Source organism: Amblyomma mixtum, chromosome 9 (assembly GCF_055824585.1).
Source record: "Amblyomma mixtum isolate Tamu chromosome 9, ASM5582458v1, whole genome shotgun sequence".
NCBI classification, from domain to species: domain Eukaryota; kingdom Metazoa; phylum Arthropoda; class Arachnida; order Ixodida; family Ixodidae; genus Amblyomma; species Amblyomma mixtum.
The window spans coordinates 51,089,954-51,150,901 of record NC_143020.1 but is presented as its reverse complement, the minus strand read 5'-3'; the positions used below and the strand labels follow the sequence as shown (position 1 = coordinate 51,150,901).

At 44.7% G+C, this 60,948-nt stretch overlaps 3 protein-coding genes, 1 long non-coding RNA gene and 1 pseudogene across 4 annotated transcripts; 4 read left to right on the top strand and 1 right to left on the bottom strand.

The window, feature by feature from the left end:
• The first annotated feature begins 3,626 nt into the window (after positions 1-3,626).
• On the top strand, positions 3,627-5,546 carry LOC149328962 (uncharacterized). Its single transcript, XM_089562023.1, has 2 exons — positions 3,627-4,261; positions 4,507-5,546. The coding sequence occupies exons 1-2, from the start codon at positions 3,772-3,774 to the stop codon at positions 5,298-5,300; spliced, it is 1,284 nt and encodes a 427-aa protein (XP_089418149.1). The 5' UTR covers positions 3,627-3,771; the 3' UTR covers positions 5,301-5,546.
• Positions 5,547-11,513: 5,967 nt separating this feature from the next.
• LOC149328961 (uncharacterized) lies at positions 11,514-15,054 on the bottom strand. Its single transcript, XM_089559781.1, has 3 exons — positions 14,948-15,054; positions 12,485-12,605; positions 11,514-11,963 (listed from the first exon to the last, which is right to left on the bottom strand). Exons 1-3 carry the CDS (start codon positions 15,052-15,054, stop codon positions 11,514-11,516), a joined length of 678 nt encoding a protein of 225 aa, XP_089415907.1.
• Positions 15,055-17,683: 2,629 nt separating this feature from the next.
• On the top strand, positions 17,684-22,025 carry LOC149328960 (kunitz-like toxin PcKuz1 pseudogene; annotated as a pseudogene).
• Positions 22,026-27,926: 5,901 nt separating this feature from the next.
• Positions 27,927-34,684, top strand: LOC149328959 (uncharacterized). The gene is made up of 3 exons (XR_016285496.1): positions 27,927-28,014; positions 33,292-33,321; positions 34,597-34,684. It is a non-coding gene; the product is annotated as an uncharacterized LOC149328959 (long non-coding RNA).
• Positions 34,685-42,758: 8,074 nt separating this feature from the next.
• Positions 42,759-45,910, top strand: LOC149328958 (kunitz-like toxin PcKuz1). Its single transcript, XM_089559816.1, has 3 exons — positions 42,759-42,891; positions 44,340-44,366; positions 45,697-45,910. The coding sequence occupies exons 1-3, from the start codon at positions 42,819-42,821 to the stop codon at positions 45,855-45,857; spliced, it is 261 nt and encodes an 86-aa protein (XP_089415942.1). The 5' UTR covers positions 42,759-42,818; the 3' UTR covers positions 45,858-45,910.
• Positions 45,911-60,948: the final 15,038 nt, after the last annotated feature.

Below are 60,948 nucleotides of genomic sequence, written 5' to 3'. Positions count from 1 at the left end.
ATACTGTCTGTACGTCCGGCGGATGTATGAATACGGATATCCGAAATCGGATTGTGCTCGTACGTCCGATGGACGTCCGATCTCGGCAAAGGACGTTCGGATCTAGCTCGTACGTCCGACGGATATCTGTGGTTGCTTGGAGGAACGTTCGCTTGCGCGTCCTGCACTGATATTACAGCCTCTGAGCGCTGGGCGCAGAGTCCAAGGCCATACTGCACGGTATGTTTGCGGACGTTGGAGACAGCTCGTGCCCTGCTTCCACTTTAATTTTGTCTCAGACGCAGCGGCCGACGCCCAGCGGCACTAACGTCAGTGAAAGACAATCGCTCGAGCGTCTGTGTTAAGCGTGCTCACGGCGGTACATACATAGAGGCTGAATGAAGTTTCAATATCGATCAACGCCCTGTACATTAAAGGCACTGGAAATACACGGGTAGCTACAGCTGCCACAAAGTAGAAATTACAAAAGTACTCAGACAGTAATAAAAGTGTTCTTACCTGTCATCTGTAGCATTTCCGCGTCGTAGTATCCGCCCTTTGTTTTGTCGTCCCCCTCCCAATAGACCTGATAGATATTTCCCGCCGCAAAATCTTCCGTGCTCTTTGGGTGGAAATTTTTCACAAGAACCGATGAAGTGACTTTTTTCACGTTGTCAAGCAGAAACTTCACGTAAATGTAAAACACCATTGCACTGATGCACACTCGGGAGCAAGTCACCAATGTCGCGCAGTATAGAACAAAAAGGATGTTGGAACGGTTGGAACAATTAAACTATCTACATGATGTTTTGACAACGTAATGGTGTGTGTGGCGCTGCAGTCTTGTCAAACAAAAAATTGCATGCTGATGAGACTGCTTTAGCGCGTTGCTCTGAAACAGATTGAGTTGTCTGTAGATGTTGCAAATGTAGTAGTTAACTTTGTAAGCGCCACTTTCTTTTTGGCTAGATTGTAGCGTTTGCCTTGCTGGGAGAGGCGGGCACGCATTGAAGCTATAAAAAAAAAGGAAAGGAGAGGCGGGCGCGCGGAATTTCCCGCGCAGTCTGTAGTCGCCTCCTTGGTTGTACGTTCCATCTGTCTTCAGTGTCGTTCTTGCACCTTATACAAGCCAACGCCTCATCTACTTGTACAAGCCTGTTACAAGCGTGCAAAGGAGGTGCTCCAACATGCCTCCAAAAAACGCTACCGCGCCTATTTGGAGCCAAATGCGCTATCACTGAAAATTCCGCGGCAGACGACATGGAGCCGGCTGCAAAAGGAATCCGCTGCAACGTCTCAAGCACCGCAGGTAATTCACCGACTTGTTTACGTCATATGCTAGGGCCCATTCACTTTCTGCGGCGAAAAGTTTTACATTCCATGAACTCATAAAGAATCCGCAAGTGTTTTTTTTTTTCCGAGCTGTGCAATGTTGCAAAAGCGACCTTTGCCATTAGGCTTGCGAGCCGTGAGAAGAAGCCCGCTTTTCAGTGAATTTTTGAAGCAAAACGCGGGGCGAGCAAGTGCATATTTGTGGGTGTGGATGCGGAAAAGAGGTACGGGTCGCTGCGAAATAAAAGGCACTGCAGAAGTTGAGTGAAGTAGGGACAGCAAAGAAGGGCAAACGGGTGCTGGAGCTGGACAGCTCGAAACGCCGAGCACCGGCGGCACGGATCATGACGGCGCGGCTGCTGCTGTGCGTTGTGCGTGCATTACCGTAATGGAGATTTGCTTCGCTAGACTGTGCCGCGCTCCTTTGAAGCGTTGCCTTTTGAATAACTTGGACCTATTCGTTTATTCTGTATTTCAACTTGCCCCCCCCCCCCCCCCCACCACACACACTTTTTTTTCTTTGTGAAAGGGGGGGGAGAAAGCTAAAGTCAGATTTTTTTCTTTTGCGGAATCGCGAGAACCTAGCGTCCTTACACCCACCGCAGGCAGTGGTCATGCTCTTACCTGCGCGGTAAGCATCTAAAGAGAGTTCCTGAAAAATCGGAGCTTACATTGCTTACATGGCCTATCAACGTCCAAAATATTGTCTGTGATGGATGCAGACGGCTGATAGCAGAACGCAGCATGCAGAAATGAGAAACAGGGCTAGGAAACGGAAATGATGAATGTGATGAATGAAACCATGGCAAAAAAGTTTGTCGCATCAAAGATTGTGGCAGAAGAGCAAGGCAGCGCGGGTGTACAATGATCAGGAAAAAAAGCACTCCGCAGCATCGAATTAAGAGAAACAAGAAACAGAAGCAGAAGGAGACTGGTGAGGTGAAATGTGGATCGAAATATTGCGTTGTGAGGGCCTTTTGTAACATAGCCAGGCTGAAATACAGCCAAATAGCAGCCAAATTGGATGTAGCCGCCATCATTTGGGGACTTGAGCACAGGCGCCAATGAAAAATGCTGCGTATAGAAGAGTTCATCAACATAAATGCAGTCAAACACGAACTCCAACTGAACACTATAAATGTGTGAGAAGTGTCGACTACATCGGCATACTATATGTAGATGTGGCAAACATGAGTTTACGTGTCGTACATTAGCCACCACCTGTCATTTCTCACCATCCTAGGCGATGGCATAAAAGACATCCGAGGAAATAAAGCTCTGATTACTGACAACACTTGGTTAAGTATGCAACAAATGCCGGGAAGTATGCATGCAATTCTGCTCTGACATCATCTGTGAGCAGCACGGATTGCACTGATACATTTTAATGCCCGTAGTAATTTTTATGGAAAATTCCTGTGCATACCAGTAAGAATGACAAAAAGTAAAAACACTGAGCCCTCAACATAGCGGATCTCTCAGGTCTCTCTCTTTGTCCAGCAGAACACCGGTTCAGACAAATCTTCTCATGTCAGTGTGTGAAGCTCACTTTATAGCACTGTGAGAGCTGGAGCCGGTCACTTGGTCAGCATCTTATCACAGCCAATGGCAGAGTTGTGTGCAGTGGACGCAATTACAACTGCTGCCCTCTCACATCCATTCCCATTTCGTCAGCTGGAATAGTCTCAAATGCTCAATCTGGGTAAAGAACAAGCGGTGTGAGGATGGAGCAGCAATTCAGCATTAATTGGGCTCACATCATGCCATGATAAGATGCTGACCCACTAATCGGCCAGATTTCTCAAAGCATGCCACTCGGGCTTTCGTCACTGTCTGATGTAGCTAATACATTCCTCTTTTGTTTATTCTTTGCAGTTAGCTGCAGTAAATGAGGTACCAAGAGGGGACGCTGAGGTTACAGACGAACAAACTGAGAGTGAAGAATGTCTGCTGCCACTACCTCAGCTCTCTGAACAAGCAGGAAGTGCTGCCTCTTTTAACCAGAATGCTGAGCAGGGAGACCCTGATGTGTATGCGGAAGCTGACGACCCAGATGATGATCTTTCTGATTTCATCGCAGCCAACTCAAAGACGACTCTTCCTGGCCAGTCCACAACTCGACTGCAAGCCATGCTCCTGATATTATCATTTGTTGTGGCAGCTAAGCTACCATGGACACAAGTTGACAGCTTGCTCAAGCTTCTGAACACCCTCTTTGCTGAAGAGGTTTTTCCTTCAACCAAATATGGTTTTCGAAAACTGTGGAGGCTTCAGCAGTCAAAAATGGTGAGCATTCATGCCTTCTGGCCGACTTGCCAGTTCTTAATTGATGGCAATGGTACCAGCCACTGGCGTTGCCGAATTTGTTCAGAAGTTGCAAGCCTAGGAGAGGTTTTGAAGAAGGGGAGCTTTTTCATCACTCTTAACTTGAAGCGACAACTGCAACAGCTCCTGAAACGCATGGGCAAAATAGTTGGAAGCAACCTGCTTCAGCTTGCTTCATCATGCCCAGAGGCTTTCACCGATATCACAGATGGCCTGCTCTACAAGAAAGTTCGCAGCGACCACAAAATGAAGTGGAGTGACCTAACTTTGACGATGAATACTGATGGTGCACCGGTATTTAAGTCAAGCAAAGGTTCTGTGTGGCCAATACAAGTTGCCCTCAATGAGCTTCCCGTTCCTCTGCGGTGGAAGAATATTTTGGTTGGAGCAGTGTGGTTCGGCAAGGAGCATCCACCTGCACATCTCTTCATGAAAACCTTTGTGGACAAGTTCCAAGAGGTTGGCAGCCTGATGTGGACCTTTGCTGATCAAGTTGTGGAGTCTGCAGTCAGAATTGTGTGCTGCTGTGTCGACTCACCGGCCAGAGCTGCTTTGCTCAATGCAAAGCAGTACAACGGGTACTACGGCTGCACTTGGTGTCTTAACAAGGGAACTTTAGTTGACGGTGAGACTCCTGCTTTCACTCAGTCTTATGAAGGACACAGATATACAGCATATGTTTTACATGACAGATTGGTTGCCAGCGGTAAAAGTAAGGAATAACAGCCTACTTGGCTAGTTGGATGTTTTATACTTTGCCGGTGTTATATTCATGTTTTTAATTATTTTCATTTGTTCTTTACTACTGCTTTGATCTGTGCGGCATGAAGCGAGTTTTGATTTTAATTATTTGCTGTGTTTTTGTTGTAGGCACAGTAAAGTACACGTTTGAAGGCGGTGCCATGGTTGAAAGGTCCCACGACACTGTGCTGTCAGCCATGTCCCTTGCAGTTACAAGAAAGTGCTCTGTCGATGGAGTGAAGGGGCCATCTCCAGTTACGAAGCTAGGAACATTGGACTTGGTCTGGGGCTTCCCTCCCGATTATATGCATTGTGTCCTGGAGGGTGTGACTGCACAAATGACAGAGCTTTGGCTGTCTGCAACTGGGAAGCCTTGGTATGTAGGAAATAGAATTGCCGAGCTAAATCAGCGTATATTGAAAGCACGGCCACCAATAAGCTTCTCGAGACTGCCAAGGCCAATTTCAGAGAGGGCATTCTGGAAAGCCACAGAATGGAAGTATTGGTTGCTATACTACAGTGTGCCATGCCTTCAAAACATTCTGCCAGATAGATATATTAGGCATTTTTCATTGCTGGTAGAAGGCATTTTTATGCTGCTGAGAGAAAGTGTTGAACGCAGTGACACTTTTATTGCAGAAAGGTTGCTGAAACAGTTTGTGGAGGAAGTGAAAATATTTTATGATGAAAGTGCGCAAACATTCAATGTTCATCAACTTCTACATCTGGCGAAATCTGTTAGGATGACAGGTCCACTGTGGGCCACGTCAACCTTCCCATTTGAAGGGGGCAACGGGGACATCTTGAAGCTTGTGTCTGCTGCGAAAGGGGTTCCTCGGCAAATATCAGAAAGATTCATTATGAATGGAGTTCTAAATTCTTTGAAACGTCTGGTACCTCTTCCTCCATTTTTGAAAAAGTAGCAGGAGCTAATTTCAGGTAAAATTTCTAAACAGCACAAATCTAGTGTCTTAGGTGCAGCTTTGCCACCTTGTGTCTATGAAGAACCCATCCAAATACTGTTGAGGCAAAACATTGGTTCCGAGGCATGCGTAAGTGAGTACCTTAGAGCTCGTGTCAAGGGGTTCACTGTACACAGCGCCCATTATCAACAAGCAGAAAGAACATGTTCATGCTACCTGGAAGCAAGTAACGGCAAACTTGTTAAAATTCTCAAGGTGTTTGCTGCTGACAGCAAAATCTTGCTGTTGTGTCAAGAATTGATTACTGAAGCGTTTGAGCTGCCCTTTTTGTTCAGAATCGAGCACCCTCCATTTGGCATCGCTCTCTGCATGCTTTGCGAAGAAAGCGTTGTTTCACCTTGTGTGCTTGTGGAACAAGAGAGCACATTCTTAGTGAAGATGCCTAATCTTCATGAAAGTGATTAGTCATTTTCAGTACCATGAGGGAACAGCATGAAAATATTCTTGAGTAAGACACTTGTATCCCACTTGCTTCAAATGCTGTCAAATGGGAAAATGCCGCCCCTGTGCACCATATTTTTGCATGCTGGATACTACCGAGCTATGAAACAAACCATTCAGCATATTTTTAACTTTTAGGCCTCCTTGGTGTTATGTTTTTACAAGCACGGGCGTACAGTTCGACACGGCCCACGTTTGCAGGGAAACAAAAATTTAAACTTCTTCAGCTTTTGAGCTTTTTTCATCGGTGAACTGCAACATAATACTTCTTGAAGCAAGTTTCAGTGTACAAGCAAGTCGTCTTATACATCCAAAAGACTGCGGTATGGATATTTACCATATTTGAGGTCTTTTTATGAAGTGATTGCTACAGCTCTGTTCCTCTCTTTTTGTACAAAACCAGTGGTCAAAACTGGTTCAAAGCGATGTCATTCTGAGCACAGTTTTACGATATGTATGCAGCATGTGAGACACGAATACAGCTTTGTGAAAAATGCAAAAATGATGATGCTGATCTTTTCGACATAGACAAAATACCCTTTGCCCAGTCTGTTGCACATCTTCCTCATAGCAGTTTCACTCATCCACTTTTTCACTGATCTCCATTTATGATTGAGGCCAACTTGCTATTGCGTTTTACAAAATTCAAAATGTCATGAAACTTGGCAGCACATTGCAAGGTACCTAGTTAGTGTTGTTTGAGGTTGCAGCGTGTTGCATTATCATTAACACACTGTCTTGTTTGTTGTGCATGTTCACTGTCACATGGCAGTGGCATCCAGTACACTGTCTTGTGCATGTTCAGCAAGAAAATGTTTCGATAGGCATGTTTTTCTTTGCATTTGCCAACACGTCAAAACATACATGCTTCAATGGCAGCTTAGTACAAAATTCACATACGTACTTGCCAACTGTCTCCATCAAGGGAACACGTAGCCTTAAATATTGAGCCCGCTGGACAGACCAACCAAAGCATGAATGCTCCTGCAGTGCCGTGTTTCACATGAGGTTCGGAACTTAGTATTCGGAGAAGCCTTTGCCCCACACTATATGCAGTTTAGCTGATGATTTCTCTACAAGATGTATCCCTATATATATGACTTAGCAACCCGAATGAGCCAGCTTTTTTGTAAGTGTTCATTTCTGTTAAATGAACACACTTATCAGGGACTGTTATCTCTGTGTTTTCAATCTGTTCCGAGTTCATGAACAGTTCTTTGAAGCAGTTCTCATGCATTCGTTTATATCCAGTGAAAACTGCACCCATTTATTTTATTCTTTGCTTACTTCAGCTGGATAACCTGACTGACATTGTATCCTGTGATATGAGCCCTTTTTATATAATATTGTGCCTTATTAAGTAATGTCAAGTTGCGGTGTACTGTCTTGTGCATTATTTGCTGCTCTGCTGCTGAGCACGAGTTTTTTGATTCTTGTCCTTCATGCTTCGAAGTAGGCATTGTCATTAAAAACAGCAACTCATGCTGAAGATGTTCTCTACAGTGTATTTGCACTTCCTTTGCACCATTCCATAGCCTTCAGTGGTAATGTACAGCGGGGAATTTTTTCAGTGCATGTAACTTTGGAAGGGCATTGTTTTCCAAGACCCTTTATATAATGATATGTAAAATGTCTTTTGCTTGTTTTTTTTACCTACATGTGCTGACCTTGAGACTTTGTTTGGCTGTTTATGAAAAAGTTGTCTGGGGCATCTCACCTAGCGGGTGTTAAAACAAGTAAACTAGTAGCAAAATGCTCCTTTTAGCAGCTATGCAATTGGTGGTGTTTGGTCAGTGCACGAAATAATCGTTGGCCATTTAAACTTGATAGTTCACATTCTCTTCATCTCTTAACAATGTACAGCTCTCATGTCAGTCAGAAAATTAAGCTCTTACAGGCAGAATCTATAGCACAGGGGGAGCTTAGGATGTTTTCGGCTGTTTTGCCGTGTAGCACTTTTTACTGTTGCCAACTCAGCCATGCCTGTTCCTGTCTTGCTGTTCCTTATGGTTTCTGGCATTGCGTCGATGAGCAAATGCACAGTGCTGTGTGAAGTTGTCTTCAAATGCCCTTGCAAAATTTGTTATCAACTGAGCTGGCATTTGCTGTTGTGCTTAATGCAGCTGGCAGCACTTCAGTACTTTCCCACCTGCCCGTCAAGTATTGTGTCTGCACAAAAGCCCACCTCCTTATCACCATTCTGATTCCAGTAATTTCATTGCCTTGATCACTGTGAAAGGCACTGGTAAGCACTGTGGAAGCTGCCTGGCTGTATGAAAGGCCCCACATTGCTACAATTCAGGGGAATGAATTGATGGTGTTCTTTTGTGATGCTTTCAGGGGCACTTTCCCAAATGCCCATTTCGCGAAGGCACTACTGCAACTCTGAAACGAAGGAGTTCTATGCTGAATTTTGAGAATAAATGTGCTTTAATTTCTTTCAAGCTTTAGTTCAACCTGCTGTCATGCCTTTATGTTTTCATAGTCACACCAGATACAAATTTTTTGTTGTCCTGGCTGATATGAGCATTTAACTATACCTGGAAGCTAAAAAAGTGTGCCTTTTTTGTCCACATAATAAACAGACTGCCATTCATCCTTAGTGTAATAGTAATAACTACTAAATTATATGCTGTATGATATGCAAATGCACCTCACAATTTACCTTGGACTTTTTTACGGTTTGACTGTGGTGTGAAGACATGAACACCCATAGTTGCAACAATGGACTATGCAATTAAGCAGGACAGAAATCTTTCATTAATCTCAGTAAGTACCAAACCAACCTACATGTTGGTCAGTGCATGAAATAATCCTTGGCCACATGTCTGGCATGTGCCTGAGATTGTATCTGGTACATCATGCAAACTAGAATGAACCGAACAGATCTTTTTGGTGGCACTCGGCTCCCGCACATGAATACAGCAACAGGTCTGGTGTGCTTGAGCTGGATCATATACGCCAGATGACTCGAAACCAGTCTAGTGTACGTGCACACCAGACGACATGAAACCAGTCTGGTGTGCACATCAGACAACACCACACCGGCCTGGTGTGCACATCAGACAACACCACACCGGTCTGGTGTGCACATCAGACAACACCACACCGGTCTGGTGTGCACACCAGACACCACCACACCGGTCTGGTGTGCACACCAGGCTGGCCTGGTGCCCACACCAGCCACACCAGGAAATCCTGGTGTTAACACCAGAACACACCAGAACGTTCTGGTGGATTTTTCAACTGGGCACCCTTGTTCAGTATTGGACTCCATGGCTCTGACTGCAAGGATACTCCACAGCTGCTATTTATGCGCGCCTGGACGCATGGCGTCATGGCCTAGCACGTGAACAGCCCATGGGGACTTCGTGCGTAGGCGCACTGCCGCTCAGGCGCCTAACACGTGAACACTACTTGTGGAATTCGTGCTAAGGCGCGGCCCTGCTGCAGCCCTGACGGCTCGGCCTAGCACGTGAACACGATATGTGCACTTCGTGCCAGGCGCGCCGGTGCTACTTTAGTTATCTACTGGTTTAGGAGGGCGTAACCTCATGGCCTAGCACGTGAACACCGCATATTTGGTTTGGTTTGGTTTATTGGGGTTTAACGTCCCAAAGCGACTCAGTCTATGAGGGACGCCGTAGTGAAGGCCTCTGGAAATTTCGACAACCCGGGGTTCTTTAACATGCACTGACATCGAACAGTACACAGGCCTCTACAATTTCGCCTCCCGCGTCTTTGGGGTGAGCAGCCGAGCGCCGTAACCACTGAGCCACCGTGGCGGGGCTGAACACCGCATGTAGACAATACCCCTGTTACACGGGCACTTGCAACGGCCGTTAACGCAAACGGCAGTTGAACACATTAACGGCCGTGGGAACGAAACTGTGGTGGCTGCGCTCACACGGCACTTTACATGTTCGGTCGGTTCACTTCCGTTTCGGCGATTTATCACGTGACACGAACTTTTTACATCGCCAACTCAAAAAAATTTTGTTTCTCTAATTATTTTCTGCGCTACATGCTGTACAGTGTGTTTTTCTAACTATTCGCAAGAGTTGCTTGCAAAACAAGCGGAGAAGCTTATTTTGCCGATTCAATACGTTTTATGGCGTTGCGGAATGGCTGCGTTTGTTGTGGTACTACAGTACTGCTTATTGTGGTTTCAATGTGGTGGAGTGTCCCATTTCACGTTCCATCGCTTGTACTAACTGCAGCACCACTGTGCATTTCTTTTTGTCATTCGTATCGCGAGTGACCGTCTGCGCGATTCAGCAGGTGCTGTGTTGAACGTTTTGCGACTTCGCGATGCGAACCCGAGAAGAGCTGTGGAATGGCGCTTAGCCGGCCGCTTCATGAATGCGACCGTGATCGTCCGCCCAATTTGCTTCTCCTGGTTGCGCACTACGAGGCCTTGTTGTCAGCAAAAAGGGCTGAACTGCAAGCTGTGCGCGTTCAGAAAACGTCTGTCAAGAAGAAGCGGAAGGCCTCAGAGAGGCGGAGTCGCAGCCTCGCAGCACTCGCTGTGGCGATGTCTGCCAGGCAAAGGAGTGGATGGACGCTTTCCAGACCACCGTCTTGGTAACACACCACCGTGCCGACGTTGTCGGATGAAGACTTCAAGGCCAACTTTCGCGTGACCTGTTCCACATTTGCATACATCGTGAGCTCGTGTCCCTCACTAACACGGGAGGATACGAACATGCGAGCTTGCATACCCCTACCCCAGCGCGTCGCCCTCTCTCTGTACAGACTCGCCACATCGGCAGAGGAAAGGACTGTGGCGCATCTTTTCGGCGTGGGTCGGCCATCCGTGAACCTGATCTTCCGCGAATTTTGTGACGTTGTCGTAGATGTTCTCGAGCCCCCGGTTGTACGGTTTCCGTCACTGAACAATGTTAGAGACCACGTGCGAGAGTTCGAAGCCTGCACAGGCTTTCGGCGGGGCTTTGGCGCGCTGGCCGATTGCCATATAAAAGTCTCGTCATCGAAAGAAAACGCGCAGGACTATTACAACTGCAAGGGCTGGTATAGCATAATTTTGCTTGCTGTTTTGAACACAACTACAAGTTCATGTTTGTTAATGTAGGGATTCCAGGGCGCAATCATGACGCAGCAGTGTACAGAGGCTCGATACTCGCGGGTGTAGTAGGAGGTTATCTCTTCACTCTACCAACCCAAAATATTGACGGGATGCCAATAGGAGCGGTCCTCCTCTGTGACCAGGCCTTTCCTTTGCAGCTTCACTTGATGAAGCCTTTCCCTCACATGAGTGCAAGCAACCCTACAGTGCAAACGTTCAATTACACTCTCTCAAAAGCGAGACGTGTTGTTGAGAATGCCTTTAGGAGATTGAAGTCTAGATTCAGGGTCTTGAAGTTGATTGAGTGTCATATTAAAAATGTCAACAGCATTGTGCGAGCTTGTTGCATCCTCCACAATGTATGGGAACACATGCGTGATCAGTGCGACACACAGTGGAGTGCTGAAGCAGCAGCCGGGGAGCTTCCGCATCCTGTTTGTCTGAACAACGCAGTGAGCTCGTCAGGTGAAAGTGTCCGACGTGCTTTGGCCAAGCACATTTGTTCATTGAAGCCATGACTACTTTGAAAAGCTTTGTTTTATGCATCCAATTGTGAACAATGAACAGAACGTGAAAGACTGGGCAAGTTTGTGGCAATTTTTAGAGCACATGTGCACACTGGTCTTTTATTCACCGTTCTCTGGGCAGTCAGGCTGACGCTCCTGCCGGCCTTCAAAGTACTGGCGAATAACGCTCACCATATCGCGGTGAACGTCATTCGGCTCCTCCTGGTGACTGACCGTCTTTTTGGTCAACTTATATTCTTTTTTGGGCATCCTTCTGGCACGGTTTTCTTGCCTTTCCAGCAGCAGCACAACCTTCTCCATTGATGATGTCGGCTGTCGCCTTTTCTGTGTGTAGCCTTGCTCGGCTGAGGCAGCAGGTGGTGAAGCCTGGCTCGTCGATGCCTCGTTGGTCGAGGCCAGATTGGTCAACGCCTCGTTGAACGAAAGACTGGTCGACGCCTCGTTGGTCGAGGACTCGACATTTGTGATGTCTAGGCTGCTCGGCGCTTCTGAGGGTGGTTGTGAGGCAATAATCTCAGGACCCTCTGGCAGCCGTTCCACCATGTCCAGCTTAAGAAAAGAAGAAGAACGGAAGGTTAACGAATGTTGCTTATAAGTGATTATTACTTCGTTGCATGATGAGTGGAAGTGGTACACATAACGTGCACAAAGATTTCAATATACCAGAATTTTATGCAATGGCTGCCGTTTTCTCTAAAAAAGTTTTGGTACACCCTAAAGCACACAGCCTACCCTGGTACCCTTTTGTAACATAACCATCCTTACCTATCTCGCCCTATATTTAACTCCAAGAAAAGTAATAAGTATTGTGCGATTCAATATGTCGGAAATGTTAGGCAATGACTTCGATGCTACATATACTGTGACGCTTATTGAAGTTATCTGTGCATTTTTAGTACTCTTGAACACAACAATGCCTTATGCTCATGTCATGTGTTTCAGTAACATGAAATTCTCTGAACTTTGCTGCGATCCGTCTCCGGCGACAAACTTGGCCAGCAAAAAAACAATTTCGGTTTGTCAGTCCATTTCAAGTATTTACATGCAACCAAAATAAACAAATGGTGCACCTGAAAGCTCTCCTGTACCAGGCTTCTATCACTCAGAGGAAGGTTTCCAAGGAAGGTGTGAAGCCGCTTGTAAAATGGGCACTGAGTTGCAGCCGACCCAGTGCCAGCAGTGCTTTCCTTTCTGAAATAAAAACAAAGGACAGCTAAGAGTCACTTCTTTATGCCGTAAGAGGTGAACATGAATTTTTTTTTCTGCACAAGTACAAACTGCCAAGAACAATGAACCTCCTTGTGCTGTAAGTTAAAACAGCAAGCAAAGAGGTAAACAACAAGGACAACGCCGTTCAATTACGATGCGAGATCAATAGGCTTCGATCAAAATGAGCTGATAGTCAAGATATAAGTTATTAGCCTATAGACAATGTCAAGACATAAGTTTGGGAGAATGTTTTTAATTTATATTAACAATTTACCAACGAATGTATGCCGTAATATTCGGATGTTCGCCGATGATTGTGTAATTTGTCGCCAAGTTAATAACGCCTCTGACCAAAAATCTCTTCAGGACGACCTTAACCGCATTCAAGAATGGTGTGCTAATTGGTTAATGGAACTTAACCCTCATAAATGTAAAATCTTGTCCTTCACGCGTCGCCGCAACCCGCTTCATTTCCCATACGTAATAGCTAACGTCCCTGTACACCCTGTTTTATCGTACAAGTATTTAGGCATTACCTTGTGTAGCGACTTGTCCTGGAGCACACACGTTACGAACATAATTTCATCTGCTAATAAAACACTTGGATTTTTAAGACGTCATCTCCGCCTAGCCCCTAAACATGTAAAGCCCCTAAACATCTAAACATACAAATCTCTTGTTAGACCAAAATTAGAATATGCTTCACCCATTTGGGACCGGCACCAAGGTTACCTTATAGATACACTCGAATCAGTCCAAAACAGAGCAGCCAGATTCATCTATTCATCGTATTCTTACATCATCAGTGTATGAGCGTTGAAAGCTGAATCCGACTTATTTCCCTTATCGCTTCGTCTCCGCATTGCCAGCCTTTGCTTGTTCCATAAATTTTTTCATAATTCACAAGGCCACGCACCCTACATCGTCCCTCCAGCCCGCATATCTCAACGCACTCGTCATCCTTTTCAAGTTTCCAGACCTCGTGCCCGTACTACCACCTTTGCCGCATCATTTTTTTCGCGTCCTGCAGCAGACTGGAACGACCTACCCAACGAAATCGCAGCCATCACGTGCTCATCCAAATTTGCTAATAATGTTACCAGTCATGTTTGTTTGTGTTAACACTTGCTCACCAAAATATATGTACCCACCCCTTATGTAATACCCCTCGTGGGTCTTTAAGGTAATAAAATGAAATGAAATGAAATGTAGAACGTGTTGTTGGGCTAGTTGGTTCAATGCTTCAGACATGGCAGTTGCACGAAATATATATATATATATATATATATATATATATATATATATGCACACACACACACACACACACACACACGCACACGCACACACAAGACAGGGTACGGGACGAGCGCAAACTTACAACTGATTTTATTCAAACGACACAGCTCGTATTTAAAGGAAAAAGGAGAAAAGAATGCACTTTGAGTATGAGCAGCGCAAGGATACATCATGTGGCAATCAGTGACACACCAAGGCCTGAACTTAGATCATCTTATCGAGAAAGGCTACCTCATTATTGAATAGTACAATCGAAGAATCACTTATACATGCATCTCCTCTTTTCATTATGAAGTAAGCTTCCATAACTTTTCTCGTGCGATTGAATCGCAACTCTTGCCCGGAACTCTAATCTCATCAAGCCGTGGCCAACAGTCACTCCAGGACAGGCAATGCTTTGCCAAATTAGATCCCTCCCCCGTTGTTAGCGCTAACCTATGTTCGCGTGCACGATCGTTCACGCAGCGTCTAGTCTGGCCTACGTACCGTCTTTGTCAAAAGTAACCAGGCTGCATGGTTTGCTTCTAGCTTGTACAGTGGAGCCTTTGTGGCTTTTCTAAAGATCGAAAGGTGTTGGAAAGTAAGAAGACCCCCAGTCCTTACCTTTAACGACCATCTCAGCTTCAAGGAAGCTGTTAGGGCTCCACTGTACGAGCTACAAGCAAACCATGCAGCCTGGTTACTTTTGACAAAGACTGTACGTTTTTCTTTCTGATCGAACAGACTTCTCGGCGCAAATACGTTCTGTCAGGCTACGCTGGCCATGCCTAGATTACGGCAAACGGCTACATATTATAACCAATTGTACTACGCTAAGCTGTGATCGCTATTCCTGCATTGCTGCATGAACATTACAATGAGCCCGAAGCGTCGAGAAAGTCACGTTCGAGCTCATGTCAAGCAAAATTCGGCGTTGCCTACGGCATTGAAACACACGTCCGGCCCTGCGGGGCGCCAGATTTCAATGAACATGCCTAACAAGGTGCTATGTCGGCTGAAAAATCACTAATAAATTCATAGTAATTTACTTGTGAGCCTGGGCCAAGTTCTCCATCTTGTGCTTTATTTGCTTGACAGTCACGCACACAGCGGGCCCACATTCTTCGCTTGCGAGCTGATTGAAGAGTGCCGTCATTCTTAAGTACACGGGCGCGTTGTGTTTTTGCGCTCGCAGTTTGGCCAGGTGGTCCTGCCACAAGTTAATCAGTAAATGCGTCATGACGCTGTCCGCGCAAAGCGTTTTTGCTCCGGCGCGCTTGCCTGCAGCTGGGACGCGTTGCTGCTGGGGGCTGCCATCTTGCCTACTTCCCGACGAAACGGACGGAAACGGCGGCGGAACGGAGACAGGTGAGCTCCGTTGATGTCAATCACCGTTGGATTTCCAAGAGCGCTGGCGCTGCGTGTAACTCCGCCTAACGGCCGTTACGGCCAACTGCCGTTTTCCTTAACGGCCGTCAAAATGCCCGTGTAACAGGGGTATTATTCCTAGGCGCGCGAACGCTCCTTCTCTTATAGACTTCGTTAAAGATGGCGTGACGTACGCCCTCTCACGGAAACGCCGCGTTTAGGCTCCTCGGCGAGCCCAAAGTCAAATACGTGACCGAATTGTGGTTGACCTTGACACGTTCTCAATTTGACCTCGACTTGACCTTAGAATGATCTTGACCATTTACCTTGCCACCTTGACCTGTCCAACTTATTGACCATTGGTATGACTATTGACCATCCACCGGTTCTCCGAACTTATAAATTGAAGGTTTGACATTGGCTGAGCCTTGAAGGTGATCGACAACGCATGGCGGTCTTATCTCGAGACCTCTAGTAGTGAAGCTACTGCTTAAAAGGAAGTGCCGTAGTGGAGGCCTCCGGAATGATTTCGACCACGTGGAGATCTTCAACGTGCACTGACATCTCACTTGCACACAGGTGCCTGGGGCGTTTTGTCTCCGTCGAAACGCGGCAGCGGAATCGAATATTACATTTCTTGTTTTCCGACGTTCAGTGCAGTGCTGAGAGAGACAATAGAGGGCAAGGCTTCTTAATAATTCAAAGAAAAAATAAACAAAGATAGAAAGCGCGAGGAGGGGCGATGCTCTTAGACGCAGCGTAGAGTGGAAAGGGAAAGAAATAAGGGGCGACAGTAGAAGAATGTTGTTCTTCTCGAGGAAAGGCAAGACGGCCGAGAATAAAGATTAGAAGCAATGCCTGCTGACTGCTGCTTATTAGTTATAAGCTTTGAGGCCACGGTATGCTCTCTGATATGTGGTGGGTGGGAATGCCGCACTATTGTTCTTGGATTATAAGGTCTCTATTGCCTGTTCGAATGTCTTATGCCTGCCACATTTATGCCATCTACATCTGAAGTTGTTCCACTCAGCACGCTGTTCAGCTAAGTACTGCTCATGTTCTGACGCCTAAACTTTCCCTGCCAACGCTGACTGCGAAGTGCATAGAGGACGCATCTTTAAGTTTGTTTCCACTTCATAAACAAGAAGTGCTTTCGTGTGCTCAGCCCTCCGAAACCCACAGACTAGGGTAGTAGGCCAGAAGTTTGCCTAATAGTTTAGATCCAGTAACTTCGTCGCCTCTAAAAACGGTGCTCGTCCGATCAGGCAGCAGAGTGCCTATCCATCTCTAGGACAATGAAGTGGATTAGGAAAAGTTGTTCGTTTCCGTGCTCTTTTCGATGGTTGATACTACTTCTCTTATTGCTCCATGCTTCCCTTGACTCTTTTTGCATACTGTTCCTGCTACTTTCTTGCTTGCCTGCTGCCATGCCTAATGTTCCTGTTACTTGCTTGCTTGCCTGTTGCCCATTCCTAGTGCTAGCCTTGAGTTCCTTACTTCTGGAATGGCGAATCAACATCAACTTTGATAAGAAAAATGAACCTGGACGTCGGGTGGCAGCTCATCGCGGTACCCATTATTACTTGACGAGCTACTCGACAGATGGCAGCAGGTGTTCATTGCAAACCCTGTGTCCCACCTTGAGACTGGGCGTCATGCTGTGAACTTGTTGTGTCCTTGTGTAAGCCGGAATATGTATCGGGCTGTAGTTGATTTATGTTTTGCAACAATAAACGCTATCATTGCTCTCGCGCCTCTACCTCAGACACCTCACCCATGCATTATCTTCACATCATCTCCGAATTTTGGAGTCACCGTATCTCCGTCGCACACCATCAAAGCAGCGCTATTAGGCGCTGCGTGGTTCTCTTGAATCCCACAGAGGAAAGGCTGGAGCAGCGAAACATGGCCGAGGAGCGGCCACGTTATCAACGACAGTATCGTAACCTTCACTTGGCTCTTAGTTCAAAGCCCTTGGGCAACAGTCTATGTTCGTTCTATTTACAGTTCATGTGCCCCCACGTTGACCTCATCGAGGTTGAAATGGCTTAAACACAGTAATATCGGCTATGTTACTGAAATATTCCTTTACATCTACCAGGTAAAGAGTTAGGGCTTTGACATTGAAGCAGTGCTCACTTTCCTCTAAAGTTATTACCCCACGTGCTATGTTGCTGTTGAATTTGACATTTTGCTCGGAGTTGAAAGAACTACTGGCTACATCTCTCTGTATGTTTGGTACTAGAAGTACCCGGCCGCACGTGGGAAAACAGAGCGGAGGTATACCACCCATAAAGAAACGTTTTGATTTTATTCGTTTATTCGTTTATTTTATTCTTGCTTTTTACGAGGACGCTCGTTCAGTGTATAAAAGATGAAGCTTTTCGCCAGGGTTTTCAATTCTTGCAGCAGAAGCTATGAACGCCGTATCCTCTTCAGTCATCGTGGCAGTTTTCCTCGCTGCCCTTGCAAGTTGTCAAGACTGTGGTAAGACTTTATTTCCATGGATTGCATTTGGTCCGCATTTAAGAAGAGACGGACATTGCAGGCGAAAAATCTTGTAAATTATCAGCACTGAGAAACTTTTTCGAAATCTCATCATTCAAGTGCAATGTTTTTCTCTCATGGCCACGATTTTATTTTCTGGCTGAATAATCCACAAACGATGGACCGCTTGAAAAGCGGAACGTCCTACATCGCTCCTCAGTTGCGTTTTTTTGGTATGAATAGCAGTCAGGAAAGGTGCAACAATATTCAAAGACCAATGAAAAGCAACATGACCGAGAAGATCAGCAAGACGCACCATAAATGTTACAGAAAACGAATTTCAGCTATCAATGAACCTAGAATTCATTCCGCTGTGAATATCTCATATAACTATAATCCCATAGAAATTGGTTTATTCGGGTTTAATGCCCCGAAGCAACTCAGGCTATGAGGGACGCCGTAGTGAAGGGCTCCGGAAATTTCGACCACCTAGGGTTCTTTAACGTGCACTGACATCACACATTAGACTGGCCTCTATAATTTCGCCTTCATCGAAATTCAGATGCCGCAGCCGGAATCGAATCCGCGTCTTTCGGGTCCGCAGCCGAGCACCGTAACGACTAAGCCATCGCGGCGGGGCAATCCGATAGAAATAGCAAATATGCCTTAATCGGTAATAAGTAAGGATTTGATCCCGTGGGTGTGATGTTATGGTGCTTAGTTTTCAGCTTCCTGTATTGCTTGTTTTTGTGCGTTCTATTGCTGAGTACCAAAACCATCCAACATACTCTGAGAAATCACCCACTTGCGAATAGATGAAGAACATAATGCGAAAACATAAAAATAAGACGAGCTTAAATCCCGCTCTCGCAGGAAGTCTGTATTTTTGAAGAGACGAAAGAATTTTCAGGACAAATGCACCATTAAGCGTTTTCATGGTCGTGTGTCCTCTTGGCACATTGTACGTGTTCTACCACCTAGTTGAGGCTCCCGCTACCTGACCACATAGGACATATTTGAGGATTAACATACAAAAAACTTGTTCAACCATTTCGACGCTTCGAGTCTCGGCTCCGCGGCCTTCATTATCCGGAGTCTTGAAGAAGGACAAGCTTTGCTGAAAACGTCAAACCGAAATAAATCTCTGCCTAAACCAAGCATTTCTCAACCTCACATATATATGTCTGTATACATAATGACAAAATAGGCAGACACACAGTCTAGAACATAACTGGAGTTTACTGATGTTTCGACTGGATAGCACGCATCTTTATTGTTTCATACCAGTATTTGTACGGGTTGGGAAGAGGCTTCTAATATGCATCCGACGTAGAACCTCAAAAGAAATCCTAAAGCAAAAAATGCTGCGAAAATATCACGCGCGCTTGTTTAGCACGGAATGAGTCACAACCGACAAGGATTTCCGGTAGCCGCTGTCTGGGCACAGCACAAAACACCGGAAAGGTTACACGCACTGCAGAATGCACAAATAACACTGGCTATTCCAGTGCAGTTTCCGGCAGGTTCACCATCCAGGGCACTTCGAAAGGAGGCTGGGGTAGTTGCTGGCACCACAAATACGCTCTCCCCGACACCCTCTAGTCGAGCAGCCTCTGATTGGTTTGGTTTATTGGGGTTTAACGTCCCAAAGCGACTGAGGCTATGAGAGACGCCGTAGTGAAGGGCTCCGGAAATTTCGACCACCTGGGGTTCTTTAACGTGCACTGACATCGCACAGCACACGGGCCTCTAGAATTTCTCCTTCAAGAAATTCAGCCGCCGCGGCCGGGATCGAACCCGCGTCTTTCGGCTCAGCAGCCGAGCGCCGTAGCCACTGAGCCACCGCGGCGGGGCTCGAGCAGCCTCTGAGATAGTAAGCATGGAGGCTGACACAGAACACGCAGCGGGGAGAAAACTTGGTACCTTAGACTTGCGTCCCAGCCTTGGGACTGCCTCATACCTCTTCAGTTAAATACGTATCAATATCATTACGAGGACCATCGTGTTTTCTTCCAAAAGGTGTTCCGAGCTGTTCGTCTATGTACCGAAGCAGAAAACCAAGCCTTAAAATTCTTCTCTTACTTCGACACCGCTACCTCACTCACCGCCTCCACACGCTCTAAAGGATTATATTTCGTCACTTTGTGAGCCCTTTAACAAATCTTCTCATGGGAAGACTTTTTTTACACCCGCCACCATCAACGCCGTATACTCAGCGCCGACGCCTGTGCACTGCGGCGACGAAGGAGCACCCCTTGGCTGTCGTTTGCCGCTTTTTTCTGTCGAGTTTCGTCTTCACGGTGCTACCGTTAATCCTCCTTCACCCTTCCTGCTCATTTCTCAACCTTTCCTTTTCCGTCATCTCCGTAATACGTCCCTCCCCGGTGCTTTTCTCCGCGTTTTCTGCTCATAGCAAGTTTCCGTTTTACAGTTCTGTGCACTTCTGAACTCCTTAAAAAAGCTAATCTGAAACGCTGCAGTGGTCAAACCCTGCTAGAAAACTACAATAGATGCCTCTTCATCTCTCTCTCTCTCTCTCTGTCTCTTTCTCTCTCTCATATATATATATATATATATATATATATATATATATATATATGTATATATACACACTAAAGCATAGTGTAGGATATATAAAGCTAAAGTATAAACAGCTGACATCTGCAAGGCATCCCCAGGCCGCTGCAAGTCTCTTGGCACAGCCATACTCGAGGAGCCCCAGAATCCAGAACGCCAGTTGGGTGAAGTATGAGAATGGTGCTCAAGAATTTAGGTAGATATGCGCTCCACCAACTGAGAAGTCTTTCTGGATTTGAAAATCTTTAAAAAATTTACCGCTGTACAGCAAAAGTTTGGTCTACATAGCTGCTTGTGCGAGGTTTAATTTCTTTACAAAAGAGTAGAGCTCAAAGCTTGATCTAATTCCCCCCAAAATTATGAATTTCTTCTTTCAGAGGACCTTCCAAAATGCACCTATCCAGACGGTATGTGTTCAAGTTTTATATCTCTCTGCTATATGGTTTCTGTTTTAGAATTCTCTCCACTTTCTCGAGCTAATCAATGTTGCTCAGGTTATACAGAATATCTGTGTGCAAAAGAAGAAGTACACTGGCACTTTGGGAGCATGTGTGTTGAGAGGAATGGGGAAGAAATTCTACCATTACTTCAAATATAGGGGTTGAAGACAAAGCACAAACTCGCGTATGAATCTAGAATGCTAAATAAGAAGCGTGGAAAGCAGAAGGCAGCGACGCCTTGCACACAAGCATTACATCCTGTGCAGAATTCATGATTAACAGTTTTCATTGAATGTTTGCAGCAAACAAGCATATAGCAGAATCTCTTAATATTGCAACCTCAGCTAATTCGTTGCTTGACAGGCTTGGCGGTTTAAAATCTCGAAATAATAAGGATGTGTATATTATATACTAAAGAAATACGGTGCATACTACGTACATTACTTTATACTGTACATTTTATGCGCCATATAAAATTCCTGCCTGTTTCTAATTACGTATTCAGGCAAGTTACGTATTCATCGCAATAGGCGATGTCATAACCGTATCATAGGATTTTTCATACGCAATGCTTTCTCTGCGGAGATCTAGGTACCCATCGAAAAGCGGTAAAAATTTTGCGCACTTGAAGTTTTCATCCCAATGTTGTTAGTTGATACTTGTCGCAGAATAAAAAGCAGGTTCTACTCTAAACAATCAAGCCAAAACAGTGTTTAGGAAATGGGGGGTCTCCTTAGCTTCACAAAATGTACAAAATATTTGAGTGCAGCGCTTATTTTGATCATTTCGAGCTGCCTTTATTTGTGCAGAAGAGCCTAATTAATCCTGCTGAAATTTTGAAACTGTGTTGCATTAGTGGGAAGTAACAGAGTGAATTAAAAACGACCAATCAAGAGGCAATTATAAATTTTTAACCAATAACATGATACCGCTACACAGAAGCAGTGGCACGCCACTGCAATAAGCATGGACTCTCTTTCTTAAGGGCCTTACCATGGAAGATGTAGAGCGGGATCAGGAAAGAAATATGTGTGTGAGCGTTCATGCCCAAAGTTGTTGAGTTATGCCGAGATCTTGGTGGCTCTTCCATGCAGGTTGCAAGGAACCTCAAAAAGTTGGACCGTGCAGGGCGCTTGAGCCGAAGTACTATTTCAACTCTACGACCAACAAATGCGAGCCTTTCAAATGGGGAGGATGCTGCCCAAACTGCAACAATTTCCAAGAGCAGGAGGAATGCGAAAGAAACTGCCTGTGATAATAATAACATGCAGCTCGCAGTCTGCTCTCTGTGATACGCGTGGGCCAAAAACACAGACAGCATGAAGAAATAAAAGTTAAAAAAATGTTTACATTGAATGCTTAGTGTTTCACGATGTCGGTGTGCCATGCTTGTGACTTATTAGGTGCTATACCAAACTTCTGACTGCCATTCTATATTCGAGGCGCAGTGGAAAGCGGAAAGCAATGAATGCCCTTCATTAGAAATTTTGCGGTGGGGGTGCCGATAACCTTACACGTCTGTGATACAAATTGTCCTTAACCGAAAGGAATCTACGGTCCATCATCTGGAGTATAAGAGAACCACATCTGCCATTGTCTCTAATCCGCTTTAGTTCTGAATAATGCAGCATATGAAACACGCATATGCTTTGACGGCTGCTCCGGTTAAGCAACTACTGACTGGGGAACTGGCACCAAAGGACGTCCTTTTATTTGATAGCCTTACATTGCAGTGAAGAACCGAGGAATAAGTGTTGTCGCTATGTGAAACACTATTCTCTCCCTGACCCCTTGTCCAGCTGCAATTTCCGCTCTAAATTTCTAACGCGGTGGACTACAGCTGCAGACGTGGGTTAGAGGTGAGGGTCGGACACCACTTGAATAATTCTCGGACAATTCGACAACCGTTCCACCGGGACAGGATAGCCGTCGGGTGTTAAATTTCGATGATAAGCAAAAGCGGAAGACTGGGTTCAGATGCTTTCTCTACAACCTCAACAGCAAGCGGGAGAGCCTCTCCGCAACCCTCGTTGCGTTATTTAGATGGCTCTCATTCCATATAGCGATTAGATAGAGGGTAGCACTTGCCAAGAACGCAGTGTTCTGATAGTTCACTTTTGCACGACACACCCACCTAAATTGGAGTGTGATGCCCTCTCCACTTCGGTAACGCGCTGGCTGTGGAGGATCGGAAGAGAGAACTAGAACTTTCTGGAAAATGGTCTCCACGCCTGACAAATAGGGACGGAGGCCCGGATGATGTCATTAGGTGGTTACCATGGTTTCCAGCGATGGCCACCAGAAGAACACGACATTATTTTTAAAAACTTCTGTGAGGGACTGAGCAAAGTTGGCGGACCTTTGAACTAATTGACGAATGTACGAACAAAGGCCCCCCAAACACCTGACGTCGTTGCTTGAACAGGGCACTGGGAAGTACTTCACTGATCGGATTTGAACGGGACAGGACGAGCACGCTTAGAGTCGGAGACATGACCTGGTATATTCATCGAACAACGAGCAAAACGGGATTTGGGAGGGTTGAGCTGCTGTCTCGCATGACGGAAGAACGAAATTATTTTTGGAGAGGTGTGCAATGTAATAACAAAATTTGGATCAAAGGACAATGACGTCGCGTAAATAGCAGAGGCATGTGGACCATTCGAGCTTTGCAATAGGGCTTCCACGATGCGTTCAAATGAGGCTGGGGTGTTAAACAGCCGAACGGCATCATTTTAAACCTCTATACCAAATATGGAGTGACAAATGCAGTCTGATCATGGTCCTAGTCATCCATGGCAACTTGACTACAGCCGGATCTTAGGTCCATGGAGGAAGTGAATTTGGCCCCATAAAGGCACTCCAAGGCATAGTCTATTCTAGGAAGCGCGTACACATCATCTTTAGGGATTTGATTTGGCTGGCGGCAATCAACACAGAAGCATCAGGAGCCTTCTGTTTTCTTCACCATTTCTACATGACTACTAGCGAAGCTCAGTGACTGTGAGATGGCTAAATTATGTTGCTATCAAGCATTTTTCTAACCTCCGCGTTGATAACCTGTCGCTCAGCATGAGACACCCGGTGTGGCTGGAGGGAGATGGGAGAGGCGTCGCCAGGGTCAATGCGATGCGCCACAGCGAATGTCCTATGGCGTCGTTATTCGAATTGCCAGGCTGTTTCCTATGGTGGCCTGTCCGGCCACCGTTGGTAACAGAACTTGTCAATGTTTAACGCTAAAACTTTATCCAGTGATTCTAGTCTAGCAGGGCTGTTCGAGGAACTAGCGGGTATTTAATGGGATGTCTAAAGGCTTAGTGAGGGTATGACGACAGATGAGCCGTATACCGTGCGAATGGGCGGCCATGTAGTGGGCTATCGTAGATTAGCGGACGGACGAGAACTAGGTGTGGGATTCCTCATCAATCAGGATATAGCTAGCAACTTAGAGGAGTTCTATAGTAATAATGAGAAGGTGGCAGCTATCGTAATTAGGCTTATAAGAAGTACAAGGTGAAGGTGGTGCAGGCCTACGCAACTATATCCAGACATTATGACCAGATAATTGAAAGTATCTATGGATACGTGGCAGAAGCAGTTAACAAAGTAAGAACAGAGTACACAGTACTATTGGGCAACTTCAATGCCGTGGTAGGCAAGAAGCAGGCTAGGGTCAGAGGAGTTGGTGAATATAGCATAGGCTCACCAAATAGCACGGGGTGTTATTAGTATATTTCGAAGTATATTACGGATCCGTAATATCTTCTTGCGGAAACGAAACAACAGGAAGCGGACGTGTAAAAGTCCTATTCATGAGACTAAAAATGAAACAGACTTCATACTATGCGCTCACCCCTTTATTGTGCAGGATGTGGAGGTTCACAGGAAGGTGCGTTGTAACGACTGCAGAAGGGTAAGGTCTTGTATTAGCCTGGACCTGAAGAGGAAACTGAGGAAAATAGTGAACGGAAGGTCTTTGATGAGTTAGCGGTAAGGGGGAAGACAGAGAAATTTTTAATATATCGCTGCACAACAGATATTCGGCTATAGCTGAGGAAAACAACCATAATGTTAAAACAATGAAAGATAATCTCACAGCTATAATTACGAAGTGCACAGTAAAATTAGGCGGTAGGATGGCTCAACTGTATACCGGCAAGCTATCTGAGGGGATGAAATATGTGATCAAAAAATCCCAGAACAGGAAAGTGTACAACCCTGCTGTCAGAATATAACTGACAGAGCTAATAAAGTGAATGAACAAGCGTAAGGTAGCTGACATGAGGAAGTTTAATATACAGAATATCGATCATGCTCTAAAAAGTTGGAGAGTTATCAAGGTTAAGCCCAGTGGATGCGAAGCAGCCTTCGTTTTGCATTCTTATTATTAACGTCCTTAGCGTTTGGAGGCATCTTGACCGCATACACACCCGGCGCAAAGACGCTGGCGTGGTTGCGGGCACAGAGACTGACGCGACGGCGGGCGCGCGCCGCTTCATCCCTGGCGTGACGTCACATATCACGTGATGCAGGGATGGTGGCGCCGCCGCCGCGTCGCGCGCGACGGCGCGAACCGAAGCGTGGAGGCCTCCGCCGGGCGACGTCCGACGGCGCGATATGATGCCCCATCTGCAGCCGGTGTGACGTCATCACGTGACGTCGCAACATGTGATCCCACTTCAAGGTCAATGGTGGCCACCGCCGGGCGTCGCGCGAAGGCCCGAAACCTACTTCACTTCTTCACTTTATTTTCCTTAAAGACCCTTTTCCAGGGTGTTACATAAGGGGTTAATATGCTTCCTACCTACGTTAATATGCTTCGCATAAAAATGGAGGTAACCTGAAAGAGAAGAGGAAACTAGGCATAGATAAAAACAAGATCTATGCGTTAAGAGACAAAGAGGGCAAAATCATCAGCAATATGGATAAGATTGTTAAAGTAGCCGAGGTATTCTTCAGGAATCTATACAGTAGCCAATGTAATAAGACAGTTATAGAGAAGCACTGGCGCTGAGCAATGGGACATCCCGCCAGTAACGAAAGAGGAAGTAAACAAAGCCTTAGGATTAATGCAAAGGGGGAAAGCAGCTGGTGAGGACCAGGTAACCTCAGATCTCCCAAAATATCGAGGGGAGACCGAGCTAGAAAAACTAGCCGTCCTGTATACGTAGTGCGGATTAAAGGAGGCACCAAGTACCATTTTCAGATTTTCTTGTTATACGCTGTCTGCTGTGTAGTTAAGTCTGTCACGATATAAAATTAAGTTGTCACTGCATGGTTCAATACCTGGCATGACATTCAGTAACTGCGAGAAAAAACGAGGACAGAGCAGGGACACACGCACAAACGTAGACGCTTCTAAATTTTATTGGAAAAATTACAAAAGCATTTTGGTACAATCTAGCACCACCACCAACCACCACCTAGAAACACACACATAAAAGGCAAGGGCAATTATCTGCGTAGAATCTCACATTCACTGCACGATAATATGCAGGAGCTGGAAAAAGAGCAGAGGCAAGGAAACAGGGAAAACATCCCATCAACTGCTGAAAAAAGAAGACGGCCTCGTTAGCCTTAACAACAGCAATGAAGCTAAAACCAAAGCTGGAAAATGAAAGCGAAGATGGTAGCAACAAAAAACACGGTAAAATGGCGAGGGAGCAAGCATAAAAACCAACGATAAAGAGAATAACGTGAAACATTTACAACAAGAGCAAGTCTAAAAACGAAATGGTCGGCATGACACTAAAAATGGCGGTGCGGGTTTGTGCCTTCCAAGAATGAGATTTTATTGCCTGAAACTGCAATGGACGGCGTATTCCATATTATTTCCGAAAAACTGCAGAACAGTGCGTGGCACGCCGTCTATTCTACTCCAACCCACTGCCGTCATGTGCATTCACATCGCGACGTTCATCAACTTCCAACTGCAGCGCGAACACATGACTTCAAATTAAGCTAGATCAACACTGTACTTGAGTCTAATATCGTCGCCAGACATGTCGACGGCCCAGCAAAACAAAGCCATGAGCCAACCAGTCTAAACACATGCTTTCGCACATCTACTGGGTTTATGTGCCGAAAAACCATACCAATTTTTTACGATTCTTTATATTACTTCGCCTATAGTTCGTATTCATTTGACCTTCATTTACATTGTTTTCCTGTTCATCACTTCCTTGCCTGCTGCCCATGCTTAGAGTTTTGATTGCTTTTGCGTACCGATCCTTATGTTCAGATTAGCCAATCCAATTCGACTGCAGTAAAGAAAAAAAAACTGGGGCCGAATGTGAGATGGCACCAGCTTCCAAGTCCCTTGTATTATTTGGGGAGCTAGTCGATCGATGACAGCAGCTGTTCTTTGTAACCCCAGCTTCCAGCCTTGAGCTTTGATGTTATGCTGGGAATTTGCCATGTGATTGTGTTGAGGCGCACTAGCGAGTGCGCTGGCCGTATGTTGTGGAGTTTGTAAAGAGCATTAAACACTGTCACGTCCACTTGCGCCTCTACTTCAGCCACTTTCCCCCAGTGATGCCTTCAGAGCAAGGCAAAGTCTTGTAGCCATCGTATCCACGCCGCACACCAACATAGAAACGCTACGCGGCGCTTCATGCTTCCTTTGAGTCGCGCAGAGCCGACGGCGGAGCAGCAAAACGCTGCCGAGCAGCGGCCACATTGTCAACGAGCGTAGCGCAATCTTCACTTGCCTTTTAGTTCGAAGCCTTTGGGAACCAGTATAGAATGGTTCTACTTAGATTGGATCCTGAACCTCATCGTGGCTAAAATCGTTTCAGCGGAAAAAGTAATGGCTGTGTTACTAAAACGCTGGTATATTTCGATCACTTCAAGAGCTGCAACTCTGATATAAAAGTAGTGCTCAGTTCCCGCAAAAGCTGTGGAGCCACATGCCTGTTCCATTTTGCTCATTTTGCTGCTGGCCGGAAAGACTACTGGCTGCATCTGTCTGTATGTGTGGTACGCAAACGTCATAAAGAACACTGATAAAAATTCTATCCACATGTGCGAAAAGCGAGCGGAGGCATCCCGTACATAAAAAATATTTTAGCTCAATTCCTGGTATGTGCTACTTGTTTTTTTTTACAAGCATACGCGTTCAGCGTATAAAAGATGCAGCTTTTAGTTGGGAAGTTGAGTTCTCGCATTGGAAGCCATGAACGCAATACTCGCTTCATTCATTATGCCGGCATTCCTCGCTGCCTTTGCATGCGGCCAAGCCTGTGGTAAGATTTTATTTTGGTAACTTGCATTTTGTCAATATTTAGAAAAAAGTAAATTTCACGCCAAGAGTATTAGCACTGAAAAAATTTTTAGAAAACTGATCATCCGAGTACATGATTTCTCTCACAAGATAAGAATAAGCCATGAGATAGGAAGGATTGCTATAAAAGCAAACTATTTATTTATTTATTTATTTATTTATTTATTTATTTATTCAATACTGCAGGCCTTTACGGCCCAAGCAGGAGGGGCATACAAATGACATCAGCGTACAGAACGAAGATGGCAAATAATAATTTCAAAACACTTGTTCTTTGGGCAATAGAACATGAGCAAAACAAAGACTAAACGAAATGCAAACCGAGCTCTTCATTTGGGAAAGTCAAACATAAATGAACAGAAGTTAGCCAATGAATTAAATATGCAAAAATGAAATGTCAAACTTGCAGCAAGGCAAAAACACTATCAGTTTGGGCAACCAAAAAGCAGACAAGAAAAATATTCAAGAGCAATTCAAGGTTTCAATTGAATCAATGCTGGTTAGAAGAGGCAGAGTTAAGTTGTTCCAATCTGTTATCGTGCGAGGAAAAAAAGAATATTTAAAAACATTAGTTCTGGTGCTGTATGGCGTTAGAGAGTCGTCGTGTCGATGTCGTGTTCGGCGTGCCGTAAGTAGTGTTATGTACGGATGAGGAGTTTGAGCAAGAAGGTTATTTTTAAGAAGGAACATAAATTTTAAGCGCTGAATATTTCTTCTCAGTTCCAGTGTCGGTATTCCATGTTGTTTCATTAGTGCTGTCGGGGAATCAGTTGTACGGTACTTAGAAAAAATAAACCTGACTGCCTTACGCTGGATTCTTTCGAGAGCGTCAATGTTAGTTTTGGTATAAGGGTCCCATACTACTATTTTACACCACTTCTCAGTTGCGGGTCTTTGGTGTGATCAACGGTTCGGAATGATGACAGAATGCTTAAACAGACATAAGTACTAAGATGATTAAGCGGCCACGAAAGCTGAAATATCAATGTTACAGAAAAAGAATTCTAATAATGAAGAATCCCAGAATTTATTTTTTATACGAGATGTTTGCCATTAGACATAATGTAAAAAGGAAAGAAAGTTTTAAGGAGTGTAAACAAGCCTCGCTTAGAAAGTGGCAAAAGTTCATGATAAAGCGAATAATTATTAATACGAAATTAGTTCTTGGCTCATTACTTATTACGCGCGTTTTTGCCAAATACATCTGCTTAACCTTAATTAAAGTATTGATGATGCAATCAATAATCCTAGAATTGATTGCATCATCAATATTTTAATTAACGTTAAGCCGATGTATTTGGAAAAAACGCGCTTAATAGGTAATGAGCCAATAACTAATTTCGTATCGTTGATGAAGATGGCGTTTTCCGCTTCAAGTATTGCTTGTTTTTGTGCATTCTGTTGCGCAGTACCGATGCCATCTTACTGAGTTTAAGAAGACTTTCACGTTGCGACCTCTAGGTTGTGAAAATAAGAGAATATAATGCAAAAACAAGCGTACAATATGAGCTTAAATCCCACTGAGCAGCTAAATGCAGACTTCCGGAGAAGAGAAGGATGTCTATAGGTAATATACCCTATAAATCAATTCCATGGTGGCATGTACATTGAATTTTAGATGTTAATGGCACTGTGCTACAAGCTCTGCAAGTCCTTCAGCCTGCAGTTGTTTTTGCCACCTGGATTAAAAAGTGTTCAAAAAGAGCCTCCAATAAATTTCCCATCGCCCCTGAGTGAAATGCTGGCCCGTCCGGAAATAAACATCCATTTGCTAATATCTCACGAGTGCAACTGCAGAATGTATGAAAAAGTGGGTGCCATGGTATTGCCTATGGTAGTCTTCAAGGAACATTGTGCTCTATAGCACAAGTTTTGGTGGAAAATTCTCGGCACTTAAAAATTATATCTTTTTAAAATCAAGTGTAAATCGCGCTCTAATAAGTAGAGGAAAGAAAGAAATTTCCAACCCACCATAACGATTTTTGAAAAATATGATTCTTGAAGGTCAAAAGCTTTTCCAAGGAGCCCAGGTAATCAACACACTGAAAATGTATTGGCAAAGGCCGTTTCTACAAAGGACCAGAGTGAGACCATCTATTTCCAATATTGCGCCAATTACCTGTGCAGCTTAGGTTTGCAGCTTTCTACTGCAATCAGGCTCACTGTTTCTGTTCAGATTTCCGATGCCACAGCGAGAAAAACTATACCTCGACGCAAAAGTAGATTAGAAAAGAGCAAATGCTCCTGATAATTACATAGCATAACGTTCTCTTTAGTGCCGGGCAGTTTGGTTTCTACAAGACTTGGCAGTGTTGAGTTAAGAAATGTTGTCGTTCGTGTTACTAACTTAGTCAGTAAACGGCTGTTTTAGGTTGCTCCGTACACACTGGTGACGAACATCCTATAACTTTACATTTGTACAAAACTCTAAGCAGAGTAATATATATATATATATATATATATATATATATATATATATATATATATATATATATATATATATATATATATATATATATATATATATATATATATATATTTGTATATGTGTGCGTAAAAAGTAGTCTGACATGCGCAGAAAGATAACATAGGTGATAACCATTGTTTAGTGGTGAGAGGTAAATTACGCACTTTTTTCGGGCTCCTTATTTAAACATATATCATTTCGTCTATAATCTTTACAGTTTACACACACATACATGTACACGCATATAGTACATGTTCCATACGAATGGTCTACTCGAAATAAATCTGTGCCTAAATGAAGCGTTTCTCAAACTCGCATTTTACCTCGAGCAGCAAGTATGTTCATCTTCCTATGCTATACCTTTTCCATGACTGCTAGCAATACTTCAATATTGTAAAATTTCTTCTTCTTCCTCCAACATTGAAAAAAATCGCAAACACTTCACCTGTTCTACCATTTCGACGCTTGCAGTATGGGCTCCCCGGCCTTCGTTACGCAGGGTCTTGAAAAACGTCATGCGCTGTCCAAAACGTCACTTGCAAAAACAAATTCAACTAAAAGAAGGTTTTCTCAAATTCGCATATATGCATGTTAAATATTTATAAAATAGATACAGACATCTGAAAATAAAAAGTGTTTAGTGATGTTTCGACTGGGTGCCACGTTTCAGGGTGGCACATGATTGTTTCAGATAATATTTTTCAGGGGTTTGGAAAACGGCTGCTTAATGCAACTAACTTAAAACCAAATGAGAAATTCCGAATAGCTATAAAATGACACGTGCGCACGCGCGGTGCGGGATGATTCATTATGCAAACATACGTCCGGTGGCCAACCTCCGGGCACAGCAGAAATTCGAAAGCACACGCGCACTGAAGAATGCATAAAAACACACTTGTCAGCCTAGTGCAGTTTCCGTTAGTGTCATCGCCCTCGGCATCCTGTGCCGTGTTCGTCGAACAGAGGTTGAAGTTAGTTGCCGGTCCCGCAAATACAAACTCCCTGTAAATCTCTGTTCGAGGAGCCTCTCAGAATGAATCCTTATGAGGTTTACACCGAGCAAACAGCATGAAAAAAACATGTGAACTGAAATGGTTGTCGCATCCTGCGTATCGAACTCACTAGGACCACCAATGCCTTTTCTTCCAAAATCTGTTCCACGCTGTTTCTCTGTGCGCAAGACAGGACAGCCAACCATCTAGACTCTTATTCCGGCGGTGTCTGTCTCCTTACTGACCACTGCCACATGCTCTCCCTCTAGGGGATGTCGTGCATTTCGTCACTTGGTTAACACTTTTTGCCTATGCGCTCAAATGAAGGGATTAAATACCGCCAGAGACAGTTTTTCACCCGCTGCCGTCTGTGCCTTATGAGCAGCGTCGCCACTTTAGCCGCTTGTGGCTTCATTCTATCCAGTTTCGTCTTCTCGAGCCACTGCTAATCCCTGACTCCGCCTTCCAACTCCTTTCTCTGTATTTAATTCCCCCCCCCCCCCCCCCCGGAGCTTATCTCTCACACCTGTGCTTTTTTCGGCGTTTGCTACTATTTGCAGGTTTTGCTTTTCACACTTCTGTGCTCTTTCAAACCCATTAAAAAGATAATCTGATTCAATATAACGACACTTTCTATTACAGACTGGGTGTTAGGAGAAACGTCGCCTATAAGTTGCTCTGTCTGACAGTGTAAATACTAGTTGTTTCAACGAAGGGGATCAGCGATTTTTAAAACTTTTTTCAAGTAAAGATAATCTTTTTAGCATAGTAATATCGGTTGTTGGCGCTAGTACAAAAACAGGCGTCTGGTTAAGTAGTAAAGTGATTAAATTCTAAAAGTAAACTTTAAACTGTCGCCAATAGGCACCGTATATCAACTAGCGATTTGTAGCTAGCCTTTAGTAAAGGTCATATAACTTTTCATGACATCGAAAACGCGATAACACTCGCCGCTGGGGCTCAACAGAATTTGGCTGCATCGTTCCAAAAAACATTCGCTTTCGAAAACCATGCATTCAAACCAACTTCTCCAGTGTACATAACCAGTCCATATAGCCAAAGTTCGTTGAGCCACAGTGCCGGGTAAATAGCGTACTCGAAATGCTAATAGTATCAATGGCTTTTTTTAAAGGCCGGCTACAAATTTCTTATTGCAATCAGTGCCTATCGGTAATAGTTAAATAATTGAATATTAGAATTTAGTTCATCAGATTACTAGGTAGCATGATTCCCGTTCTTTTTTTACGTCCGCGAACACTGGTATTACTACGTCGCAAAAAAAAGAATTCTTTTTTCTGCTCAAAAACTATTTTTCAAAAATAGTCATCCCCTTCCCGGACACACGCCTAGAAAACATATATGTAAATCTTCACTTCAGAAATTGCAGTATAAGGTGTTCCTCACAGCATTAAGTGCTCTTACAATATGGCCTTTTATAATTTAAAGCTCTGCCTTCAAGAATAACAAATTAAAGCTAACGTTTCCTTAGCGACAACCACAAGGCATCCGTGGACAACAAGCTTCCTCTTACAGCTAATATTCGCCAAGCCCGAGAGTCCCCAGTCACGAAAGCATACTTGTCTGAAGCACGTGATTGGTGCTGACATATATGGGAAGATATGCGGTTCGCTTACTAAGTACCTTTGCTTTATATTGAAATCACTAGAGAAATTTTCAATTTTAAGAAAGATTTCATGTGTTTACAAACACAGTACGATGCAGAGCTTCAACTAATTACACAAAAAGAGACGTAACCTCTGTAATTATTATCTTCTTTCAGAGGACCCTCCAAATTGCACTTATCCAGACGGTATGTGTTCCAGTTTTAATTTTTTCTGCAATATCGTTTATACTTAACACACAGGTTTATTTTCTCAAGGTAACAATTGCTGTTCCGGTTATTCAGAATGTTTCAGGGCAAAACAAGAAGTTCGTTCACACTTTGGCTCGTGTGCGCTGAGAAGAGCTGAGAAAGAACTTTACCCTTCATTCCAAATCATTTTAAATGCAGAAGATGTCCCACGAACTCGAGCGTGGAACTTATAATAAAAAATAACGGTCCAAAGCTAGACAGCGGCCATGCCTGGCACAGAATCATTACATCCCGTGCCAAATTCATAATTCTTTGGTGTCATAGGGTACTTTCAACAAAGAAGCATGAAGGAAAATGTGCTAGTATGACACCTGCTTTAAATAATGAGTAAAAATTCCAAGCTGGGGTATTTGGCAAGCTTGGCGGTTTAACCGCGCGAAAAACCAAACAGGAAGGCACAAAAAACAAGACGAACGCTCGGCGAGTGTTGTATTTATTTGTTCTTGTTTTTTCGCGCTGTTAACCAGACCACGCATATATATTTATATTTATATAGTACACTAGAAAAATGCTGGCCTTCAAACCGAAACGTCGTGAATTAAATCCTGTTATGTTTGTCAACTTCTAGTGTCTTTATCTGACACTGATTAATCAGCTGCCAAGAAATCAAGTTTAGGTCAAGGCAAGTTTGAATTAGGCTATTTGAGAAGCATGAAATAGGATTTTTGACTCGCAATGCTTTCCATGCGGAGACCCAGGTAAACACAGAAAATCGGAATATCATTTTGCGCACATCCAGATTATATGCCAAAATCGCTGGTTGATACCTGCCGCGTAATAAAAAAGTATCGTCTACTGCAAACATTCAAGCCAAAATAATGTTTAGCAGATAATAAGTTTTTCAGCTTCATAAAATGTACGAAATATGTCTCCCGAAATTATTTTGTTCATGTTGAGCTGCATTTTAAAGCGCAGAAGATCATAATTTATGTTGTAAAAGTGTTCAAACTGTGTCGCAGTAGTGAAAAGGAACAGAGTGGAATAAAAACGTGAAATTAGCGGCCAATTTCAAATTTCTGTAGAAGAACATGGCGTCGCTACACAGAAGTGGCACACAGCTGTAAATATCACGAACTGATTTGCTGAAGTAAAGGTGTTATGCTGCCTTACCATGGAGCAAAAGGAGAATGAGATGTGAATTAAATAAGTGTGGGAAAGCTGATGACCAGAGTGGCGCAGTTATACCGAGATTATGGTGGCTCTTCCATGCAGGTTGCAAGGAACCTCAAAAAGTTGGACCATGCAGGGCACTTGTGCCGAAGTTCTATTTCAACTCTACGACCAGGAAATGCGAGCCCTTCAAATGGGGAGGATGCTGCGCAAACTGCAACAATTTCCAAGAGCAGGAGGAATGCGAAAGAAACTGCCTTAGATAATTATTGCATGCAGTTCGCAGTCACCTCTCTGTGATATGCGTTCGCCAAAAATAAACCCAACATGAACAAATAAAAGGAAAAAACAAAATGCATTGAATTATTTGTTGTTGAGCGGCGTCAATGTGCCAGGCTTGTGACCTACTAGGCGCAGTATTGAACATCTGACTGCCTTTCTACATTAGAGGCGGAGTGAAAAGCTGCCAACAACGAATGCCCTTTATTAGCAATGTAAACGTCACGAAGCCCTTAATCTCAGACATTTGCGATAACAGTTATCCTAGCCGAAAGTATCTACAGTCCTTCATCTCCAGTATAATAAGAGCCACTTCTACTATTGTCTCCAATCGGCTTTAGTCCCGAGTAGTGCCCCAGATAAGACACGCATGTGCTTCAACTGCTGCGCTGGTTAAGCACGCACTAACCAGGCACCTGGCAACAAAGGGCGTCTTTCTATTTTCATGGTCTTACATTCCAGTGAAGTACAGAGGAATAACAGTCTTGTCCCTATGTGAAATACAACTCTCTCCCTTCAACTCTTGTGTAGCTACAATTTCCACCGTCATTCTCTGACACGGCAGGGAGCAGCTGCTGGAGAGAGAGATGGAATTCGAATGTAGCTTGGTGGATTTTCAATGAAGTCGACATCTGTTCCGCAAGGAGAGGAGTGCCGCCGGATGAAGAAGTTCGGTGATGGGCGAGAGCAGACCGGATGCATCTACATTCTATACAATGTCAAGATCGAACGCGACAGTATATAGGCGACAGTTATGGCTATGGTTTATAGGTCTCTCATTCCTAAAGTCATTAGATGAGGAATGGCCCTTGCCGAGAAGAGAGTGTCTTGATAAGTTGACTTTTACACAATGACAGACCCTAGCACTTATGAACACGCTACCCTCCCCAGTCATGTGTTCAGCTTGCGAAGTGAGGAGGGTGCTGTCGAGATAGCGTAGACTGAGCCTTATAAGCATGTGAGGTTCGCATGAGCATGATAAACTGATGGCGGGCGAGTGATGCCGACACCAGTTACTTAAGACTTAAGACCCTACGCGCAAGATCGGCATGCGGGAGGATAACCACCGGAAACTGGTCCTTTGTCTTCCCATCAACATGGTTGCGACTATTAGGGTCAAACATAAGCTCCAATGGTATTTAGTGTTGCCGACAGCCGCACTGTGACGAGGCCGAACACGATGCTTTGTCCACTTAGGATTGGAAAGGTTGTTGGCTTCTTCCAGGCGAGGCTTGCTGTCGCCATTCTTAATAAGGTGTGCACTGAAAAGGGTCTCGGAAAATAAATATTTGTCGTTGACGTGTGTCATTCTATCCGCAAAGCGAAATACTGCCGTCATGAGCTGAGCGCATTTACATAACGTACCAAGGTTCAAGTCGGCTGGAGGCCTCAATCGGGGCAGGAATTTACCGCAAATTGCAACAAGCGCTTCAAGTAGCGCACACTGCATTTATTCTCGCAGGAACTCTACCATTCTCTGTGAAACAGCCAGCAAAAGATTACAGATAAGCGTAGTAGATGGACGTAGTTGTCGATGATTGCACCTATAAAGCAAAATTGCGGCTCATGACGAAAAAGCGCTGGAATAACTCCAGTTTCATTCGAACACTTTCATGGCAGTAATTTTTATTTTATTTTATATGGTGATGAAGGTTGGTCCTCGATGCTATTAAGGAGCAACCGCTTGGATGTAGACTAATGAACGAACATCGTTTTTACAGGAAGAGCAAAAAGGCGAAGGTCGTTGCCCGAAATTGCTCACTACCTGCCACCACTTCGCGCATCAAGTTTCTGGCGCACCCGCAGGTACATTTGCTGTTCTTGTTAAGGTTGCCTGCTATCAACAAACCTTCGCCAAATGCCACGCAACGACAACGAAGAATACATGATGAATTGTCTTTATGGCGCGGAATTCTGTGCGATTAAGTAGTAGTAACTGCTGAAGCTCAGACTAAGCAGCCAGCGGCATCGCGGTACAAAGGTCACATTTCAAGAAGGTCATGAATGTCGCTGACACGAAACTTCAGGCTCTGAACGCGGCTAGTGCGCCGGAAGTGATAGCTAGAATCGCGTGGCTGGCTCTTGAGACAAATACTCTCAACGTTCACCGCTATCCTAGATCACAGCAAGGTGAATATTCTTTACCAAAAGATTACCGGGGTGAAAAAGAACTCGTTCTGGCCAAACCAGAAAAAGAAACGTTTTCGCCACACGCTTATTCACATCAGATCATTCAATGAGATGCAAGAATTCCAAGGGCAAAATGTGGACAAGTAAGATGTCGTCAGCAGCATTGTCGCGGATGTAATCGCCATCAAATTGGTATCCTGCGGACTCAACGCAATTTCCAGGACAAGAGCAACTTTGTCAGCCTGAAATGGTGCAGGTGCAGGTACGCTTTTGCCACTTTTCCCGCCTACGATATCCCGTCAATCGACGGCGAATATATGTGTGAGTTTCCCTTTTCTGGGCCGACCGCAGGAATGCTTACTGAAGATCGCCTATACATACGCCAACACAGTCCATTTTAGGCATATTTTCGAGCACCAGGTTACAGAATTACTGTATTTCTCTGGCACTACTTCATAGTCGGTTCTATAAGGCAGTGCGGGGCTCGGCGCCATTCTCGTCCAGAAGCAGGTAGGCCGCGAGTAAGTCCTCGCGCACGTCAGCAGCTGTTAGAGAAAGGCAGAGGCAAACTATTCCACGACGGAGAATGAATCCCTTGCAATAGTGTAGACCCCGAAATTCCTTCTCTTTTATGACCTCAGGCCATTTAATGTTCAGTCTGGTCATCACTCGTAGTGCTTGCTCACCAACTCGAAGAACCCGTCTGATCGCCTCGCTAGATGGAGCTTATAACTGTAAGAGTATGAAGGCATCGTTGTTTACTACTCTGAACGCAAGCACGCTGAAGCCGATTGGCTGTCATGAGCACCTAAAGATACAACGCTGAAGGACGACGATGACGACGCCTTGCTAGGACCCATCAGCTCCAACACTTCTGCACAGAAGCAGCGCTCTGATTCCGACCTCCAATGCTTCATCGAATACTTCGAACGTAAGACTCCCTCACCCACATAACCATTCAAATGCGGATTGTCTTCGTTCTGCCTGCTGAACAACCTCCTCATGAAGTAGAGCTTCGCACCTAAGAACGATGTCTGCCACAGGCTTCGCACGACGAGCCAACAGCTGGCCACTTTCGTTTTACTCGTACCCCCTATCGAATTCAGGACAAATAATACTTATGCTTCGTCGAGGGCATAATTTCTAGAGCCCATTCAACCACCCACGAGGCCTTTCCAGCAGATCAGCATGGGATTACTCGGCCTCTTCTCCATATCAAGCGCCGGAAAGAAATGGATAATCGTGGCATCTGACTACGTGATCAGCTACGCCGAACATTGGCGCAGCAGGAGAACTCGCAATGAATTTTGAGGACAGCATGCTGCGACACTGCGCACCCGAAGCAGTCGCTACAGAGAGGGGAAGAGCGTTGATGGCACCCTCCACCCATAAGCCACCCTCCACTATGTTTACACAAGCAACTCACCGGACGCGAACTGCCGACCATGTTGAAGTGGGCCACAAGACCTACGATGTCGTCCTGCCCTACAGCAATTTTTCCTACAACACTGTATTGCTGAAGACAGCCCATAATCATAATTATAGTTATTATGGCTCTTCAATACAGGCCTTCTGTATTGGATCTAGTGCACAAAGTCTACTTCGCATGCAAAAGCGCTTTTATGGAAGACGGATACAGTTGCATGCAGAATACTTCTCTTTGGCACCTAAGATGCTTTAAAGGGACACTGAACCAAACTTTCGCAGCTGCTCTTTTACATGTAAACAAGAGCTTGACTGCTAAAATCGATAAATGCCACAAGCATTTTAGCGAAAAAAAGGCGGATAGCACGTTTTTTTTTCGCGATTTATTGCCACATCGTTGCACCTGGAGGTCGCCTGTGTAAGCTGCGACTAGACGTCATTACACCGGCGCGCCCACAGTTCCCGCAGGAGCACGATTGCCGTCGCTACTCACAGGTTTTGCCAGTTTTGCGTCGGCAGCGTCGGACGTTGGGAGGCTTATGACGTGTTCTACCCAACTGCAGTGCGACGTCGCGCTTCGAGTGGCGCGACAGGTTGCCTGTAGGAAGAGGGTGTCATGACGTCACGCTCTTCACCTCGCGTCGGCTGGGAGGGCTTGGCGCGCGCTCATAAAACTTCGAAAATAAAACCAACCGCTAAAAAATATGCAAAACGTGGACTAGATTTCGGTGTAATTACATTCCAGGAATTTATTTTCAGCGTTCTTGTTCAATTTTAAGATTTTGCTTCAGTATCCTTTCAAACAGTGCGAAAACAAGCGTATACTTCCCTGTTAATAGAATTGAGACATATAGTTGTTTTTATTACATACAATTGGTAAAATTCTTAGTCTGCAGGCATCGCACATGCCTTTTGCACCAAATTTGGAGTAAATAAAGTAAGACGTTTTTTTTCCGCTACACTTCGTGATCGTCCTTCAATCATGTCATATGAAACGACAAAGTGTATGATGCAGGAAAACAGCGCTGGAACGCTTGCAGATACGATGAGCCCAGCATACTGCAGTTTCCAACCTACATACAAAAGAGAGAACTCAGCTATGTGTTTATATGAAGTTTTATAGCATACGTGTATGCCTTGAGAATCTATGCGCAGAGTTCCGAGACTGCTTTTTGTGTAATTAGCAGCTTAAAGGTAGATGTCATATAGAGAACTGATCCCAAATAATGTAGAGGCTCCAAGTAGTTTTTTTTTCTTACGTTCAACATGGACAAAGGCTCTGAGAGGTCCAATGCAATCCGGTAACCTTTCTTAAGATTAGGGTTTTTTTATGGAAAAAGATTAGTGTGGTGGAAAGTAAAAGAAGGGTTCACGACTGGAAGCAATTTTATTAACATAGTGAAATGATAAACTCGTCAGCCTAATTTATATATGCGAAGTTTTAGGGATTAGTGCGCCGTGAAGGGCAGTTTACGTGTCTCAGAGATGTCGTGCTTTCTGTTTTCATAGCACCTTGTGGGTTAAACATTAAAAGAAATATATATTTTGAACAGTAGTATAGTGCAGCATAGGTCATCGTTGGACCCGTACCGTTCATGTTACTCTGATTTTAACGTTTAGGTGTACAGCAGTGAATATTCATTGTGTTTAAATGCCTTTCACTGCCACGTCGACTGCAGCGAGAGCAAAATGGCTTCCACCAAAAGCAGTACTCGCAAAATTTTTTTTTATACTGTTTCATTCTCATGCTTTTGCGTCGCTTTTTTTGCTGGTATTTTGCTTATGCCAAATGCCACGTGTCGGTTAGCTGCCGCATCTCGCAAATATAGGACGGGGTTGCTGCTGGCTGGTAAAGGGAGAGCCGTTATCTGCGCGTGTATAATACGCCCGCTACTAGACTGCCGTGAAAGGCCCTGAATACAAAATAGTACCCGCACATGCGAAAACGCGACCGGCGATAGAGTATGCGTGGAGGAAACTTTTATAGATATCGGCCTCTTTTTTCTACTTCTCACAGTTTTCAAGCACGCGCATTCAGCGAATAAAAGAGCAAATCTGGGATGGCTATAATCAAGCGTTCTATTGTAAGTCATAAACTAAGCGGTGTCTTCAGTCACGTGGGTTACTTCAACTGGACAGAGCCAAGTGTCCTCAGTCCCAAAAATCTGGTACCCACGTCATAGGCGTCATTAGTCTTATGCGAAAAATGCTAATGGAAGAAAAAAATAATAAAATTGCGCTGAAAAGAAAATTGATATCGTTGTAGTTAATTGTGTGTTTGCTTTTTCATTGTTAGGAGGTAGCACAATATCAGAATGGCCTCACGCTGTTTAATGTTTTACAATCCGAAATAATGCATAATTTTTGCTCTGTTTTTCTCAACAGCGTGCAATCTGAATCACTGGCGCTGAAGTTGGTCCCATGATCATTCACGGTTTTGTTGCGAAGTGTTTTGATACCACATTGCAATTAGTGCTTATTTCTATTATTGATTTCAACTGCAGAGTGGCCTCAGCAACCATATCCGGTTACAATGACGCGTTATCATCGATTTAAATATAGTCAGTTAATAATGTTCTTAAATTTCTTATTATCAGATTGAATGTGACGCCCAAAATCTACTTTTTGTATCACAGCGCACTTAGCGAAGACGACGTAGACCCATGCAGAATTTTTCACAGTTTTGCAAATAGCTTTTTTTTTTCTCTGCGTATTGGTTGAAATTTATAACTGAGGCATATTATCACTTTCCATTTCAGTAGGTTGGCGCCTTTCTTAATTTGTAGACATTGCACATGATTATTGTGGCTATGTTTAAAAGAGACTAAATTTTTGAAGCTAGGCTTCTAAATCTCCACTCGACTTTGACAGTTGCATCCACTAAGTATATGGTTTAATTAAGCACCATCTCAACACGTACAGATAATATTAGAGGAAGTACTTGACTCAATTATCCTTACAACCCAGGGAACTAAGGTGTGTGTTTATTTCGTTTGTATTGTGTGCTTGTGGACGGTCATTGATTACGCACACCGTGCCGAAGCTCCTTTTATCATGAAATACTGGCTTTTTTTAAGCATCGTGGCGAGCTTCTGTGAATGCTTAATTTGAATTTTTTTTTTTAAATTCACCTTGGTCATATACACGTGGTGTTTCAGTTAAGCTTCCTAGCTCATTTCGAAAAGTGATTTTTAGTGCATTAAAACTATTATGGAGGATTAGTAACACGTGTGGTTGTCAGCCTCATTTAAACATACGAGTTATTAGTCATTAGAGTTGGACGCAAAGATTTCTAGATGCTTTACACTGCCGTTAGTATCACTTCTAACCGTTCCGTGCGAGTTTAAAATTGACACAAAAATCAGTTTATTTTATCCCGGCATTGCGACTGTTTTTGATGGGCTGGTGGTAGCTTCCGAAATCGCGTGGCCACAGTACGACGAAAGCGATACCGATATCCGAACGGCACTTCACAGCGTAGGCTTCCTAAGAATTCTACTAGGGCCCTGAGCATCATAGAGCCTCCAGGAGTAGCTGCCGGTGTGGGTCAGTTGGTCATTCAGCCTGTGCGCGGTCAGTGCACGGTAAAGAACCCCACGTGTTCGAAATTTCCGGAACCCTTCACTACGGCGTCCCTCATAGCCTGAGTCGCTTTGGGACGGAAAACCCGCCTAAACCAAACCAAACCTAAGGTTAATATAAAGGTCGACAACAGCCTACATTCCTTCTGCTTGAAGATCTCGAGTTCCACCTAGATTTCAGCGGGAATAGAATGGTTTACAACAAACTGATATTTGGAAAATGTGTTGTTCAATTAATTTATTTATTTGTAGATACTGCAATAAGCAGACGTTGGTTTTAGCTTGGTGGTACATGCATGGTTAAAAAATGCACTTAGCACTGGTTCTACAATAGAAATCACAAGTAACACACATGGAACAGCTAGGCTGAACCAGACTAAATAAATAAAAAGCTAAATTATCACACTCAAGGTTACACCAAAGAATAAGACTGGCAAATAATACATGAAAAAACATTATTCTAAACTTGATAAAAGCGCAGTTTTGGTGAAAAGATGGCGTTGTTTTTCCACTGATTCCACTCAACTATTTGAGGAGGCGGGGGGGGGGGGGGGGGGATGAATAACTGAAAGTGTTGCTGCGCTGTTTCAGAGCTGCCATTTTTGTATACTGAAGTGCTCTACCCGTTTTGCGCGAAATTTGAAATGCCACGTGGCGGTTAACCGAGGTATCGTACCTGGCTGTGGCTGTGTGGGGAGAAAAAAAAAGAAACTAAATACCAACACCTGAGTAATACGTGCGCCGCTAGAACGCAAAAGAACGCCCGGATAACAAAATTCTACCGCACGTGCGCAGGAAAATTGTCGGATTTTTTCCTCAATCCTAGTGCGTTTTATTTTCGAGGGGACGAGTCGAGCGCGTAAAAGTGGAACCATTTCATCGCGATAATAACATATTCATTTAGAAGCCATGAACGCAGCTCTGACTTTATTGACGGTGGCGGCTCTCTTCGCTACCACTGCATATGGACAACCCCACTGCGGTAAGATTTCATAGTGGAAAAAGTTTACCGTAACCTGCCCATCAAAATAGTTTCAAGGAATCAGCCTTGTTCTAGAATCTATAGAGAGCTGAACAAAAACATTCTTTGTCTGCTTAGAACTATATTTCGCTTCACAAAAAAAAAAAAACGTGCCGCAGCAGCCATGAGCTGAGCCTTAGGGAGATTGAGAGAACTATGTGTATTTTTTTTTCAGTGGCTGGTGCGGGTCTCAGTATTAGTCACCAGGTGGGAATAAAAAAAGAATATTTACTAGAAAGGGAAAAAACGCGGGTAAAAATTACTGAAACCTCTTTATGCTACAATTTAAAAATATATATTTGCTTAGTCATAATATTAAAGTCACGAATACAAATTACTCACGTTAACTTTGGCCGGTTCCGGATAAAGAAAAGCATAAAACCGGTAAAGGGGTTGCAGGTGACCACTTCACTTAATGTTGATAAAATCGCTCAGCTTGAATGCGTACTGCATTTTTTTAGTTAACGTGTTTTCAGCTGCCTAGCTACGCTATGCCAAAAAAAATTCTGCTAAGATTGCTCCTTGTCCCCTCCAGCTAGGAAACCTCCGATATTAATAAAAAAAATCAGGCCAAAACAAGCTTTTATCCGGCTTACTTGTAATTTGTACGTTGTTTTTTGGAGGAAAGAATTAAATAGATATTTGCGGGAAAAAGCAAATCCTCAACCACTGTGATCTATGTTTTGCTGCAGTCGTTGCTCGCATTAGTAGAGTTGAAGGCATTTCGGTATCATGCTTGCTCCCCTGAGGCTAAAAACTTCCATCTGTTGTTTCCGTTGTATTGTCGAGCTTGTTCTGTGTAATTAATACTTATTTTGCCTTGTTCCCCCACATTATTTTTATACGTACTTATTTCTATGAACCTTGCACTTAGAATTGAGTATTGGCATTGTGTAAATTATTTTGTAACATTTTCTGTGTATAACTAACATTTTTTGTTCTATTCTGCAATCTGTAAATGTATCTGTTATACTAGAATTTTGTCCTCACCAAATGCCATGTAAAGGGGGCTTGAACGTAATCAAGTGGACTTGCTTCACTTTTTGTTCAAGCCCCCTCCGTTGTTTCGAACGGAAATAAACTCAATTCAATTCAATTCAAATTCAATCTCAAAGGCCTCAAAGGCTGGCAAGAGTTGAAATGCGAGGCGAAAGCGGGTGAAGCGCTGCACGCATACATAGAGGAGAAGCGGTTTGCTAGGGAGGAAACATCTCTCTCTGACCAAATAAAGAACTCAATTCCGGAATGCACAAACTAATCAGTTAAATAAACCGTGTTCATTGGTTTTGAGGAAGCACCTTGTTTTGCTGAGTGGCGTGGTGGCAGGACTCTTGGGACTTAGAAATAATTCCGTCTGTCCGTCCGTCCGTTCGTAACTATGTAACTATTTGATGCGTTTGTTCTTTCAGATCCTCCAACATGCACCTACCCATCAGGTACGTGTTAGAGATGCTTAATAGTTCTGCTATTTGGTTCAATAATTTACATTGTGTAAGTCTTCTAAACTTAATGATTTCTACCAAGAGTTGTCTTCTATTCCCAAGCCACCGCGGTTTACGTTTTGCTGAAAACCGGAAACTTGTCGGCGTTTCCCAATGATTAGTTGAGTTGATGGAAGGAGGAAATTTATACTTACGCTGAAAGGTTTGAAACTGGCTGGGCATTGGAAACGGGCATCAGCTCCTGCTGACATTTTAGGACCCTAATGTGTTTTCTTGGCTTTTGAGTCACAGCAAGCATAAAGATGAATAATGTATTGGTAAGAGGTCTCTACATTATGTTTTGTATGCTAGACAAACTGGGCATAACTTTTCTTCCGTAGTCAGAGCAGACTTAACTAGACAATCCGATCACCTATAATTGCGATCTTTTCACACAGTGCTTTTTGTGCGCACAACTAAGCAGCTAGAAAAGGGAAAAGCTATTTTGCGCAAATTAAAAAAAATATTTGCATTTTGCTTTGTTTTCGAGTACAACAGAAAGAAAGAAAAGCGCATTTGCGGGCAACACAGCGTTAAATGGAGTAATAAAGACTGAACCGTGTTTAGGAGATGCAGGCGGTATTTAGCACTGAAAAACTGAGCAAAGCTTTTAGACAAGCTCTTTTGAAGTCATTTTGTGCTAAATTTACTTTGAGAATGAATACGTCTTGTGGAACTGACCGAATTGTCCTGTCTGCACCAGAAATCAGTAGTGAATATTCACTAGCAAATATCATATGCACTGCTCCACATTACTCCCCAGAAGCAGGACTGGCGATGAACTGACATTAGCTTGAATGTTGTCTTCTAATTGCTTCTTAAAAAAAGGCTCACTATGGGAACAAAGCTGATAGTTTCAGGAAATTAAAGCAATTGTGAAAAAGTCGGAATGAGGGTTGGACATTTACGTACAGCTAAAATTGCCTATCGCAATGCATAGATTTTACAAGGATTATTTGAACGGACCAAACACACTTAAATAATTTTCGTTCTTAACTCTTTACGATTTTTCAACTAAATTACACGCAGGTGCTTCGAATGACAGCCAACAATACTTTCCAGTGTAACATTCTTTTTTTCAGTGACGCTCTTGCTCCTAGTGCATGCTACATAATAGACGAAAGAAGTTGTTACTGTAAAATACCGCGGAAGAATTATTTATACAGCTTACATTCCGGGGGAGCAGAAGGCGCTCAGAATTTAGTGGCTGTCTCCGAGGCAGCACAGTGAGAGCCAGCGTTTTTTCGTAAGCCTTGACGTGATTAATGTGGTATCTTCGGTGCAGGTTGCTATCAAGCCAAAATTCGTGGACCATGCATCGGGGCTTTCAATAGGTACTACTACAACTCTCTGAGCAAGAAATGCGAGCCATTCAGTTATGGAGGATGCTGCCGAAACTGCAATAATTTTCCAATGAAGGCAGATTGCGAGACAAAATGCCTGTAGTATTTACATCATGATTTTCATGGTTGCCACTGTGTGATGTGCAACCGCCATGGAAAAAGTGAACATGAAATAAATGACAAAGCGGATCTCCTTTGAACTTTTGGTTGCTACGGCATAGTGCTACGGCATAGTGAGAAGCACAGAAACCGGCTGAGCTATGAAGTCTTAAAACAATGCTGAACACTGATTCATTTTCTACGTGGAGTGAATGGTACCCTTCATTACCAATTTTCAGGTGTGTTTGCATATACCCCAAAATCGCGGTGACCCAGTAGCCATGCCATAAAACCATCTACGGCCCTTTCCTTAGTAAATATTATGGAACATTTCTGCTATTCTCTAGAATTTGCTGCAGCTGGCAGTACCGCACAGTTGTAGGTGCGAGCAAGGCACGAGCCTTGAATCTGCACCTACATCTCAGGACTACTATAGCAGGGTGGTCTCTGTATGACACGCACCTTTCCACTTTGATACAGTCCTAAAGTTACCTCTCTCATTTAAACCGTCCGAAAGAGACGCTGAAATATAGGTGTTTCTTTTAGTCGGCCTGTCCGTGAATCTACATGAAGAAAAACTTCCTCGCGACCTGAGCTAAATTTTAGAACTGTTAATACTTGACACGGTGCGGGCAGCGAACTTGAGATGTTATGCAAAGCAGTTGAGAAGACGATTCTTGCGAAAACAGGTTTTAGTACCATTTTCACAGCGAATCATCTTTACGCAAGAGCCAGCCAAGAAGGACTCATGAAATCACGTGCAGAACACAGGTAATGCTGGCGAATACTGAGAAACGCACCATCATAATTTAATGTTTCCACCAAAAAAGTTTCTAAAAGCACTTTTGAATTTTATTTACGCGAAATATTTGTTTTCAATGTAGTTCAGCTGGCATTGCTTCGATATAGAGAGCGACCAGCAGTGCGATGGCTCCCGGGAAATGCATAGAAGCCTCGTTGGCCAACTTTACGCAAGAGCAAGCAAAAGGGGCTCATAAAGTTACGTGCAGAACACAGGCAACGCTGGAGAATACTGAGAAACGCACCATCATAATTTAATGTTTCCACCAAAAAAGTTTCTAAAAGCACTTTTGAATGTTATTTTACGCGAAATATTTGTTTTCATTGTAGTTCAGCTGGCATTGCTTCGATATAGAGAGCGACCAGCAGTGCGATGGCTCCCGGGAAATGCATAGAAACCTTGTTCGCCAACATTACGCAAGAGCAAGCCAAGGGGGCTCATAAAGTCACGTGCAGAACACAGGTAACGCTGGAGAATACTGAGAAACGCGCCATTACAATTTCATGTTCCTGTAAGAAAAGTTTCTAAAAGTCCATTTGAATTTATTTTGCACGAAATAATCGTTTTCGATGTAGTTAAGTTGAGGCTGCTTCGATATAGTGAGCGAGCAGCAATACGAAGGTTCCCTGGAAATGCATAGCCGCCTTGTTCGCCAAAAATTGACTCCATCATGTGACCACTCCCGGGACATACCTTACAGCGTTTGCAGACTTCATCCCTAATTGCAGGGGATCTAGCCACAAGACGGCGCGAAATCCCTAGCTGAAGGTAAGTTCGTGGATAATTTAAAAAGACATTGGCTGCCTAATTTTCATTGACTTCCGCTGCAAAATGGTTTGGTAATCTATTTTCGCTATATAGTTTTGCTTAACAGTCCTTTGACGACACATTTTGCAACAAGAAAAGTGCAAGCGTTGTTTAAAGACTGTATATCTTCTCGAAGAGATCAGATGACCAAGCAAAAAATAACACGCTATTCACAAAAACAAGGTTCTTAGAAGTTCTGGAACAATAGAGTGTCGAAATACTTATTAACGCAAAGACGGCACGATTCTTCCCACAACACCTAAGCAAAATGGCGCACGATGCGACATTGAGTGCTGGATGGAAGATTCATGTTTGCGCCCACATTTTCTCTTTCACACAATGTTCTATCCTAAGCACCGTCCCGCCGCGGTGGCTTAGTGGTTTCGGCGCTCGGCTGCTGACCGAGAAGACGCGGGTTCGATACCGGCCGCGGCGGCTGAATTTCGATGAAGGCAAAATTCTAGAGGCCCGTGTGCTGTCCGATGTCAGTGCACGTGAACGAACCCCAGGTGGTCAAAATTTCGGGAGCCCTTCACTGCGGCGTCCCTCAAAGCCTGAGTTGCTTCGGGACGTTAAAACCCAATAAACCAATAAACCAACTATCCTAAGCACCATGAGCATTTTGAGGAAATCCTGCGTACTGCAAATATGCTATGATAGCATCCTGTGATGACGATATTATGATAGAAATTTCTAATCACGCAACATGAGGAAATAAGCTCAGGATGTATATCAGGCAAGTTGATAGCTTCCGACGCTGTAGTTAAATATTTAACTATAAAGTAAACGATGTTCTTGCTTCGTTAGTTTTCATTCGAACGAAGTGAGGCCAAAGTAATGGTGAAGGTTTTAATGCACAATCCCGCCACAATCAGACAAAGGAGGGACAGGAAGAGCAATTTGTTATTCCTAGGTTGGAAGTGAATGCTTTTTCTTGGGTAGGTGCAATTTATGTGTTGCTTTCGTCAACACAAAATACTCTGCGCGACATTTTTCTTCCGTGAATCGAAGAAATCTTCCTAAATAACCGATCGAAAAGGTACGCGTTCCAGTGTCTAGTAACCGAGTTTGTGTGTTTATTACCAAATATAATTTTTGGAGAATAATTACGATGAATTCTTTCATACCCCGCAAAACATTGGCTCACGTCTGCCGGGACTATTGTGTTGAATCAACAGTGGACATTCTTTGTTTTGACCCTTCCTACACGCTCGTAAGGTGTTCCAACAGCCTACCGCTTGTGTTCTATCGGACGTTTTGCAAAATAATTAGATTTACTCATTAGTTCACGGTGCAATCAAGAATTCGGCTTGGCAAGGTCGCTAACATGTGTTAATTTAGCTTTCTATTTGTCATCTTCCGGACGCTTGAGGCAACTTAATTAACCTGTACTCACCAGAGTGCATCTAAATCTTGCACGCTACCTAAATTTTATTGCCTGCCAAATGATTTACATCTAAACGTTTTTCCTAGGAGAGAGATATCGCCTCAACATAAACATACAAAAGTTGATGAATATGTATTTTTTAATTTGCTTTTATTAATTTGTTTAAAAAGTTTGCGCGAAATTTGAAAGATCTGGAGATAAAAGAGACTGCAGTGAGTATAAATTGATAAATGGTTGTTTTCTCACAAACAGTAAACATTGTCTTTCGTTACAGGTGCCTTTTCATCCCAAAGAGAAGAAACTTAGCCTCCGGGTAATTTGTCTCAGGATGACATTGCTATATTGCCGCGAATCTCTGTAGCGCTTGTTTGTAGCGTTTGTTTGCTCATGCTTCAAGGCTGCCGACACACCGCTTTATCGCTTCGTTTGTGACGCAAGACGCGCCTAGATTTATCTCGATTGATCGCATCCAGGCGGAGCCGATTCTACTTTGAGCCAGTGTGTTCTAGTAACTTTCCAAGCTTTATCTATAAAGTTCGCTATCAGCTTTAAAAAGAGCACGGCCGACAGCGGGGGGCATTCTGTTCGACGACCGCCGAGCACACTTGTTGCTATGCCGCCGCCGAGTGAGTGAAGTTCTTTGCGGGCGCAAGTCAGCCCAAATAAAGAGTTTCCTTTAAAAGCGATTCTCGCTGTCTTCCTGTTCACCAGACTGCAGTCACGACTACGTGACAGTATAATAGCGGCTCCGCGCCCAGTCACAACTTGCACCAGGATTTACCGATACGTGGTGGAGTTTCCTAGTTTGAACACCAGGTTAGCTAACGTGTTTCGTTGTGAACTCGAGACCTTGGAAGCATGTTCTAGTGTGTGCACCGTATTGTGTTGGTGTGTTGTAGCATTCACAACAGACTTAGTAGATGTGTTCTGGCGTGAACATCAAACCGGACTAGTGTTGACATCTGACCACAGCAGCCTAGTGTAATTTATAATAGTGTGCACGCCAGAAATGTGATGTGCCCCTCGCACTACAACGTTGTGCGGTGATGTGCACACTAGGCTTCTGTAGTGGGGTGTGTTGTGATGTAATGCCGCACCAAGGATCTTAGGATGAAGATACGAAGGCACACTAAGCTGTGTTTTCTAAATTGAAAATGTGATGTGCACTTAGTGTGCGCTGTTGTACTACATATCCCATCAGCAAGTTCAGCCTTGCTCCTACAGTTCAAGGCCGTAAGGGTACATTATTTACAACTAAACCAGAAAACATGGTATAATTTTGCATAACAACGTTTACTAAACGGATGTGGATAGTTGACGTAAACGTGCGCCGGTGCATTATAAATATTCACCAGGTACATAAAGTTTCTGAGCGCATTTCACATACCGAAACAGAACTTGCACAAAACTACAAGCAGCATAGTTAAACACTGCCCCACATAAATTCTTTGTTAATTCTTCAATAAACGTATAAAATTTCAACCTGAAGTACTAAAATTGGATGGCTAATGCATGTCAATGTGTGCTGCATTTGACACATAAAATTTAAATGATTATTTCTGACCAAGACTCTTTCAGCATGACCTCTGTTAAGGCTCAAGTCAGTTCTGGGGCAAGTCTAACCTCACATAAAGTACTTGTGTGGCACCCAAAATTCAGACCCATAAGGAAAAATTCGAGCAATATCAAAACAATACCACTGCTCCACTGAACCATTGCAGCCAGTATGTTGGCTGGGACAATAGTTTTGCAAAAATTCTTACTCTCATCATTTTGTATGATTCCAGTCATAAGAAATGTCCCAAAGGATTCATGATGGCTAATGCCATCACCTTTCCAGAGCGCTCACTGCACTCATAACAGGTACATCTTTAGCTGACTGGCTGTCTTAAATTGGTGTTGTGTGACGCAATTAACTTCCAGCGCAGCATGTAATTTTACTAAGAGAACAGACTAAGATTATATGCTGCGATGGCAGCTAAGTACTAACAGTACCATTTTAATTTAGCCATTGGGGACAGACGCCGACGCACTAACTGGGACCAGCACTTCTTCCAGCCTCGGCTACACTTGGGCAATATTTAAAAACGAGTGCATCAGCAAAACTAAAGATATGCCTGTTGGCTATCACTGTATGCAAAAAATTAAGAGCTGCCACAAATGCAGTCTCCTGCACATCATTACCCCCAAAAACAAATTTAATATATGTAAATACACCGCTGATTAAGGGATGGCAAGAGGCCACACTAGAAGTGCATGATGCAAAAACTCCATCACACTGTCCTGAATCAGGCGCCACCTATACTGTGAGACGCTAGACCGCTAGAGTGGGCTTTACTGCTACACACAGAAATGGCATGTTCCCAACGAAACATATACAGATAAAGATCAAGTTCATGCAATGTGCTTTACATTCACTTTCCTTTAAGAAAGCGACCATAATGGCCGCATGCTGCAGTGATACAGGCCAATGGGCTTCAAGGAAAAAACGCGTACTGTCTCTGCCACAACGATGACAGTCAGTAATGGGAGCAGCAGGAGAAATAAGGCAGTTAACTGGGAATCTTTGTTCAAGGACTACACAGGAACCAAAAAAGAAGCTGAGCAAATTTCCTCTTAATCCAGGTGTTAACACAAATGTCGAGAGTAAAACCTTCTTGCCAGAGCGGAACACTGTGGTCAGAAGACTCTTTGGGAGGCCTAGATGGCACATGTAAAATCTCTGCCGAAAACTTCAATAATATTTCCTCCTTTCCCAAAAGATAGAAATGCACGGCAATTGATATTCAGTGAACAGCGGATTCAAGAACCCTTCAATGCCCAGAAACCACGCGCGAGCACAGTCGCAGTTAATATCCCTATTTTTGTTCCCCAGCAAAACTTCCCGTAAGGCCGGCCGGCCGGCCGGACGGACGGACGGACGGACGGACGGACGGACGGACGGACGGACGGACGGACGGACGGACGGACGGACGGACGGACGGACGGACGGACGGACGGACGGACGGACAGACAGACAGACAGACAGACAGACAGACAGACAGACAGACAGACAGACAGACAGACAGACAGACAGACAGACAGACAGACAGACAGACAGACAGACAGACAGACAGACAGACAGACAGACAGACAGACAGACAGACAGACAGACAGACAGACAGACAGACAGACAGACAGACAGACAGACAGACAGACAGACAGACAGACAGACAGACAGACAGACAGACAGACAGACAGACAGACAGACAGACAGACAGACAGACAGACAGACAGACAGACAGACAGACAGATTTATTTGACATCATGTGTACACAATGTCGGGAACATGGGCAAAAAGCCTGAAAAAGCGCGGCTTGACAGGGCCCAAGTTCCCTATTAATAAAGGCTACATATGTTATGAATTCTGGTAACAAACACAATTTGACAACATCAACGATTAGGAAATGGTACAAAGATCACCTTTAAAAAACATAGTTTAGTATTCAATTCGACATAGGAGTATGAAGTAGCAATGAGGGTTATTAAGAAAGTCAATTTGGAGTACAAGTGATTAAGATATGTTGCAATAATAATGCTTATTAATAGTTTACTATACAATTCAACATAGCAATATGAAGTAGCAATCAAAAATGCAAAACAGAATTTGGAAAATACAAAACTATCACAAATTATCACAATTCAAATCAAACAGTATGAAAAAGTTTACCGCACAGACATTTATCGCTGGACACAAATGATCAAGTAATATTGCCGAGTGAGTTGAGTAATGGTGGCAGTCTGTCACTTAGTGCCTGGGTTCCGTAGTTAGTTCGTGTCTTTGGAATGTACCATGTTTAGTTATGCCGGGTATTGTAAACTTTAGTATTTTTTGAGAGGTTAGATAGCCCTTGAAATAAATTGTTACCCTGTTTTTGCTTCCTATAAATCACCTAAGGAGTAAGTCATTCTATATGGAACTCATGGTGGCTATGGAAAGTCTGTTAAAAAGTGGTTCTGTGTGAGCGAGGCGCGGTGCGTTAGCAATTGCACGGACAGCTTTCTTTTGTAATAATAACAGCTTAATAATGTTAGTTGCGTTGGAGGAACCCCAGACCAGGTGGCAATAGTTAATATGCGATAAAAATAGTGAATTATATATTAGCACCTTAATGGCGCTAATATATAAGTCGTCCGTAATAATCAATCACGAAAAGAAATCGCAAATAAAGCAATTTGTACATAAGTTCTGCTTTTGTACTTCTGGCGGTCAGTCAAGTAAAAATTAAAATACACCTTAGAAGTTACACTTGGAAGATGGCGATTACCCGTGGCCCTGTGGCTCGGCTAAATTTGGCTTGTATTTTTGCGCGATGTAGCCAAATTTTGATCAGGCACAAAAATCGCGTTTTCCAAATTCTAAAAACTGATCCGGCTATTACTAACAAACGGCTAGAAATCTAATTGAATCTAGGCGCCTGTCTACGGGCCGAAATCACAATTAAAAAAAATAGTTAACAATCTTATTACTTAAGACAATTAGCGGGCTTTACGGTGTCCGACAACATACGTAGTACTATGCCCCAAAAGCCATATGTTTACTCTAGAATGCCTATTTTTGAAAATGTTTGAAAGTCTTCCCTGAAACACCTGGTATATCGCCTGCAGCACATTTGTCAGCACCGCTCGCCAACGCCGCGGAGTGTGGTGCGACTGCGAGGAGGCAGCCTGGCCGCAGGCAGACCTTCCCTCGCCTATTTAGAGCCACCGTACCTTCGCTTATGCAGCGGTGATAAACGAAGGCGCGCGCGGTGCACACCACTTTGGCGCCATCTATGAGTGAGGTGCGCTACTTTCGCGGCTACGGCGACAGCGGCGTTGCTCAACTCGCGAACGGGAGTACAAGAGTTACGCTCTTCAAAAGGGCCCTCACTAAGGCATTTGCAGTTTTGAACAGCCTACTCCTGGTTTCCAGCTCTTAGAACTGGAAAAGGAACATTTGCTTGGAGCAGTCGAGAGCTGAATGTCATCGCTGCCGATATTAGCGCGACAGGTGTACATGGAGGCAACTGGCAGTGCGGATTGTCGTCCTTTGTATTGTACGCTCAGCGAGTTGCCATATTAGCGAGGAATAAGTACACTGGAAAACTCTGTCCGTAGAAAAACTGTCCATGACTTGAGTCGCCCATATAACGAGAAATGACTGAGCATCCGGGAATGTGGGATGGTAGGAAACAGTATTTCTTATACGTTTAAAGGCTCAGTGACATTATGGTGCGCATAAAATATGCCAATGAGCCCCTATGTTGTTCTGATGCAAAAGTATCATTTAAGAATGTTTCCAGAACTGCAAATGCAAACCGTTTTGTATGTTCACAACAAAATAAAGGAACCAGCATGACAACGATGTAAACAGAACTGGTTTGCTCACTTAAGACTTTTATGCAGAACTAGAAATTGCCGCACACGGAAATTGTCTCAGCGCCCAAGGCGATGTATGGCCTCAGGGGGTGGGAGCACTCAACATGGATTAGCACAGTTACACTTAGAGTTTGATGTCCTGAAGGTGGACTCGGCCTATGACAGACGCCGCAGTTGCTTATGAATAAATATGAGCAAGCTGCCATTCATGTACTATCGGTGGCAAAAGTGGTATACTCCACGGGGATGGAGCAGGAGCAATAAAAAACTGCGGCATTTTGGCGAGCTAAGGCACGAAACATTAAAACGAGCCAAGCAACATACCTGCTGACATGGATGAAGGAAAAAATCTTTCCTCCAAGTCTGCTGATAATAAAGATGACGCACTGGCTGTCAAGATTCCGGATGCCGCCTGTAGATGGCGTTGCAACGCAGGTTTCCGGCTTTAGTTTTCCGTTGCTCCGGCTCCCGCCTTGTGGAGTGTACCACTTTTATCCCCGACAGTACATATTCAACTGCGTTAGCATAAAAAGATTGTTTATCACATCACATTAGCACTACTCAAATCGCCTGTTTTTTCAGGCAGCACTCGAAAACTTCTGAAAATCACATGATAACAAGATTAGGAAATCATATCGTGCATCATAAAGGCATAAGGCCTTTATAAGAACTGCAGCAGACCGCCACATTAGCTAGTTTGATTGAACACAAAACTTCAGTGACACTGGGCTCAATCTTAGTCACATCTGTGAACTAACCTCATTACTTCACCGCTAAATTACACTTGGCGCTCGGCCGTCGCGGTGGCTCAGTGTTTACTCTGCTCAGCTGTTGGTCATAAAGGCGGAGGCTCGATGCCGGCCGCAGTGGGGGCATTTCGATGGGGGCAGAATGCTAGAGGCCCGTGTCCTGTGCGATGTCATTGCACGCTGCAAAACCCCAGGTGGTCGGAATTAAACCCAGTCCTCCTCTACGGCATGCCTCATAGACTGGGCAACTTTGGGACATTAAACCCCATAAAACCGAAAAGAAACGCATGGCACTTCTTTGGGGAGCGACCGAAAAGAAAAAAAAGGAACATTATGGTAATGCCAGCCCAGCAGATCAATACTAAATGAAGGGGTGGTTTGCTCAGAGAAAATGGTTGCAGCTGGCTTGGGAATAAATCAAGATCATCCTGCAGAGAACGTGATTAGTCCAATAATGATTATAGACCGAACATGAAAATGCAACTGAATTTTTGTTCGAAACAGTTGGTGCTTGGCTATCTCGCAATGAAGGTGAACAGTTTCGTACAGGTTTGATACCTTTTCTAGAAGTGACTGATAATTTTGCTCCACAAGTACATATGGCGGTATAAATTGTTCACCACTAAACAAGGCAAGGCCTTTGTTGCTCGGGGGATGTTCAATACTGTACAAAAAAGCCATAAACCTTTCTTTTGAAATGTGTTGCAGCCACAGCAAAATGATCCTACTCTAAATTAAAAGCAGTAGTAGTAGCAGACCTTTATTCGGCCATAACTTACAGGCCAAGCATGTCGACCGCCTGGGCGAGCAGAAGTCGCTGTTCTTCCTCCCTTTCAGCGCCAAGCCAGCTAAGCCAGGTGGTAATGGATGGAAAAGGTGGGGGGTAGGAACCCGACTGCTGAGCTGCTGAGCAGCCGGGCAATACAAGAGGCAATGAGCCTGGTCCGCATAGATACAGGGGCAGTTGAGACAGGAAGGGTCCGATCGATCGATAGAGAGAGGCGGACGGGGTGATGACTGCATTAATTTGGATGTTCCGAAGAAGGCGAGCCTCCGGCACCGTTGGTGATGGATGAGGGGGAGGGTGAAGGCGTTTGTCGAGGTGCAACTACAGGTAGACCTCTTTTATGGTGCGGCGAAGGGTGAGTCTCCCTCCGTCCTCCGAGGACTTGGGCCATGTGATAAACGGTGCCCGGAAAACTGTGTCGTGGGTGAGATGACGGGCCAGCTGGTTGCCGTCAATCCCTGAATGCCCAGGGACCCAGGGGAGGAAAACGATAGAAGGCTGCAGTGCGGAGACCAGTCGTTCGACCTCCTGTTGGAGAGAAGGGGTTAGGGTGCGGTTCTTATGTCGTGTGTAGCGGCTTGTGAGTCTGAGTACACTGTGTACTCTTGAAGAGAGAGAAGGAGACAAATGACTGGAGGGCATGCGCATTGGCGAGGACTTGGAGGGACACTGCGTCCAGAGGGCGTAGATACGGCCCGCTGGTGTGGGTTTCAGGAGCGGGGAGGTGGGGATGGTACAGGGCGTAGCCGCAGGAACCTCGAGGAGCCACGAAAGAGGCATCCCTGTAGGCTACACCATGGGTATCAAAGAGAGCGGAATGGTGCTGCGCGGCCACGTGACAACGGCCAGCGTGCAAAAGGGGACATGTTGGTTGGGAGGAGGAGGTACGAAGATTGGGAGCCGGGGCGGTATGGAATGGGCGAGATACATGCCTGAGTCAATAAGCACTGATCTTGACGGGTAAGAGAAAGCCAGCCAAGCTGCGAGTAATGACGGAGAGTCAGAAGAGAACGGAGACGATGGAAGAGGCCTGTGGCAAAGAGCTTAGCGGTAGAGGTAGTGATAGGGAGGTTGAGAGCTGCTATTCAGAGGCCCACAAGGGCAGTCTCGAGAGCGTTAAGTTGAGTCTGAGTGAAGGAAGCGTAGGGAGCAAAGTACAAGACCTTGTTGAGGGCCAGCGCGTGGGCAACTCGTCACGCATGAGCCTCGTGGAGACCTGAGCGTCGAGTGACCGCGCGCCGCTGGAGGTGAGTTACTGAGTGGCAGGTGGTGACAGCGTGGTGGGGTGCTTTCACATTCTTCGCCGAATGCAAAGGGATGCCAAGAACTTAGCATTGCGTGACGACAAGAATGGGAGAGCCAGAAAGGTGGAGAGAGACTAAATGGTTGTGTGAGCGCTTGTATGAGAATAGTTGAGAAGGAGAAGCTCGGATTTGTCACGAGCAGGAGGGAGGCCAGCGGTGGTGAGAAAGAATTCGACGAGATCTAGGCCAGGTTGCAGGGTGTCCCGTACGTGACCGGGAGAGCCACACGAACACGAGGGAGTGATGTCATCGGCATAAAATGTATGATGCAGATCGACAATTTATGCTAGCTGGGGGCGAGAGGGGCCATAGTGAGATTAGGACGGTACTAGAGAGAGCAGCACCTTGAGGAGTGCCACGGTTGAGGTGGTGGGGTCGGAAAGTTGTCTACTCTAAAGCGAGCCACATGTTTATGGAGGAACGAGCGGATATAAGAGCCCATGTGAGAGCCACAGTCCAGGGAGGCGAGTTGAGAGTGAATGTGGACGTGGGAAACACCGTCGAAGACCTTGCGAATATCGACGGTCACAAGTGCGTGAATTTGAGTTAGGGTAGGGGACAGAAAGGTGTGCTGGAGAATTAGAAATATGTCCTGTGCGCATACGCGGTGTCGGAAGCCGATGAGAGATTGGAGTAAGAAGTTCCTCGCCTGGAGAATATAGACAGGCGAGTCTGGGCTATTCGCTCAAGGGTCTTACCAGCGCACGTCGTCAGGGAGATTGGTCGGAGGTTAGAGAGAGAGGGAGGTTTTATTTTAAAAAGCACTCCAATCACTAGAGAGATCTCTCCTCGACCTCCATCAACATACTGAGCGTAAGTCCACTCTGTTCATTACGAACGCACACATTGCACAATGAATGCTTTGAATTCTTCTCTGAACTACATATTCCCTACCACTTACAGAACTAACCTACCGAAACAGTCTTTCAGAACAGGAGTAGGCAAGGGGACCTACCACAACTGAACGGTTGCTCTCAATGCGCCTTTGTGACATCAACTTTTGCGTTCGATTTAGGAAAGGAGACCATGCCACCGCACATTTAAGTGATTTAAGTACGTCTTGCAAGATGTAGCTTGCAAAGCTACAACGTTCTTCTGTCGTGCTCAGGCTACCTGCGGCCCATGATCCCATCCCCCTGGTGCTGCTTCTCAGGTGTAAGCTTAATTGCACTAATTCTCATACTGTGGTCCCGCTTGGCCAATTCGTTAGCTTCCACGATGTACCTGAGTATCTCTGAAAAGCAGAGGCATCTCTTTGTTACTATATATGGTGAATCCAAAAAATAGTTTTTTAAATTAGCGCCACTCATAAAAGCAGTCAATTTTCACTTCCACCTAGACGCCCATGTTTAACAAATTGTTTCCCAATTTCCTGTTCGTGCTGCGTACGATAAGTCTGATACAAATGAGGAATCAATTTACCGATTCGTACCGCGGACAGAGCACCACATCACTCGACGTCGCTGGCTCTGCCTCGTCTGTGGGCAGCAGCAGCTCTCACGCACATGGCGGACGTCGTGAGGGAACGGACGGGAAAACCAGCTGTGGTAAGCCTCTCCCACACGCACCGTAGCCCTCTCGTTCCTTTCGACTGTACTCGCGCTGCCTTGTCAAGAGCGAGGCAAGTGGCGCACCCCAGAACTGCATGAGCACAAAGGAAATGGGGCAGGCGACGGAACCACGCCAACCACGCCATTTTTATCGCACAAAACATCCCTCATCCTAGTAAAAGAGAAAATAACTGAAAATTCCGCCAACAAATTTTATTCACAATGATTGAAAGGGAATGCGGGCGCACTCTTGAGACTTGTACTTCTAAAAGCGCATGAAACCCAGCTAAGGCTGCAGTGTGCCACCCGCGCGGTCGTTGTTGGCTTGCGAAGCTTGCCCCATCGGCAAGCAAAGCGAATGTTATCGGGTCACATTGTGTGCTGTCCGCTCCCGGACGAAACCGATTTCGTTCGTCGTGTGAATGGGCCTATGGGGGACAAGTCGAAAGTTGCGGGTTATTCCGGCACAGATATTCTATAACTTTGTATTGCTCTGCAATAAATGTGCACGAGATTCCAAGCATGACCACTGTAGACAATATTCCGTCTTGTCTGTGAGTTATCAGTGCAACTCTCGAACCATATAATTTAGAAGGCGCTGTAGTACAGAGGAGTACATTTTTCGAAAGCGCTAAAACAACGTGGACGAAGAAGGAACAGACAGGGACGAGTGCTCTGCAGTGACATGCAGAGCACGCTCGCTTGCCTTCTGCATCCGAGCGAAAATCCTTCCCCAGGACGTCATCACCGTGCTCGGAGGCTTTGTTCCTTCTGTTGGGCACTCCGGAAGGATATGCAAGATCCTGCGGGCAGAATGTCATCGACAAGCTCGGCTTTACAGAGGCCACCTAGCCGTGCAACTGCATGACCCAGCCGATTCGTCAAAATCTGCTTGCCTTCTACGGGAATACCAGCGCCTGGCTTCTCAAACTACCGAGGCCATCTGGCAGCAGCAACTGAAGATTCTACGATCGCAGGTCGCCGCCCGAGCACAAGCGAAGGGCACCCTGCATAACCCCGAGGGATTGCCTTTGCCAGAAGACATCAAGAACGTCCTTGCGCTTGGCCCCAAGTTCGCCTACGAAACGAAGAAGTCAGGTCATGAGCTTCTGTCCATGGTACGTCGTGTATCCAAGTTAGCTCCAGACTCCGACGAGGCCAGCCGTTGCACCTTGGACGGCATCGACGTCCTCAACCGCTGCAGACCGAATCCAACCAAACTTCCCCTGAAACGCATTGCTGATTTTTTGTTGGAACAGTGCATGTGCGTTATACCGGCAGAAAAAAAAAGCGCTCATTCCTGTCTGTCCCTTCTTCGTCCACGTTGTTTTAGCGCTTCGAAAAATGGCAAAACTGCACCAACTAGCCCGATCCGCTACCCTCCTACACAGGAGTAAAGCCGGTTGGAGAAGATGGCAAACTATTTTCGTCGCATACTCCAGGTAATCGCTGAAGATGGATTTGCGTTGCGGCGATTTGTGTTGCATATTAGTGCACTGCACGGGCTCGGGCCAGCCCGAAAGCCCGGGCCCGGCCCGGCCCGCGGGCCGGGTCGGGCCGGGACATGATTTGTTTTGCCGGGCCTGGGCCGGGCCCGGGCCTGAAGTTGCGGGCCCGGGCCGGGCTCGGGCTTAAAGCTGCGGGCCCGAGCCGGGCTTGCGTCCGTACAGAAACGGCTGGTGTCCGACCATTCATTCACTATTGCAGAGTGAAGTACACAACTGCGGCATTGAAGCACCGACACGGATGAGCTATGAGTTATAGTACGCGCTAAGAAAAAGACTAAGCTTTATTCATTGACTGATTTATTTTCTTATTTCCACACCGCGTCGCAGTAAGAGTGAAATTCATCCGGCCTTAATTGGCCATTGATCGTTCGTCATCCCAAAACATACCTATACACTATGAGAAATGCATTCGGGAAGAACGTATTAGCTTAGGTCGCTTATATTCTTCAAATGCATTCCGTGAAATACTCAAGCCTTTCAGCTTGTCGTTTCTGCTGAACGGCGACCAGTTCGGCTATGAGCTCAACCTGTGAGATTGCACTCACTAAAAAAATGTCATCCTACTGCTTGCTAGGCAGCTTTAATATTTATACTTCGCGGGCGGTAGAATATAACTGATTAAAATCATGAGGGAACGCAAAGTGGACTACTACGAGTGTATGCGGCCCTTTTTATTTAGCACTCGGAACTTCCGAGTTTATCGTTGCCCACCTGCACGAGATCACTCTCCAAATGACGGGCCTGGTGAGCACTACTCTTAACCACTTCCTTCTGGGTTAAAAAGAACCAGCTTTCCGGAAG

What these genes read in the sequence shown, in the direction of transcription:
- LOC149328962 (XM_089562023.1), top strand. Translation starts at nt 3,772, where the DNA reads ATGGGCAAAATAGTTGGAAGCAACCTGCTTCAGCTTGCTTCATCATGC. An exon ending in CAAGGGAACTTTAGTTGACG is followed by an intron (nt 4,262 to 4,506) that starts GTGAGACTCCTG and finishes TTTTTGTTGTAG; the next exon opens with GCACAGTAAAGTACACGTTT.
- LOC149328961 (XM_089559781.1), bottom strand. Translation starts at nt 15,054, where the DNA reads ATGACGGCACTCTTCAATCAGCTCGCAAGCGAAGAATGTGGGCCCGCT. An exon ending in AACTTGGCCCAGGCTCACAA is followed by an intron (nt 12,606 to 14,947) that starts GTAAATTACTAT and finishes TTTTTATTTCAG; the next exon opens with AAAGGAAAGCACTGCTGGCA. An exon ending in TGGTACAGGAGAGCTTTCAG is followed by an intron (nt 11,964 to 12,484) that starts GTGCACCATTTG and finishes TCTTTTCTTAAG; the next exon opens with CTGGACATGGTGGAACGGCT.
- LOC149328958 (XM_089559816.1), top strand. Translation starts at nt 42,819, where the DNA reads ATGAACGCAGCTCTGACTTTATTGACGGTGGCGGCTCTCTTCGCTACC. An exon ending in ATATGGACAACCCCACTGCG is followed by an intron (nt 42,892 to 44,339) that starts GTAAGATTTCAT and finishes TTGTTCTTTCAG; the next exon opens with ATCCTCCAACATGCACCTAC. An exon ending in AACATGCACCTACCCATCAG is followed by an intron (nt 44,367 to 45,696) that starts GTACGTGTTAGA and finishes TCTTCGGTGCAG; the next exon opens with GTTGCTATCAAGCCAAAATT.